The sequence below is a fragment of the Agelaius tricolor genome, unplaced genomic scaffold, assembly GCF_023055355.1.
Source record: "Agelaius tricolor isolate 1412-34295 unplaced genomic scaffold, bAgeTri1.0.p SCAF_48, whole genome shotgun sequence".
NCBI classification, from domain to species: domain Eukaryota; kingdom Metazoa; phylum Chordata; class Aves; order Passeriformes; family Icteridae; genus Agelaius; species Agelaius tricolor.
The window spans coordinates 3,000,290-3,072,069 of record NW_027269308.1 but is presented as its reverse complement, the minus strand read 5'-3'; the positions used below and the strand labels follow the sequence as shown (position 1 = coordinate 3,072,069).

Here is a 71,780-nt window from a genome sequence, read left to right as displayed (position 1 = left end):
TGCAGTTTCAGCAACCCAAAGTAAACAATGGTTATCTGCTGCTGTGGAATGCAACAGGCAGTCCTGTGATTGGTCTCCTGTGGATCTTTGGATTTCCTGACCACTCATTGCAGAGCTGGCTCTTGCTGTGTCTGAGACACAGATCTTTGTTATTCATTCTTTTCTATTCTTAGCTTAGCTAGCTTCTGAAGAAACCTTTTCCTTTGTATTGTTTTTTAGTATAGTCTTGATGTAACATATATCATAAAATAATAAATCAAGCCTTCTGATCATGGAGTCAACATTCTCGTCTCTTCTTCATCCTGAAAACCCTTGTGACCACGGTCACAGTCTATGTCCACGGAATCTTCTTTCCAAATTGTGCATTCCAAGTTAAGCCAGATCCTTTAGGCAAATGAATCCTCTCACATGCAGTGACATGCAGTGACATGTCACATGCACATAAACTCCATGCAGTTCATGTGCTTATGCACATGGCTAAATACCCCAATAAATCAGATATCAGGATCTGTCAATGCCTTTTTTTAATCTCTCCCTCAAAGTTTCCATATACTGTCTGTAAAAAGCTACTTCATTTCAGCCAGATCTAGAAACCACTGGATAGAGCTAATCAAAGATTCTGACTAAAGGGCAGAATGCAGTTTCACCAACTTCTTGTATCAGATGATTGTTATTTACCTCTGAATCTTAAAAAAATCTTGTCAGAAAAATATTCAAATTTTTTTTCTTAATTTGACTCATTGCTTTATGTCATCCACCAATGACATTTTAATAGGAAAACAATAAACCAGGATTTAGCGCTACATGATATATAAAAATAATAAACAGATTTCATTATTTAATAAATAAATAAATATGATCTATCACATTACGTGATTTAACCATAGGTTATTTTTTCTCTATACTGCATAGGAATAATCAGTATTCATCTTTTTCTTATCTACATAGGCCTGTGTAGGTTTGCACCAAACCAGTTTAATTATGTTTAGGCAAATTGCTGTATTTGGACTGGCAGAGAAATTCTGCCATTTGAACATTGGTTTCCATCTAGATTGCAATGAGAGTTTAAAAGAGAGAAAGAAAATCCAGAGAAATATTTTATAGAGATGTCAATGCAATTTTTTAATGCTGAGAAGTTCCAGTATGGAACAGCCATTTGCTAGAGGATTTTAGAAAAAATGGCTTTCCTACTTTGGGAAGGAAGAAAGGAACTGACACCAGTTCCCATATACTTGATCGTGTGTTTGTCACAGATTAGATTTTGCAGCATCTACAAAATGGATTAACTGCCTGAATCCAAGTATCTTTCTCAGCAGAAGGAATTGGGGCAATAACATTACAGAAGGGCCCTCCAGCCCAACAGTCCTCACACAATGCATTTTACATAGGAAAAGGTCCACACTGGCTGTCCTTGCGCAGCTGGAAGGAGCAGTCAGCACAACTGCAAATGTGTGAAATCCACAAATGCTGAATGAAAATAATCAACGGGGGCAATCAGCTGGTCAAACCCTGAGTTGGAAAACACAGCTCTCAGAACAAAACCAAATTGGTGTTTGGAACAGGCAGGGACTGTGCAGCACATCCTGGGGAGCAGAATGTGTGCCTGAGAGTTGCCTGTTCCTGGGTGTTTCCAGGACCAACACACCAATGTGCACTAACAGCAACACAGTGGAGAGCGCCAGCCCCAGGGCAGCAGAATGGAGCTGGCCCTGAATGCACGGGTGTGCAGTCACCTGTGTGTCTGGGGAGAGGCTGCCCGGCTGCCGCAGCAGGAGCTGCTCCCGCTGCCCGGGGCTGCTCCGGCCCCGCAGGAGCTCTCGGAGCCCCGAGCGGAGCACACGGCATCGAGCCCGAGCTGCTGAGCTCCCATCCCTGCTCCTGACGCTCCGGGACGGGCTCGGATCCGCGGGCCGGAAAGAGCTGAGCAGGTGAGACACCGCTTGGATCCGCGCTTGGGGCACTCGGGACCGCAGGAAAAGTGTCACCGGCAGCTGTCATTTGTTTGGCCATTTGTGTGGTGAGGAACGCATTTGTGTCTGAGCTCAGCCTTATTTGGCTGTGCCATGTCTGGGAGCACAAAAACTATTTTTCATGAAGGTAAGAACCTGGTTTGATCGTTATCTTATGTGCACATGATGCTAAATGTAAACACTCCCTATTTTACATACCAGAGGCCTGCCTTAAAGAACCTATGGCTTTGCAGATATTATTTCCATAATTTTATATCTTTCAGAGGAAGCAGCACAGTTCATCTGAACTAAGTCCTTCCTTACACTTCAGAGAAAAAACAGGTCGTGTGAGAGCTCTGCTAGCTGGGAATGAATGAATGGAAGAATTTTAGGACACTGCTATGGAAAGTGCAGACGTTCAACCATGAATTAATTTAGGGAAAAGAGCTAGTAGGTATGCTCATTTATGAAGGTAAGTACCAAAATCTGAATTTTTCCTGTATTATATTGAGCCCCCAATATGTTTTGTAATTGCACTTTTCTCTGTATTTTTTCATGCAGATGTCACTGGCAGTGACATGCTCTGTGCTAAGTGCTGGATTGGATGGTTGGCTGGGGAGATGCCTTTAGTTTTATGGCATACAGGGGTCTAGGGAGGGTGTGTGGGTGTCCCTGTGCCCTGGCACCAGCTGAAGTGCAGGAGCACTTCCAGGGCTGCCTCCAGGCACGATGAGCTGGAGTTAAAGCTGTGCCTTCTGCTGAGCAGCTGATACCACCTCTGACCATGAACAGCTGGGCCTGATATCATAAATAGAGTTTTCTTCCTTTCTTACTAAGAGCCAGAGTCTGATAAAATGGGTTCTTCATCCTGCTGTCATCAGTGAAGACAGGGTTCATTTCCAGAAATTTCCCGCTTTCTCTGCTTTGTACCTGCCAGCTACATCAGCCATAATGTCCTGCTGCTCAGCTTCCTTGAGAGAAGCTGGCATTTCTTTGGAAAAGGGCTCTTCACTAACAGCTGGACTCACAAGTGGCTCATTGATGTCCCTCTAATTCCCAAGTTGTTTCCCATTTACAGTTGCCTTTTAGGGATAGACCCTGATGCTCCTCTGATTTCTGTGGGATCCTCTTTGCCTACCACTTTCAGGAATGAGCTAGAAGAGGCAAATCAAGGTTCAAGGGAAGGACTTGTGTTTCCTACTTCATCCTGGGTCATTTAATTTGAAAAGTTTTAGACTTGGATTTTCCACAGTGAATTGTCATTGGCCCAGACTTCAAATTCTCTCAGCACATTCATGTTTTCAACATGAAAGTTTTTACACTCCAAAATAGTCTCTTTCACAGAATTTTAGTAAAAAAAGAAATGGGTGAAGAGCCCTCCACTTAATGCTTTTGCTTCATGAAAATTCCATATTGGTCCAGAATAAAGTGGATTTATCTGGATACTCCTGGAAACTCCATGCCTTCTTTCTCCCCTTCTGCAGGAGCACTGGCGGGTGGGACGGTCGGGACGGACGGAGACGAGAGATCTCTGCAGCCAGGCCGTGGAACCTGCGGCTCATTGCAAAGGGCCTGGGTGCAGGGCCCTGCTTGGAGCTGCCAGGCACAGCTCGGAGCAGGCCCGAGAGAAGAGAGGGGCAGAGAGGATGAGAGGGGGAGAGAGTAAGAGGGGAAGAGTGTAAGAGAGCGAGGTTCCCGCTACAATACAATAAATCTTCTTCTCTGTTGAATATTCTAATTCTCACTAACCAATCTAGTCCAAGATACAAATCCTATAGCATTTACATCCAGCCTGTAAGAATCATTACATTACCATACTGTGTTACATTTTAAACCCTAAAAACTCCTCTTTGGACCCCTCTGCTGAGCTAGTAGGGTCTGCTCTGAACCTTGGACCTGCCTGCAAGCAGAGGGAATTGTTTCCTCAAAAGGGGATTACCTTCAGTTGGGCCACACCATTGTTTTCCAGTTGTTCACTAACTAAGGTATCTCAAAGCTTGCTTTCATTTCAATCTTGCTTATAGTTTCTATAGTCTCAAAATCTTTTGCCAGACAATCATATTTATAAGGCTTTCCTGTTTCATCTTCCCCAATACCCTTCCTTTCCTCAAGACAAGGAATACCAACGTGTTTGTTTGAAGATCATGCATTTAGTAATGCAAGTTATTAAAATCATCTGATCTGGAATCCCTTCCCCACTTCAAAACCCACACACTTCATTTTTGACTCCAGCTGCAGCAGACCTAGACATCTCTTTCACCTGCTTTCTCTCTTGTAATTGACCAGTCCTTTCTCTCTTTGACTACTGATTTGGTCAAATAAAACTAAAATGCAATGATCCCTTGAAACATGGTGCTCTAGTCAGCATAGTTCCTATTTTCCCATTTATTAGGCAACAAGACTTCATTCTGACAGGTAATAAATACAGACCTTCAGCTTTAAGAGGCAGAGGACATGAATTCCATTCAAATGGGCTCCTTCATATTTAGTTTCTCTTCAGAATGACTCATGAACCGTTTCAAGTTTGGATAAGCAATTAATGCATCAGTGACTAACACACAAGGAAGAGATGATTGTGAGCAAGCAAATAATGGCTTGCTTAGCCACACAGCAGGCTCTGCACTTTTGAAAGAGAATTTCATTACATTTTGTGAGTTTTAAAGAAGCAAACGGAGAACAAAAGTCTCTAGATGTTTGGAAGTATCATATATAATTCTGCAAGTGTTCATGTGAGAATCTACAGAGTATCCTGCTTAATGATACATGTAGTTGTGCAGTTTTTTTATTTGTTCATGGGTATGTTTGTGTAAATAACCACATGGAAAGGAATTTTTCTTACATCTTGCAGGAATATTTAAATGGGATGAATATTCATGCTCTAAGCTCTGTGGGCTGTGGCAAGAACACTAATGCCTATATAGCAAGGTTTCCTTTTACAAAACTCTTTTTTCCTACTCCTTTCCAACTTGTTCCCTGCTCTCCTTGGGTCGGCAGAGCAGAGCCACTCTGCCTCCACCTGGAATTTGTCTGTCCCTTTCTTCTTCCTGTTCCAAAATCACCCTTAATCCCTGCCTCCCACAGCTCTGCTCACTGACAAATAAGTGCAGCACCAACCAGTTCATGGTCTCCACACCTGTGCATTATTTGCTGCCATTCTGCAGAACCCAGTGGAGATGTGTGGGCTTTGCTACCACTGGTGGATTTCTGTATTTTCACATCTCCACAATTGTCGTGGATTTAATGCTGCTTCTGCTCCTGAAGTCTCTCTATGTCCATTTATCTGCTGCTATTGCTCAGGGAGATGTGTGGGCTTTGCTACCATTGGTGGATTCCTGTATTTTCACATCTCCACAATTGTCATGGATTTAATGCTGCTTCTGCTCCTGAAGTCTCTCTATGTCCATTTATCTGCTGCTATTGCTCAGGGTCCCCAGTGCTTTTCAGCTGGAGCAGAATTGTTTTAGCAAACACCTGTGGGAATGCTCGTGCAGATACAGTGTAATAGGGGCTTAGGAGAGCTGCATCATACAAAACAACATCAGTGGGCATTTTTAGGAGAATCTGAAGAAGAGGGGATGTAGCTCTTACACACTGGACAACAGCTCCAAGTGCCTGCTGTCACAGAGCACCCTGCAGATCATCCTGTGCTCCTTTGTGCTCGGCCTGAGGTGCCCGTGCTGCTCTCTGGGCTTGTGCAGAGCCAAGGAGATCCCCGTGGAGGCCACTCTACAGCCTCATGCATGCACAAGAACTTCAGGACACATTTAAGCCTCACACACATGCAAAAAACCCAAACCAAACTGAAACACCACAACAAACTCTGAAAAATGCCAATCACTTCTTTTTAAAATTTTAAAAGTTTAATAGTAATAAAATGGTTATAAAAATAGTAATACAATTAGAGTACTAATAATTTGGACAATTTGAATTAGGACAATATGAGACAACAAATACAAAGAGTTATGGACATCTGGGTACCTTTTTCTGGGCAGCAAAAGCCCGAAAAAGGACACCCGTTAACACAGGATTAACCCTTAAAAGCAACAGCTTGTTGCATATTCATACACTTCATACATGATGCATAAATTCCATTCAAACACAGGATTCTGTCTGGTCATCGTCAACTTCTTCCTCCGAATCCTAACAGCGCCTTGGAGGCGGGAAGAAGTTCGTTTCTTCTGATAAGAGGGCCATAAATTCTTTTTCTCTGGAAGATTCAGGTGTCCTGTGGCTGCTATCTCGCTGCGAGCCCTTCCTTTAAAAAAAGTATCCTACATAGCATCGTTTCTATTTTAACAATTTTTATAACCTAAAACTATATTTAACACAGTACTTAAGAGAATTAATACAGCATTACTTTCTAACACAAGACATATAAAAATCATTTTAATATTTGCGAAAAGCCAATCATAAAATACATGCATTTTTCACAAAACCAAAAAACCCATGGAAATTTGTTTCCAAGTTATAATCGATTGTCTCGTGTCACCTCCATTCTGTTTTCCAAAGCAGTGTCAGTGTTCAGACAGAAGGACAAAGAGAGGTTTTAGCAGGACTGACCAAGTTTTGGAGGGATGGAGCTGCTCTCCCCCATCAGAGCCTGCTGGCTCTGCCTTTCTGTCTGGATGGGCGGCACAGCCGCGGCCATGGCAGAGCAGCCTCCTGTGCCCCCGCAGTGGGGCTCAGCAGCACTTTAAGCCACTCTCACCCTGCACTGCCCAAGGGCTGCTCTGGCAGCGTCCTCAGCTCTCTCTTGCCCCTTTCCCTCCGTGCTGCCCTGGCAGCTGAAAGCCCGGCTGGCCCAGGGGGGTCTGGGCTCTCAGCCACAGTTGGGTTCTGCTGCTCCAAGCCTGGAGCTGCCACGCTGGGGAAGCCACAGCTGAGAGCTTCCCTGGAGTGCAGCAAACAGAGGGCCTGACACGAGGGGAAAGGGCCCTGAGGTCAGGCCAGAGATGAAGGAAAAGGGAAATGGCAAAGGAGAGAAGAGAAAATTCACAGGGCTTGAGAGCTGAATCTTCCCTGCAAACTTTGCATACAAGTCTGGATTCCCAAAAGATCACTGGTGTCTGAGTTTATTATGAAATAAAAGAGATTAAAAAGAATATTGATTAGTTGCTTATCGGCTATTCTGAGCACTGATGATTTTGGGATCGGAAGGAAAATGGAGTATGTGACCATGCTATCAAAAAAAGATACATATGCATATAAAAATGTAGCAATCAGAAACACAACATAAAAAACCAAAGATCTAACTAATTCTGGCATTTCCTCATTTTGAAAGTAAGGAATCTGAGCTACAGGTTTCTAAAATCCTTGCAGGTCCTTTTATATGTAATACAAGCATACAAGACTTCAGAATGGCATTTTCAAAAGCACTGTGTCTTCACCATGTTCTAGCAGTTTTCCAAACAGTTGGAGACAAGAAAATATCAAAGTTCTGGAACCTCTCAAGTCCTTTCATCTCAGTCTAATCCTAAAAGAAAAATCTAAGTTATTGTCTTCTGAATAATAGGTATATTATATTCTATTAAGGAGACATTTGCCTTGTTGGTTATTTTTTTTAATCAGCTGTCCAGTACTGGAAAGAAAACAAGATCTTTCTGGAGGTCTAGAATGGTAGCAGAAGAATTTAAGAGACTCCATTTAGAGCTTCATTTTTCTTACTGGTTATTTTTTCTGGAATTGCCTAGCTAAAACCAGCCAGAATTGCTCTAATAGACTGGTTTCTTCCAAGAGAGTAAGAAGGAGAGGAAAATACAGGTCAGTCAGCCTTGCCTCCATCCCCTGACAGGTGATGGAGTAACTAATCCTGGAAACCGATCCAAACAAACGGAGAAGAAGTTGGTTGGGAGTGATGGTTAAGCTACCTGATGCCCGTGATAGGACAGCCAAACGGATGGATATGGGTGGAGCAATGGATGATGTCTACCCCAGCTTTCCCCAAGCCTTTGAGACAGTCTCCTACAGCATCCTTAAACACAAACTGCCAGAATGCCCAGCGAGGAAGGCTGAAAATGGATGAGGACTGTCATCAGTGGCACAAAGTAGAGCTGGAGGCAAGTCACGGGTGCTCTGAGCCCCAGGGGCTGATGCTGGGGCAGATGCTCTTTAATGTCTTCATTCATGGCCGGGCTGGAGGAGCAGCTCACCCTCAGCAAGTCTGCAGACAAAACAAAGCTGGCAGGAGCAGCTGAGAGCCCAAATGATTGCGCCATTCAGAGGGACCTCGGCAGGCTAAAGAACTGGCCTGAGGGGAATCTGATGGAGTTCAAGGATGGGAAATGAGAAGTCTGGGACCTGGGCAGGAATAAGCGCAGGCATCAAGAGCTGCAGGAGGCTGACTGCGAGAGAAGCGGCTGTTTTCTCTTCCTTGTCTTGCTGGTTGGGGGTTGTAGCGCAGGGCCAAGGCAGAAGGATGCCTGCAGGCAGAGAAAGAGGGGGTTCGCAGCTGGCCCTGCCGAGCCGAGCGCGGCCAGCCCCGGAGCCGCCCCGCCCGCGCTGTGCCCGCAGCCCCGGCTCTGCCGCGCTCGTCCCCGCCAAGTCCGGCCCGCGCTGGGGCCGCGCTGGGCGCGCGCGGGCCCGAGCGCAGCGCCCCCCTCAGGCCGCGCGCCGCCGGCGCAGCCGCGGCCGTTGCGCTGCGGGCGTTGTGGCCACAGTCGGCGATGGACGCCATGGCGGAGCTGCCGCTGCCCGCCGGGCTCAGCGCCGGCACCTTCCCCGCCAAGCTCTGGCGCCTGGTGAACAGCCCCCGCGTCCGCTCCGTGCGCTGGGACAGCCGCGCCCAGGAGCTGCTCATCGACCGCTGCCTCTTGGAGCGAGAGCTGCTCAGCTCGGGCCACGCCCACAGGGGCCGTGGCCATGGGCCGGCCCCGGTGCCGCACACCTTCAGGGCCACGCAGTTCCGCAGCTTCGTGCGGCAGCTCTACCGCTACGGCTTCCGCAAGGTGCCGGGCTGGGTGGGCTCGGCTGCGCCGGGCGATGCCGGGGCCTGGCTCCATTACTGCAACCCCTGCTTTCGCCGCGACAGCCCCGACCTCCTGCTCCGCATCAAGCGCCGCAGCGCGGCCAACAGGCAGCGGCCGGCGGCGGGCCGGGAGGGCCGCAGGCGCCCGCCCTGCGGCTCCCGGCAGCTGCCCGGGCCGCGGCCGCTGCCGGCTGGGCGGCGCGGGCGCGGTCGCTTCCAGCCGCTGCCCAGAGAGCGGCCGCCGCTGCTGGCCGGGCGCCCGCCCAGCGGCTTCCTCCTGCTGCACAGGGAGCGGACGCTGCCGGACGGGCGGGAGCTGCGCAGCCCCCGGCCCGGCCGCCTCCAGCAGCCCCCCGGCGAGCGGCCGCTGCTCGCCCGGCGCCCGCCCTGCGGCTTCCACCTGCTGCACAGGGAGCGGCCGCTGCCGGCCCGGCGGGAGGGGCCGAGCCGCTTCCAGGAGCTCTACGGGGAGCGGCCGCCGCCCGCCGAGCGGGAGGTGCTCGGCATCCCGCCCTGCCACTTCCTCGGGCTCCACGGGGAGCGGCCGCTGCCGCTCGGGCGGGAGGGGCCCCGCAGCCGCTCGCAGGAGCTCTACGGGGAGCAGCTGCCTCCGGCCGAGCGGGAGGTGCTCGGGCTCCAGCCCTGCAGCTTCCAGCAGCTCCACAGGGAGCAGCAGCCCCCAGCCTACGACGCCCGAGGTAGGAAAAGAGCTGTAGCCTTGTTTTTCCGAAAGGTCGTGAAAAGTGACCGTTTCAAGTCTTTTTCCACAAGGCTCTGTCATTCTCGGCCTGAGGCTGTCAAGCCTACTTGCAAGGGGCACCTAGGAGGCCGAAAGATTCTCTGCCTGCTTTGCCTGTGTGCTTCCCGTGATGTTTGATCCACAGCAGCACCAGAGCTCTGTGTCCCACAGCCACGTTGTGGAGCCTGACCAATGTGTTTGGATTCTTGCAGCCAGCCCGGGCACTTCAGGGCCCAGCGCTCCCGCTGGCAGTGCAGCTTGTGCAGCATGGACGGCCTCCAGCTCAGCACAGAACGCGCCTGGGGAGGAGGAATGGCCACCAGCAGATCTAGGCCTTGCTGTAGAGAAAATGATTCGGGAGATCAGGAGGTCCCTGTCTGAAAGATCTCCCTCTGCTCGGGTAATTCCATTGGATGGGGATCAAAGGGGCTGGACTGAGAGCTTTTGAACCTTGTGACACGGTTGAGAAGCAAAGGCTTCTTTAATTGAACTTACTTCATTATTATTTACTTATTGAATTATTTTTGGTTAAGAAAGATTTTTAAAAGAGGGGATGAAGAAGAAACGAAGAGGTTTTACTTGCTGGGAAAGAGGAGAAGAGTGTTTGGGGAATTGGCACTGAAGGCCAAGTGTCCCGTGCAGGGAGGGGCATGCCAGAGGTGCCTCTGTCCCAGCTGCAGCAGATGTGGGCTGTGCCTCTTTTGGGTGGGAAGGCCAAGGCAAAGCAAGGGCTGGGCTGCAGCTGCTGCTGCTGTTGTTAGCGTTCAAAAACACACAATCACATAAGCGATTATATGCGGTGCTTTTTATTTAAGAGCTCTGGGAATCGGGGTAGTTTCCACCCAAATCTGATTCTGACCATACATTCGAGGCGAACGTGTTTTATACTCTATCGTTATATAACTTTCATGTTAATTATTAAACTTATATTGTTCTACTGTATGCACAGATTTCAGCTAAACTTAGCTTCTCATGGTTCCCCCTTAAATTTCTAACATAGTTTCTCATGATTCTTCTTATGATTATACAATAATTATATTTACTTCCTAAACAATCATCACATCTAACAATTATATCATTTATCCTACTGCTTACGCAGGTGCAGTGATCTGAGAAAACACAGAGCCCAACATTTTCAAAGTCTATCTTTAACATTTTCCAGGGCTCCACTATCACTGTGTGAGCCCTGCCGTGCGTGTAGGCGCTCCCAGAGCCGTGGCTGGGGCTGGGCTGCAGCTGCAGCTCTCTGTCCTTTTGCAGATTATGACACGTGTTGGCCAAAGAATGTCTCTCTTTCTGTTGATGTGCTGACCCATTGCCTGCAGTACATTTGTGATTATGACTCAAGGGGGAGAGTGGGATTTTTTGGATTTACCAGTACCTTATTCTCAAGTGGCATGACTTTTGTCTTCTGTAAAGTCACACATAGCAGTTTAGAGAAGCATTTTATTCCATAAGAAAAGGAAACATTGCAGGCTCTGAACCATTTTTAGAATCTTTAGGGTTCTGATGGATGAGCTATGGCAGAAGAGATGAATATTCTGGAACTGGTCATAGTGAGAATATCTTTGTGTCCAAAGGTAATTTGCTTCATTGTGGACATTTACTTCCTCAGTGGAATAGAAACACTACTTGGTTGTCTGGCTTTTCCTGTCTTTTGGGTTGTTTTTTTTCCCTACCCTAACGATGTACAGATTTTTGCCACTGATCCCAAATGTGATCCTGGCAATACCCAGGGTGCATAAATGTTTGCCTGGATGACACCCGTGGGGCAGCAGCAGAGGGCTCCGAGAAGCAGCACCTTGTGATGGGTTGTGTGAGCGGTTGGCTGCGGGGGCTGAGACTCCCAGGCAGAAATGTGTGCTTTGCCTGTGGGTTTGCAGCACACAGCCCTGGGCAGGGCTGGGAGCGAGCTCTGCCCTTGCTGGCAGCCGTGCTGGCAGCAAGGAGAGCCCCTGGCTTTGTGCTGGCTGATTTCTCACAGCTCTGGGATAAGGCAGGCTCAGAGCGTGGGGGCACGTCCCCTCACTTGGTGTCTTCTGGTTTGCTGTGTTCGTGTTTTGTCTCAAAGGTCATTTTGGAAGAGCTTCAGTTTCACCTTGGCTCCCTGAATCCTGAGTTGAAAAGGCTTGTCATGTGAACCGTGGGGGCAGTGTTCCCTCCTCTGTGCTCCATGTCCTTTGGGAGTGGAGAAGGAGAGTTATTGTATCCCTGATATGATTCCAGCAAAATAGCGAGTGATCTTTGGGTTCCTTTCTTTCTGTTTTTCTGCTCAGGACAATGTTGGTGCTGCCCCTGATTCTTCAGGAGGGGAGCCTGTGAACAGAGCTGCAGCAGAGGAAGCTTCATCTGGCACCGAGAGCTGCAGGAACAGTTCCCAGGAGCCCCAGGAGCCTGGTAAGGACAGAGCCCACACTGATTTAGAGAGCTGTGAGATGGCTGCTCTGAGCAGGGTTGGTGCTTCCTGGTGCCTTGAGTTCAAATCCTGCACTGGCACAACCTCCCTGAGCCCTGCCCTCCACGCTTCTCCAGAGGCTCTGACACTGAGTCCTCTGCTGTGGCAAGAGAGCAGGGAATAAACCTGACCTTGTGGGAGTTGTGTCACCAAGCCGGGTGTCCCAGTTTTGTGCTGAAGTGGGTGGATAAATTTGCTGCAGGGTGCCAGGGGAGGCCAGGCTGAGCGACTCTTGAAGGAACAGGGGGAAAAAAGAGCAAAAAGTCAGGGTAGAAGTCCAAATCACTGACTAAATGTAATACCAGTCTGCTGGTATTGGGCCTGACCCACAAGAAAACAAGGAGCACAACATCAGAGGCCAACCAATAGAAAAATCACAGTAACTCCAGTATCAGAAGGAAAAGCTTGAATGCCCCCTGATTAGGGAGGCCTAAGAGGGGAGAGGGAGCACTGTGGATCCATTCCTTAGCCAAGCTGGTGCAGCCTGCAGGCCTCGTAGGGAGCTCTGTCCCTCCCAGCCCTTCCTGCCAGAGCTGATGGTCGAGTTGGAGCAGCTGCTGCTCACTGCAGAGGGCAGTTTGTAGATGCCAGGTAATGGAGCTGGTTCATGACTCAGCTCCCAGCACCTTCAGCTTCAGCCATTTCAGTGAGGGCTGAGGTGTCTCTGTCAGCACAGAGAAAGAACAAGGCTGGGCTTCCTTGTGGCAGCTGGGACTGTCTGTGTTTCAAGCTCTCCTGGGTGCCCTTTGCACTGCGGGGGCTGAGACTTTATCAAGATACTTCAGTGTTTTGAAACACACTTTTGAACACTTGGAATGGTCCCTGTTCTTTTAAGGGCAGATTGCTTCAAATTGCCAAGTGAGAGTCTGCCTTTCAGGCCATCTTGGACAGCCCCTGGTCGAAGGACAATTGCTGCCCAAGGGAAAGGGGCAGAAGGGCCAATATTGACTGAGCGTTGCCTTTGCTTCCCAGATGCCATCTGACCAACATCTCCAGGAGGGCTGCCCTGCATGGCAGGAAGAGACAGGGGAGAGCCTATGACCATCGGGCAGGTAGAACTCCTCTGTTTGTAGATATGTTTATAGATTTCTATGGTTCTATTTATTAGTGAGTATAGCTCCATTTATAGATGATAGTGTTCTTTTTATATGGACATATATTGATAGATCTGTATAGTTAAATGTGGATATGTATATAGTTATAGATGTGATATAATTATATTTTATTATATATTTACATGTATAGATTTTCAGAGTTAGATTTTTATATGTGTAAAATATTTATATATATATATATATGCATATGTATTCAGTTACATTTATGAATGTGTATAGTTCTCTAGTAAGAGGAATAGGAATGTTTAGATGGAGAGATGGATGGATAGATTGCTGTTTGTGTAGGCCTAGGCTGCATTTTTAGCTCTTTCCCCCCTCGGCTGCCTTTTTCACCTCTTGCTTTTGCCCCGGTGCCCCCTGTGTCCCCTGTCCCTGTGCTGGGTCCGAGCTGGCGGCCGGGCCGGGCGGAGCAGCACTTCCAGCCCCGGCTGTCCCTGGAGCGGTGGGAGCTGCTGCTGGCCCCAGGCACTGTCCCCTGAGGAGCTGCTGAAGGACGGTGAGACAGAGGGGGCTCAGGGGGCGCTGAAGGGACGGTGACCCTGAGCTGCTGCTGGGGCTGAGGGCTGTGGGGCAGCCGAGGGCCATGGTGGCACTGAGGTGACAGGCAAGTGGCACAGGCTGGCAGGGTGGTGGGTCTCAGGGGACGGGATGGGTCAGAAGGGACTGAGGGGGGTGAGAGGACTGTGAGGGGCTGAAGAAACTGAAGGGGGCTGGGGCTTCACCGAGAGCATGGCGGGGCTGAGGGGATGGAGGGGGCCAGCAGGGAGCACAGAGGGCTCTGGGACTGCAGCTCTGCCAGGCCTTGGAAGCAATTCCAGAGCCTCCACTTTTGCCACAGCTGCCATGAAGACCTTGAGGACAGCCGGAGACTGACGGGAGCCAGCAGGGAGGAGCTGAAGGCCAGCAGCAAGAGCAGTGAACGGGGACCTGCTGCTGCCAGCCTGGAGAGAGCCCGGGTGAGGCTACAGGCCCGGGGAGGCAGGTGGGGCTGAGGGTGCCGTGGGCTGTGGCCGTGGGCACTGCCCGGCGGGGCAGGAGCGGGCCCTGCCCGTGCTGGGGCTGCTCAGCGCAGCTGCCCCGGCCGGCACAGGGGCTGTCCTTGGGCAAGGCAGCTGTGCCGGCAGGGCCGGGAGCTGTGCCGGCTCTGCCGGGCTGCCGGGGCTGCGGGACAGTCCCGCCGCGGCTGCGCTCACCACAGCCTGGCCCGCTCGGCTGCTTTCTCTTTCTGACCCCCCTGGGAGGCTCTGACATTTCCTCTTCCCTGATGGAAGTGCAGCTGCTGCCAAGGGAAACGTCCCCATACTCACTCCGTGTTCCCTTTGCTTGCCAGGTGTTCCATCTGCTGTCGCTGTCCAGGAGAGCTGCTCTGCACGGGAGGAGGAGACTGAGCGAGAGGCTTTGAAGATGGGGCAGCTGGGGTCCCTCTGCTTCGAGTGCTCTTTAAAGATACACAGACTCGAACGTAGCCATGGTTTATTATATGTGTATTTCCATATGTGGGTTGCTAATTGTATGTGTTTATTTCCATGTGTATATTCTTATATTTATGTATATTTATTTTGTTATGAATGTATGCTATGTGTATATATATATATATATTTTTGAAATTACATATCTGTGTATAAATTTATCTATGTAGACATGGATATTGTTATATCTGTGTTAATTTCTATTTCCTGTGGGTAAAGTTGTGTAGGTATCTCTTTTGATACAATTTTTGTTATATTGCTTTTAAAATAGAAATATTGGTAATTGTATAGGTATATAAGTCTATTTTTAAATGCATACTTATCTGTTACTGGATGTAATTCTATTTACATATCAATGGAGATACTTTTGTATTCCTGGATGGGCTTAATCCTTGTAGTAATATGTAATAAATTAAGTTGTTAAACACCTAATTGATCTTTGTGTATAGTGCGTTGTTGTGGAGGTTGGCAATAAAGTAACTGAAGTTGGTATTTGTATATTATTACATAGAAAGGTTGTAATAATAGAATAAATTCCTGGTTTTAACCTAAATTGAGATTTGTATAGTTCTGTATTGTCGGCGTGGGTGTAGCACTTTGTAATAAATGACATTTTTCAGCTGAAATTGATTCTCGTGTATTTGTGGATCAGCAGTGTGGCTGTAGCAATCTGCAAGAAATGCCATTTGTAAGCTGCCATGGGTGTTGTGTGATTTGTGCTACCCAAAGCCATGAGCAGATGGAAATGCTGGAGGATTTTGGCCATGCAAGTCTCCGGCCATGCCCAGCACATGCCCCACCTGCACTCAGGCTGGGCAGGGGAAGCGCAGATTTGGGCTGGCAGCAGAGCCCCACCTTGGCTCAGAACTCGCTGCAGAGGCCTGCTGAGAAAATTCCGGGGCTCCACTGAGAGCAGAACTCCAAGCAGGAGCAACCCTGGCAGGAGAAATCATTCACAATGAAAAAAAGAGAGAAAATGTGGCCAAGCAGATGTGGGGATACTCTGTGAGGCTGATAAAATGCTCTGAATCACCCCTGCCTGGGCACGTCTTCTGCAAAAATGTTTTGTTAAAAACTGAACACCTGCCATGAAATACAGATTGCACTTTCCCCTTCACTTACCTTGCTGAGTGAGTGGAGACACTCTCTCCTTAGCACTGAGAATTTTTGCCCTTCAGCACCTCACATTTAATCAAAGATGGTGTACTACCACTTGGCACCATCAATGAAAACAGCCCTGCCCTCGTGGCAGCGTTTGCAAAGTCTTCCCTCCTCCTGTCCCCACATCTGACAGACGGAACCATCCCCTCCTGTCCCAACTGTGCCTGAGCTGAGTGAGGGCTCCAGGAGCTCAGGAGGCTGCAAGAGCACCGCACAGGGGAAGGTTTTGCAAAGCTTCCTAAGCACCAGTAACCTCTGGGTTTGCCAGTCTTCCCCTGCAATATTGTCCTACTCAAGAATGATCTTGGAGGACACTGTGCCTGCAGCTTACTCAAGTGAAGTTTGTTTTCTTCAAGGCTTGAATAGAGGAAAATGAAAATTGTGGTTTTTAGAGTGAAATTTGGGGGTTGGTGCGGCTGGGTTTGCTCCACTATTTGCTGAGGAAAGTAGGGTAAAAGCTTTAAATTGCCAGCAGAAGCTGACTACCAGCCCACACAGAGCTGAATGAGGCCCAGGTGGGCTTGCTGCATGCTGGGCCAAGGGAAAAGCTGGAACAAAGTCCCCTTTTATTGCAGATGGAGTCTGTACTGGTGTCTCCAGGGCTGTCTGTGGTAAGACACGGCAATCCAGCCAGAAACTGTGGATAGGAGAGTTCCAACAGCAACCTGCTTCTCCAGGGTGAGGGACGAGGCCAGCCCAAAAGCCTGGAAGGTGCTCTGGGCACTGGAGAAGGCCAGGCTGTCCTTGTGCAGGGATGGCCTTCCAAGGGCACCTCACACCTTGTGCTGCTGACCAAGGGCAGCTGGTGGCCTTCCACAAAATGCTTCTTTTGTCCAGCTCTTGGAAAAGTTCCAGCCAGCAACAATTCCTGCTGCTCACACCAGCCCTTTCCAAGCAGGAGGAATTTCAGCAGCAGCCTGACAGCTTAGTGGCAGGAGAATAAAATCCTCAGCTGAGCGTTATCAACTCTCTGTCAGAAGCCACATCCTCAGCCCCTCATCTCCTCCAGTTGTCTCAGACATGGAGGAAGCAGCAGGAAATCTCTGATCCTGGAAGGGAAAGCAGAAGGAGGAGAGGCAGTGGCTGGTCCCTGGGGCCTTGGGAGCAGTGAGAGCCATCCAAAACAGGATCTCTGCCGGGCTGTGGAGATAAGAGTGACCAACCAGCAATGCTCTGTGCGAGACTGGAGCCAGATTACCAGAAGCAGTTACACTGATTATTGACCTCCACAATTAGAAATGCACAACAACCACTTAGGTGACTTCATCTGGCCATGATCTTTAGCTGCAATGCCAAAATCTCATCAAATATGTTGCTATCCTTTAAACAAGGAAGGAGAGCACAAATACCAACAGTTCTCATCAGCCTTCTGGCTTGGAAAGACCATTTAATTTATGCTCCCTTAGCTGTCAGCCTAAACTCTGCTGTGCAAACCTTTGGTCTATGTTGGACCTCATAAACTTCTTGAGCATCAACTTAGGTGCAAACCTGCTACAAAACCCTTCAGGCACCACACTGATTTAGAGTGGCAGGACTTCACTGTTCCAGCAGAGAATTTTATTCACTTGCTTCTGCAAGTCATTTCCAGAGTGGAAGTGAAAACAGTGCCTTGCTATCTGGATGTGATAGGATTTTCCTCCTGTCCCAACAGACAACGGGAAAAGATTGGTTTCTATTATACCATTACATCGAAATCTTTGGTTTGAGAGCAAAAGGAAAATGTTCCTTTAAGAAGTAAGTTCTGCCTGGGCTTTTTGGCATGAGGACAAACTGGGGTGTGCTGGCAGGAGCAGCACTGTCCCTGTGGGTGCAAACCCCCTGAAGGATGAACAGGCTGCTGTCACAGGGGCCACACCTGCAGCATGAAAAGCCACCGTGCCATTAACTCGATGCAAACTAAACACAAGTGACACAGCTCTGCATCCTCAGCAAGGACTTGCCTCTGCAGAGATGTTGCTGACAGACTCAGCTCTTGTTTGCAAGTGCTGTTAAATTGTCACACAAATCAACCACCCCTCCCTCTCTTGTCCTTCTTGGCGTCCGGCTGCTGAGCTGCTGCTGAGAAAGAAGAGGCAGAGTCCTTCAGGGCAAACGGGGACTTTGCAATGGGCAGAAACTTCCTCCTTCCTTTTGTTTTCAGTGACAACAGAGGGGTTTGTCTTCAGTCCCTGTGTCAGCAGGGAAATTTTGCCTGCCCGTCACACCTAGGATCTGAACAACCTGGATTTTTATTGGTGGAAAACCCACAGTGACCTGACCTTCTGCAGGAATATGGAGAGAAGAGTCAAAAGGGATTCCTGGAATGTTGCAATAAGCAGATAGTGGTCTTGAACATATATAGATAAAAAGGCATAAAAGCTCATAAAAGCGTATGGAACTGATGTAAACCTTATAAAAAGAAGCATTTTATTGTAATAAAGAGTGAGGGTTGCAGACCACAGTGTGAGAAATAGCTACTCACTTTTCATAGTTTAGGAAGGTTTATTAAACCTTATCAAAAATACAACAGAAGACTGAATAAAGAAAAAAGGTTACAGCACCAGAAGCAAAAGATTTTCCTCGCCATGTGCTCAGCCCCCTCACGCTGGAGGCTTTCCCTTTTGAACCCTTTAAGCCCTCCCAAAGTTCTGTCCATCAACCCCTTCTTCGCTGTCCAGTGGTGGAGATCTCTTCCTCAAATTCTGATTGGGGCTCAGGTGTCACCATAGTGACAAGCCAGCCCTCCCAGATGTCCCAACCCCAGTTTTCCCTTGATAACCAGGGCATGGGGTGCAGCATAACTATAAATCTATAAAACTTTCCTTAACTTATATACATGATATTTGTCTATTAATTGTGAGAGTCAATCATCACATTACTCATCTGTCACAACAGGAAAGGAAGTTTCTGGTGGGAGGAACACTGGTTTTCAAGGTAGGACCAGCTGTTGAGGTTTGATTTGTTCCCTCTTTAGATTACAAGGAAGTCATGGTGTTCCAGAGTAGAAGCTGGTGCCAAAAGTTTGAGAACAGGGTGTGATAAGATCACCAGAGTATTTTATCTGTATCTAGGAAGAAGCCCTGCAGAGCTTCTCTTTGGCTTGGACTGAAAGTAGAAGTCCTGTTTTTACCAAGAATTTTGATCTCTTGGTGTTTTGGAGAAAGAAAAGGAAAACCCCAAACCACCTGAAGTCTGCATTGAGGTGAGGTGCATCACAGAGGGCTGAGGGCTCAGCAAGGCAAGAGACCCTCCTGTAATTTAAACTGTTCGTTCAATAATAACAAGAATTTCTCAGGACATGTTGATTTCAGCAGGCACCAGATTCCCTCTTCTTGTTCTGGCCATTCACATATCACTAAGGAAAGGTGAGGCTGTGTCATTCCCATTTGGAGTTTTAATTCTTCAGAAGTCAAAACTGAATTCAAATCAGGTTCATTAACACTGCAATTTACATAGTTCTAAAATCTTGTAGCCTTTTATATTTGCCTGGAGATTTCAGCTTGTTCCTTGACAAGAAGAAAAGACTACATATGGTACTAATCCTTCTTTGATAGGAAACAGTTTTCAACAGAAAACAGGGAAAAATGGCATTGAACACATCTTGACTTGGAAGAAAGGTGGCTGCTGCAGCAAATACTTACCAGGACAAAAAGGCTGAGCTGTCATTCTTTATGTTATTGTGTGTGCATGAAATACTGTTACTAAGCCTCTGTTTTCAAGAGTATAAAACACACAGTGCAATGAGAATCTCTATTTAATCTCCTCACCAGTACAACTTGTGCTGGATACTGAGAGCCCTGTTTAATTACTTTAATGCTTTGATCATTCCTGTCAATGTTCAAAAGCCATTTACCATAGCATTCAGTCTCTGGCAGATATTTGGTCTTGAAGGAAAACTTTTTACTAATTCTTTTCCTCTCTCTTTTAAAACTCACTGGGCTCAGTTAATATCAAGAGCTAGAAAGCCAAAGCCTGTGGGAAAGCACTATTTATTGTAGCAAACATCTATGTTGTCAGAAAATGTCCTTTAGATCAAATCAGAATTTCAAGGCCTCTATCATCTCCCTCTCTCCCTTTCTCTTTCCTTTTCCTCTTTTTTGACCTTTCCCTTCCCCTTTCTCATTCCCTCCTCACTCCTATTGTCTCTTCTTTTCACAGAGAGAGGTTTTTATGACCCATCCCCTTCAGAGGGATTTACCAGCCCTTCATTAACTCTGCCAGATGCTGTTTGAAGGTGTTCTCTTCGTTCTCTGAGAGGCATCTCTGCACCATCCTGCCCCTGCAGATGCTCTTGCTTGGTGGCAGAGGCTGCCACAGCAGTGCCAACAGCAACTGTGCAGCCAGAGCTGCAGAATTTGTCACTGCTGGCCTGAAAGTGCCAGCCCTGGATGGAAATATCAGTAGGAGCTCACGCTCTGCCTCCCCGTGCTGACAAATCCCTGGGATCCCTCCTGCTGGGCTCTGTGGCAGCACTGCCAGGGGAGGCAGAGGATGTGACAAATCCTCAGGGACCCCTCGGGCTGGCTCTGGGCAGCAGCACCTTCCCTTGGCCCATGGTCAGTTCTGCAGGCAGGTGCGGCCCCGCTCCTCAAAACACTCCTTGCTTTTTGGGGGAAATCCCTTCAGCTTTAGTCATTCAAGGCTCTGAAAGGGCCCAAAGACTCAACCCTCTTTTTCTGAAAAAGCAGATGATGGGCAGCTCTTCTGCCCATGGAATTAAAAAGAAATTCTTTTGACCCAAGTAGCCTCCAAGCACATATTTTGTGAGGGAATTACTTTGCCACACATGGTGCACTTTCCCTCTTTCACTGCTAACAAGATCCCAGTGTTTGATGCAAACAGCCCCAGAATATTTTCATGAATAGCTCACAAAATTGCTCACAATCAACCTCTGGAGAAAAGCAAAGTGTGTTTTCTAATGTAACCAATTAGTTTGAGTTTTGAATGTTTTGCATTTGCAACTGAGGCCCTGTAAGCAATTCTAATTGTTGTCAGTAGGTGAGGTACTTCTCAACAAAGAAATAAGGTTTACATGGCATTTCCTAATGGATAATGGTCATAAAAAAGAATGGATGTTTGGAGAGTCTGTTAGTATAATGTGGTATGTTCAAGGTGTCACACACACACACACACTACAACATCTCTTCTTTATACTTCTGTTTTATAAATACATAGGCCTAAGAATTTATAACTTTTATTTGGCTTAAAAGGTCAAAGACTCAGTAGTAAACACCTGTCTCGCCTCCTGGACCTCCGTTCTGGCCATCCAGGGCCATAGGGTGCCACTTCAAAAGGTATTTTCCAGTCAACAGTAGCAGACATAGGCCCCAAGGCACCAACCTGCCCTCTTTGTGTGTCATCAGCAATAGAAATTAGTGCCTTCCAGTTCCCAAATGTCAAAATGTATGTATTTTTGCATGGAAACTATGATGACTTTTGCTGATGTTTGTAACATTTCACAGGGCCAAAGATGATTAAGATTTCTGAAGTTTTACAAAAGAGAGATGCAAATGTCACAGCAAGCACAGCAAGGATGAAGGTTTAATCAGCCTGAAAAAACCCTCTCTTGCTGAAGTCTCCATAGAATCACAGCTTGATGCAGAGTGCAGGGGTACCACCTCACCCTGTCCATGGGCCATCCTGGAAATGCAGAGATGCCAGCCCCAAGTCTGGTCCTGTGCCCGTTCTTATGCACAATTGTCTCCAAAATCTGCAGCAGCATGTTAGGAAAATTAATCCACAAACACCAGAGGTTTATGTCCAAAAAGGAGACAGAGGAGTCCTTTTACTTTATTTGAATAAAGGGAGAGGCCATGGGGCATTCCCCTGGGATCTCTCGAATTTTTGGAGGACACAGCCTCCTTTTTATCCCAATTTCCTGGCCCCATTTCCCTTCTCTCTCTCCCCATTGGCTGAGGTACTTGAGAGGGACAGACTCCCCAATATGCCTGATACTGAAGATCTCCCTCTGATGTATAACCCACCCTTTTAATTTTTAATTCCTATGGAATGGAGGGGTTTTTCTTCCCCATTGTTTCTTTCATCTTTCAATGTCCAGTTTCATTTATCAGCAAACCTAAAGTTTATTTGTAAAAGCAAATCTCTTTTTCCATTCACCAATCAGTGGAACCCTTCCCATTGTTAGTTTTATCTCCCAGCAGACCCACAGCTTGTCTGTAAAGACAAATGCACTATTCCTCTCACTAGCTATCCCATAACTTGCCTTTCTGTGCAAACACAGAGGTTTCAGTTGCCCACCTTTCAGAGACTGGAGCCTGCCAGACCAGGATGAGCATTCAGCAATGTCTACTTGAAGTATCTGAAGTTTTCAATCCAGAAGCCCAAGCTTATGAAGTGTGATTCCTCATTTAATTTCCTATATTCAAAACTGATTTTCCAGATCTACTCATGAGATTGTTCTCAAGGTCTGCTGAGGAAATGGAATGGTTTGGAAAGCAAACTAAGGAACAAGGCACCAAAAAAATGTTACAGAGCCAGGAAGAAAATGCTAAGGGGGGAAAAGGGCAATTGTGTTTTTATTGCACTGTTATTGGCTTGCAATTATATATATATATATGAATATATAACTTGCAATTGCTGTGGGGTACTCAACAGTTTATTCAGGTTGAGAACCTGAGTCAAAAGTTTATTACTTCATTCCTGAAGCTGCACACTTGAAATTCTTCAAGTTTGTACATCCCCGGTGAATCCTGTATGCAAAATACTTGAAAACACATTCTTTATCTGAAAGGAAAAATAGATTTAGGCATCATTGCAAGCATTTTGAAAATTCATAGATTCTCAAAGTACTAGGTTAATTCCTGAGACTATTTTTATCTTTTGTTCTTGTGCTTTTTGTTGTCTTATTTCATATTCTGTTACTACCTGTAACCTACATTAATCCTATCTCACTTCAGTGCAATAATAAAGCAAATAATTACCCAAGGGATGAAAAGAGTCTATTCCTCACTTTCTTGAATAAGGATGAAAATGGAACATTTCAGGGACATCAACAACTCATTTCTCTTAATAGTACCCAAAAAATCCCGCCCCCCCAAAAAAAGCAGCAAGCTTTAAACACTCCACAAATTCTGGCTGAAGTAAGAAGCTCACAAAGGACACTAAGCCAGGGAGACGTGCACACCATCACCTCATCTGACAAAAATGAACCTGTTTCTCACCACCAGCCAGTTCATAGACCCAAACTCCATCCCCAGCCCCATGTGGAAGCAGTGCCAAGGCACAGGAACCGGGAAGTGTCCCAGGATGCAGAGATAATGCTGCCAGCAGCACTGGCTCAAGCACATTGAAGTTAAGCTGTTGCTGTACAGCAGTTTCTTCAGACTGCTCGGTTCCATGGTCCTGGCTGCATTGTTCACAACAGCCACTTCAGTACAGGACCTGGTGTAGTGAAAAGTTCTGGAGTTCTGTTTCCTGTCTCGTAAATTCCTATTTCTCTTCTTCTTAAAGACACCCACAACTTGAGACACCTCAGGAGGCAACACTTAATTGCAACCAGTTCCCAAAGTGAGCTTGTAAATTATGCTCTATGTTTACATTATCTACTATGGGGATTTCAAAACTCGAAGCTGTTATTTTTTTCAGTTAAAAATGCCTGCCAATAAAAAGCTGAAACTTGGCCAGCTTTAACTCCAGAGGAGAATACTCTCTGTCCCAGACCACCATCCAAACACACCCTTGCTTGGGTACATACAGCTCTGGTACCTTTTGGGTATCCTGAGTGCAGAATTAAAAGATCCAAGAACAGGGGTACAAATACAAGCACTTGTGAAAACTACTAGAAGCAACTAGGAAATTGTTGGGTTGTTTAAATTTTATAGGAAGAATTAACACAGCAGTAGTAGAAATCACCTTTCTACAGAAGCAGCTCTCACAACTAGCACGCTTAAGACTGCACCACAAGTAGTTACTAGGGGTGAAATCCAGTTGTTACATGCCACCAATAGCATGTGGAACTGCTGTAGGAAAATACCACAGACACATTTTCTTCTCTTTTTCTTTCAGTTCCAAAGAGAGTCCTAAAACCTGTCTGGCTCCCTGGGTAGCTGTGTTAACTAAAAATACTGACCAGCAGAAATGATTGCAATCACACTCTATTAAATGATCAATCAAAATCCAAATTATCAAAAATGAGAAAAGATTTATTTATCTTTTTCTGTGACCAAAATACGATCCTCAAAACCACCACAGCCAAAGAGACAGCGTCGAGCCCGGGGTGGGCGCTGGGTGAACCTGGATCCCACCTCTATCGCATCGGACCCTGCCCCGTTCATTGCTCATGAGAGCCACTTCTTGCAGGGATGCTTTGTACAGTTTATTATGCCCGAGGCGAAGGAGTCCCAGTTTCTTTTGTAACTCTGCATATTCATAGTTGGTTCTTTCCCTGTGCAGAGCTGGACCATCGCCATTTCCTTGTTGATAGCCAGCGCTGATGGATCGGGGAAGTCGGGTATTCACATGGACCTTTCTGGCGACTTTGGCCATCTTGATCGATGTTATCAACAGGGCAATGATCGCTCTGAGGTGTCTTCCCATGACTGGGATAATGGTGATCATTGTGCTGGGTGCTCTATTCATAAGCTAAGTGCTGATTGTTCTCCTGCTGCCTTCAGGAATTTCGGAATCAGAATAGACGTCTGCCTCTCGGGCTGCTTGTGGTAAGAGACTTGTTTGGATTTCACAATCTTGATGAAATACATGCTTTTAGAGCATGAATTATTTCCCAACATATATTACAACACCACTACAATCTTTCACAGAAGAAGGCAATCATACAGATCAGTGTATGGTCAAATTGCCCCCTAATTCTCATAAAGTCCATCTACTCTGGATACCCTTACTTTGTATTTTTGTTTCTCGGTCATCACAGAACTGAGAGCTGCAAGAAAAAGAGAAAGAAATATGAACAGTCCTTGGGTAAGGGAAATACTGGACTGTCAAGAAACTAAAAATAGTTGATAGCATCTGTACCAGGCAATTTCTTTTACTCTCTACCAGTGTCCATTTCAGGCATCCTGTTAGCTAAATGCAATGGGCTGCAATTTGAGAGGCCTACAAGAAAAAAACCTTATCAGACTTTTCTTCCCCTCAAGTGACAGGTGCCAATGACAAAATGAAAGGGCCTACAGAAATTTCAAATTTTCTAATTTTAGAAAAATATAGTATTAGCATCAGATTCCAAGGGGATAGAGATAGAGGAGCAGCAAGGAAATGCTCCCAGAAATGTTTCCTAGCCTGAAGAGACAAGCTAGCCACGGGAACAGGAGAGAGCCACTTCTTTTAAAATGTGTGAATTAATGAATGCAAGAGCCATTGGCCCTTTCAGCTTCTGTTTTTAACAAAAAGTAAGCTATTAACTTGTGTTTATGAAGACTTTATTTGGACTTTAATGTTTTTGAGACAGCTTCTGAGCAAAATACAAAGAAATTACATTACATATTAGTAAATGCAGCATTTAGAATAGCAACTAAATAGTCCTATCTCATAGTTCAATGTTCAGTTCTTCATAAATTGTGATCAAGTCCATGAAATGCAGTACCTAATCCAGTTAAATGCCACCTACACCTCAGATTTGCTTGTGTAACTAATATTTTCCACTCCACTCCCTATCCCTTCTCTCACCACAGTCCTCAAGCCCTCAGCCAGGCACAAGCCAACTTCTCACCTCAACTGCTGTTAGCAATTACCAAGCACCTGTTGGTAATTACCTGAGCACCTGCCCCACCCACAGCAGCTGTAGGTCCCTGGCTGCTGGGAGAACAGGTCTGAAATGCAGACCCAAACACCACCAACCCCCCACCACAAAAAAAAAATTTACATCTTTTCTAAATAAGTTGAGACTAGTAAAAGATCAGGACATGGAGGGACTTGTTTATCCCCTTTAGGCCAATCAAGAAAAAGTTTATATCCTTGTCTGGAAAGGGAAGACAGGGGTTTTTCTTGAAGCAGAAGCATGTTTTATCAGCCCCGTTCCTCATTTGTCCCTGCTCCCCAGGAGGCCATTCACTAGGCATATATATAAATATCTATGTCTGAAAACACATCTACATGAGTGCATGACTTGCACTGGTGCAATTTAAAGCATAGATTTTATTGCACCAAGATGCAGAAATCTGTTCCAGAAGAGGCACATCTTGTGGAGCTGTAAGGACCCTGCCAGCACACCTGCTACCAAAGCAACAATTCCTGCTCTGCAGTGGCTTAAGCAGGCTGAGATGGAAGTGTTTCTTCATCAATGCACAAACCACAACAAAGTGGTGGTGACAAGCCTTTTTTCCAAGTCTGACTGAAGGTTTGGGAAGCAGGTTTGCCTGCAGAGGGCAAACAGAAGCATGACACGTTTGCCTACTGTGCACCTCCAATTTCCACACCATCATATCACTCACTGCTCGGTCACTGAGCAAGCTGACAGTGTATGACAGGTTATCCATCCTGCACAGAAAGTCACAGAAAGAAGAAGAGAGGAAGAAAACACGGAAGATGACAATGCAAAAGAAGTTGAAGAAGTGTGGCAAGGATTGAGCATTAAGGGACAGAAATAAGAAGAGACCATACCCTTGAACTGTAAAATCCTGACAGGAAACTGCAAGTGCTTGCATCTATGAGTTCACCACCCGGACTTGCATGCTTCTCCACATTACCATTCTTTCAAAAATTTTGCTTCCTGGACAAGCTGCCAGGTCTCCAGTACCAGTCCTACCTCCCTTCCAGCAGTCTGCATCTGAGCAGAGAGTTGAAAATAGATCAGGGATTACCTGTTATGCTGTAAGCATTCAAGACAGCCAAAGAACTTTGAGGAAAAAGGCCATACTGAGTGCCCAGGACAAAGAGATCTTAAGAAATTGGAAGAAGGAAGTATTGATTGAGGGTCACAGTTATGTTGAGGTTTAGCCTTTCAAAGGTTTGTTGCTTTTCTACTGAAAACTGCAGGTGAGAAAGCCTAGGCAGAGAAGGGAAGGAGAAGCTGTGTAAACAAACCCATAGCTGTATACAAGGACAGAAGAAGATTTCTTCTTCACCAGGCTGAAGAGAGTGGTTTTATTATTCGAAAAACAAAAGCCAAACTACCCCAAGTCAAATATATATTCTCCCACTACATTTAGACATTATAACAATAAAAATGCACTATAAAACTACTGCAGTAAATTAGTCAGTTAGGAACAATAAACAAGGCACAGTTTAATAGTATCCATATCTATCTTTGGAAAGATGAGCAATTACAATCTGCATCCCAGCTCGTGCTTAGTATTTACTACAATCTCAAATAACAATAAAGTCAAACACAACAGATGACTGCTGTTCCTACCTTCTGCTTTCCAAACAGAGTTTTAAAAGATAGTTTATTGCAAAATCAGTCTCAAGTATGTTCAAGGCCTTGGGAGCTCTCTAAGCTTATTTAACAACAGAAATAAAAACTATATCTTTATAACAAAGTTATAAAGATCACAACTTTAATATCACACATATAGAATCCATTTTAATATTTGTGTAAAGCCAATATTATAATATTATAATTTGTATATAACAATCCATTTGTAATATTGCTGAAAGAAAGCACACTTTTCTAAATACCTACTGGCTTTGGTAACTGCTAAAGGTAATGTAGATTGGGCTGTACTACTGTTTACTCATCTTTCTGTTGCACAGAAATCTTGGATACTTTAGTGTGTACATCTGTAATTCTGACATTTTCTGAAATGAAAGCGAGAGGAGAAATGGGCTAAATTCAGATACCTGAAGTTACGTATCAACATTTGCAGACGTAAATCAAATACCCAAGGAAAGCTTTTCTATGGGAAGAATGCCAGAGCAAGTTAAAATATGTATTGATAAGAATAATCAACACAGTAGAAATGAAGAGCATCTGCACCATAGGAGAGAGGGTATAAAATCACACTCTGCATCAAGAGAACATCATTCGTATTTCTTCACAGCCTTCTCCCTTTGCATGCCCCTCTGCAAAGTGCAAGGGGCCCCAAGGACTGAAGGAGACACAGGGAGTCAAATGGAGACACTTGCACCGATCTCACTGGGGGCTCCTGGGGAAGCACTTTCCTTGGGAATCAAGCCCCTCTCTTCCAAGGGCACCTCCCCAAATGTGTACATTTCCTGGGGAACACCATCACACCCTTAAGTGCGTGGTGCAGAGGTTCATGGACATCACAACATAACCAATATGATCCAGTGAAGCTAAAGTTATTATTCCTAAAAAGACTTTTTATAATAAATCTCTACTGTCCATGTGTCTCTAGCTAATACATGATTGGTTTATCCTAGCTGTTCACACGTCTAAAACAGAATGCTGATTGGATCATCTAATTTTTCACGCGTCTTGATTTGGTTGTCTGGCCCACCCATGGCTCACTTTCCCAAGCTTGCTGACAAACTTGCTGAGTCCTGATGACTCTTCTTCTTGTATCTTTTTCAAGGATATACCAACCCCATTTCTGAGTATGTCCATAATTCATTCTTTGTGAACGTGTCCATTGTCCATTATTACAAGCAGGCTGGATTGTGCATCGGCTGAATATGGCCCTTGTCTTGCAAAAACTCCTCCATTCTGTCTCTGAGCCAGCATTCGAGCTGGTTAAACAAAATCCTCCATCTCACGCTGTAAAGAATGTGGAATTAGAGTTGGAATGTGACCCTGAAATAGAAGCAGCTCAGAAACTAAGGTAGAAAAAAGTTATTCCAGAAGCTATTGTAGAAGGGACTTTTCTCTCAAATGATGGAGAGGCTTTTCCTGTAGTAACTAATGCTGCAAATAGAGTTTGAGAACCTTTCACTTGGAAGATTTTAGAAAAGTTGAGAGTTGCAATTTCACAATTTGGTTGAAAATCCCAACTTGCACAGTCACTTCTGCAGTATATTTTTACATCTAACACATTAATTCCAGCTGATGTGCATACCCTAATAAGACTTATAATGCCACCCCATCAGCAGGTGATGTGTCATAAAAGCTGTGAGGAAAAGTGTGCTCAGGAAGCACCTAGAGTGCAGGGTGATCCTCTGTATGGTTTAACAGCACAGCAGTTACTTGGCAAGGGGCCCTGGGCTACTGGACTGCCCAGGCTAGGAGCATTGATCAAGTCTTGCAGATGAGCCAACAACTAACATATAATGCTATCCTTGCACTTCCAGATGGGTTACACACCATGTCTTTTACACAAATTCACCAAAGAAGAATGAACACTTTGATAAATTTTTAGACAAACTGCATGAAGCTATCTCTAACAATTCTGATTTAAATTCAGACACAAAGATACAATTGTATGGACTTTGGGTTTATTACTCCATTCCAAATAGCTTTCCCTTCAGTCACAAGAGCCTTCCATCTCTTCCAAAAATTGCCTGCTGAAACTCTTCTGCTCCCTTCCAAATCAGTTCACTACTCCAGCATAACCCTTGAAGCACGGACAGATGATTCTTCAACTAATTATAGTAGAAAAGAAGGGTATTTATTGCAGTGCTGGATACATGTGAACATGTTTCCAAAGACACGTGCAAGGAGTTGCAGACTCCTGCTCGCTATTTCTACAGAAAAGGTTTTACATTAGGTTTCTAAGGACCCATAATACATAATTATTACCTGCCTGCTTCGTATTTTTATCAGCTGAATATCTATTACAGCTGTGCAATTGTACTCCCTTAACTGGGTTGGTGGGATTTTGAAATGAGGGAGTGGTTGTATGGGAGGAAGAAAGCTGTCTTCCTCATGGTGAACTCTTCTCCCATGGCCAGTTGGCAAGACCTTTTGACCTGCTGGTCATGGTCCAAGCCTCTCCTAACTGTTCAATTATTCTCAAGGCAAGGTATTTCTATGGTCTCTGCTCCTTCACAATTGCTTCCTCTATCCCTGTCACTCCTAGCTTTATGTTCCTAATATATTTGGTACTCTTTAACTAAGGGGCGTGATTTCTGCTAGCTGTATTACTAACTTAGCTTCTTACCTCATTTTAAAATCTTAACTAAAATATGCAATTTTCTACTATCCCAATTCTATTTCCAGCTGGCCCCTTGACTCATCTGCACTTTCTTTTCAATTACCCTAATTACATTTTCAGCTAAGCCCTTGACTCACCTCAGGCACATCCCTGACTGCCTCTCTCCCAGCAGCTCAGAGCTGCATTGCACAGCGCTTGCTGTGCACCAGAGAGCACAAAGCAGGCTGGCCTGGGGGGCCTGAATATTTCTGCCAAACACTGTGCATCTCAGCCCTTTGCTCTGGCTCAGTGCAGAACTGCAGGATTGCAGGCGCTTCCTGCCAGAGCTGCGTGAGGCGCTGGCTCCTGCAGATGTGCCCTGCCAAGCTGTCCCTGCCTCACGCTGGCCTCGCTTCCCCTGGCACAAGTGCCGGGCCTGAAGGAGGCTGCCCTGTGCTCCAGCCTGCCGAGCAGCCCGGCTCCCTGCCCCGGTGCCCAGAGTGCTGCACACACTGCTGACCTTTGCCAGGAGTTGCAGGGCAGCCGGCAGAAGAGGAGGAATCCTCAGCCAGCCCAGCGGCCCTCGGCTGCCCTTGGCCTTTCCCTGCTCCTGGGCACACTCCGGACGGCCAATGCCTCCAGGCTGGGCTGTGCCCAGCACGGCTGCGCTTCCCCTCGGGAGCAGCCAGCTGCCACCTGGGCTCTGAGAGCGGAGGATTCGCCCGCTCCCAGGAACAGGCACCCAGGGCCCGGCTCTGCCTCTTGCAGCTCCAAGGGCCTCCTTCCAGCCGGCCTCTGCCGGGGCTCAGGCTGCTCCGGCCTCTGCCGGGGCTCTGCTGGGGCTCCACCCCGGGCAAGGCCGGGCCCGCTCTCACCTCACAGGCGCTGACAGCTCCGCACCACAGGAGACCTTCCCGAGCACCCTCTCTGATCTTTCTGCTTTCTCACTTGAGCAAGGCTCTCCTCCCGCCAAAGACATTGCACCTAGGGATACAAATCCAAGTGGCAGGAACCCCAATGCTCTCCAGTCACAGCTGAAGGCCTGCATCTGCACAAGATGTTTGGGCTGCCTCATTCTTCCTTTGGTTTTGTCTTCAAATGCCATTGTCCTTTCTGCCTCAACTAGAAGGGTCACACATGAACCAAAACGGGCCAGTGTGCTGGCCAAGGGCAGTGTGCTCTGGAGATGATGAATGAAGAGTCTTCCCAACTTTCAAAGCACACTGCAAAAAACACCAATCACTTGTTTTAAAATTTTAAAAGTTTAATAGCAATAAAATGGTTATTAAGATAGTAATAAAAGTTAGAGTAATAAGAATTCAGACAATCAGAGTTAGAACAGTAAAGGACAATAAAAACAAAGACATACAGACAGTCCTGGTGCCTCCTGGGCAATTATGCCCCGAAAGCACGCAGGCTAACAAAGGATTAGCTCTTAAAAGCAATAGCCTGTTGCATATTCATATATCTCATACATGATGCATAAATTCTTTTCAAACAAAGGGTGTTCTCTGGTTATTGTCAAGTTCTCTCCCTTAATCCAGTTGGCTCCTCAAAGTCGCGAAGGAGGTGGAAGAAAGTTGGTCTTTTCCAATAAGGACGCAAGAATTCTTCTCTTGGGGCTTTAGGTCTCCTGTTGCTGTTATCTCTGGGCAAAGAATTTCTTGATTATCCCATCCCTTTCTTGAGCTAGTTAAAAAAGTATCTTACATTGCATAGCTTCTATTTTACATAATGTTATAACCTAAAACTATATTTACCACTGAAATAATTACCAATATTTTTTTATTTGGAGGTACTTAGGAATAAAAAGAGGATGTATCAGCATTGGAAGGAGGATCAGGTCTCTAAGGAAGTATTCAAGAAGGCTGCTGGAGCATGCAAAAAAAAAAATAGGGAGGCCAAAGCTCATTTTGAACTTAGAATGGCAACTTCTGTAAAGGATAATAAAAACTGTTTTTACAAATACCTTAATGCTAGAAGGAAGGGTAAGACCAGCCTTTGTTCTTTATTGGACAAGGGAGGGAACTTAGCATCTGCAGATGAGGAGAAGGCAGAAGTGCTTAATGCCTACTTTGCCTCAGTTTTTAGTGGGAAGATGACTTGCCCTCAAGACACCGGCCCGCCTGGAATGGTTGATGGTGTCAGGGAGCAGAATGGTCCCCCCATTATCCAAGAAGAGGCAGTCAAAGAACCACTGAAATGCTTGGATGTTCATAAATCTATGGGACCAGACGGGATCCAGCCCAGGGTAATGAGAGAGCTGGCAAATGAGCTTGCCAAGCCAGTCTCCATCATTTACCAGCAGTCCTGGCTCACTGGTGAGGTTCCGGATGACTGGAAGCTGCCCAATGTGACACCCATTCACAACAAGGGTGCAAAGGAGGATCCTGGTAATTATAGACCAGTCAGCCTGACCTCAGTACCTGGCAAGATAATGGAACAGTTTCTATTAAGTGCCATCACACAGAATTTACAGCATGGCCAGGGTATCAGAGCCAGTCAGCATGGCTTTAGGAGGGGTAGGTCATGTTTGACCACCCTGGTCATCTTTTATGACCAGGTAACCCACCTAGTGAATGCAGGGAAGGCAGTAGATGTTGTTTGTTTGGATTTCAGCAAGGCCTTTGGCACTGTCTCCCACAGCATACTCCTAGACAAGCTGGCAGCCCGTGGCTTGGACAGGAGCACTCTTTGCTGGGTTAGGAACTGGCTGGATGGCTGGGCCCAGAGAGTGGTGGTGAATGGTGCTGCATCCAGCTGGCGGCCAGTCACCAGTGGTGTCCCTCAGGGCTCTGTGCTGGGGCCAGTTCTGTTTAATATTTTTATTGATGACATGGATGAGGGCTTAGAGTCTTTCATTAGCAAATTTGCAGATGACACTAAGCTGGGAGCGTGTGTCGATCTGTCAGAGGGACGGAGGGCTTTGCAGAGGGACTTGGAATGGTTGGATGGATGGACAGAATCCAATGGGATGAAGTTCAAAAAGTCCGAGTCCTGCACTTTGGCCACAATAACCCCCTGCAACGTTATAGGCTGGGGATGGTGTGGCTGGACAGTGCTCAGGAGGAAAGGGACCTGGGCGTGCTGGTTGACAGTCGGCTGAACATGAGCCAGCAGTGTGCCCAGGTGGCCAAGAAGGCCAATGGCATCCTGGCTAGTATCAGGAATAGTGTGGCCAGCAGGAGCAGGGAGGTCATTCTTCCCCTGTACTCAGCACTGGTGAGGCCACACCTTGAGTATTGCGTCCAGTTCTGGGCCCCTCAGTTTAGGAGGGACGTTGAGATGCTTGAGCGTGTCCAAAGAAGAGCAACGAGGCTGCTGAGGGGCTTGGAACACAAGCCGTGTGAAGAACGACTGAGGGAGCTGGGGTTGTTCAGCCTGGAGAAAAGGAGACTCAGAGGTGACCTCATCACTCTCTTCAGCGTCCTGAAGGGTGACTGTGGTGAGCTGGGGGTCGGTCTCTTTCTCCGGGCAGCAACAGACAGAACAAGAGGACACAGTCTCAAGCTGCGCCAAGGGAGATGCAGGCTAGAATTAAGGAGGAAGTTTTTCACAGAAAGAGTGATCAAATACTGGAATCATCCACCGAGGGAGGTGGTGGAGTCACCATCCCTCGATGTGTTTAAAAAAAGACTGGATGTGGACTTGGTGCCATGATCTAGTTGAGGTGTTAGAACATGGGTTGGACTCGATGATCTTGAAGGTCTCTTCCAACCTAGAAATTCTGTGATTCTGTGAATATAGCCGGACGGGACGTACATGAGCTTGTCTGGCCTTTGCTGCTTGACCAAATAGCAGCAACTGTGGAATTTTACCCCAGAGACACTTTTGGCTGGCTGGATGCTGCAGCTGGGCGCTTGGAGGCAAGTCCAGGCATGCAGGAGTTCAGGTTTACCTTTGGTGGAGAAGCTTTAAGGCGAGGTGAAGGAAAGGAGTTGGTTCTGATGGAGGGTTTCGATCCAGAGCTTTATTCCTGGCCCACAGGCCTCTGAATCCATCAACGGCTCCAGGAGAACTCCCAACCGCATGGTTTGCTCGCCCTTTTAGCCGGGGGAGAGGGCGAGGGAAGGAACACGGGGGACCACCAGCCAGGTACGGGGCGGGGAAGTCTCAAGGGACTGAGGACACCTGGATGGCCCAATGTCCTTCCAGGAGGGGAGGGCATCTTTTGAATTCTGCCAATCACTCGCCGCCCTTCTGGAATGCCAGGATTGACAGACAGCGCTCAGCAGGGGTCAGGGTGTGGAAAGGAGGGATGATTGACACACCTGGCAGGGAATTATCAGGGAGGAACCTGGGGTATCGGAGGCAAACCATGACATCACACCGCAACATACCACACTACTGAAAAAAATACAGTACTACTGACTAAGATAACATAACACATATAGTATATTAATTTATATATATATATATATGTTCATTTTAATATCTGTGAAGAGCCTATCCTGTAATATGTACTTTTCATAACACCAAAGAAGCCATTTGCACCTTTAATAGACAGCTGAACACTCAGAAGGAAAGGCTCAGCTTGTTCACAGGGTGAGAAAGAAAGGATTCTTCCAGATGAGTTAAAGTTTCAGAAACTTTATTTCTTTACAATCCTACCCTATAATCCTGTGGGGTGGTATTTGCAAAAAAATGGACAGGCACTAAATGAACCAGCCTAACCTCTGGAGCTAACTAAACTAACTAACCTTCTAGAACTAGGTCAGGTTTTTAATAAAGCTGCATTCAACTTTGTGGATAAAAAGGTGAAGCAGAAGAGTTGCTGACAGACAAAGGGGTAGCAACCCAAATAAAATGACCCTTACAGCATCTACCAATTAGATTAAGGAAAAGATGCGTGCTTGCCTCAGGACAAAATAGAGCTACCAGTCAAGAGATGCTGGACAAAGTGCAGCAACCAACCAAACAATGCATGTCTATAGAAACCTTTAGGATAGGAACTAATTATAAACTATGTTTAGAAGCACAATAAACGGCTTGTCCTTGATTCACATTGAATTGTGCAGTCTTTTGTCTTTTCTCCACATACTCCTACTCTAAATCCTACTCTACAGTCCTACTCTAAATCCTACTCTAAGATGGCTATGGAGAACATGGTCCTGATATGATTATAGCACTGTTTGCTTCTCCATCCTCCTCTTCATTGAGATGATGAGTGGTCTCAGGGTGGATGCAGCCTCGGCTGATGTTACAAATGGATGCTGTTCACAAAAAAACCCCAAAAACCAAAAACAAATACAAAAAAAAAAAAAAAAAAAAAAAAGAAAAAAGAAAACAAACAACCCCCCCCCCAAAAAACCCAAAAGAAAACAAAACAAACAAACAAACAAACAAACAACAAAAAGACAAAGAACAGTGAAGAGTGAACCATTACTTTCCAAGCTCAGGGCTTCACAGGCTCAATCGGGATTGCTCTGGGTCCTAAAAAGACCCAGAAAGAGGAGCAATGGCACCATCTGCTACCCAGCAGTCACGTGCAGGACCCTGCCATCACAGGCAAACCTGGCCCAGAATCCCACTCATCCATTTATTCAGGTTTCTTTATCTTGTTGGGATCTTTGCCCTGCCAGTGCTCTAGAAATGGTGCTTTCTGTCCCTGGGTTATCTTCCTTTCAGGAAACTCCAATGACTCACATAGGTCCCTGTCTTTGAAAGACAGGCACTGTGCTAATTCCCACAGGGACAGAAAGCAATGTCTGTCTTTCCATGCCCTGCCCCTCGTGTGCTGGATGGCACCTTCCTTCCCAGCAGGGCCAGCCCAGTGGCACTGGGTCCTGCAGTTCCCTCTCTGCCACACAACCTGGCAGTAACCCTGGCGCAGTTCCCGTCTGCTTGAGCGTGCCAGGCAGCAGATGGGGCTGGGACAAGTCCCTCCCAGCTGTCCCTGTTTGCGTGCCAGAAACCTCCAAGGGTGGGCTGGGGGGCACAAACCAGGGCCCCTCAGAGGCTCACAGTGAGCCCCCACAGCCCCTCCTGCCACAGCCAAATCTCTGACTGCTCAGCTGGGACTGGCTTCCTTGGGTTCCTCCACCACCATTTCATGTCTCTGTACCCTGCATTGCTCTGCTTCAATTCTTTTGCCATTAGATAAAACTGAACACTCCACCAAATTAGAAAAGATGGCAACAGAAACAGACAGAGGACAGAGCACCTCTCTGCTCAGGAAATGCGGAGAAGAGGTGGAGTTATTCAGTTTTGTGAAGAATAGGCCCCAGGGAGACTTTATTGCCACTTTCCAAGACTTCAGAGTAGCTTTGAAGAAAGTGGGGGACATCTTTAACAGGGTCGGTTACAATAGGATATGGACAAATATTTTTAAACACAAAGGGCATCTAATCAGAGTAGGTCTAAGGAAGAACTTGTTTACTCGGAGCATGGTGCCACCCTGGCACAGCTTGCCCCAAGAGCTTGTAGGTGCCCCATCCCTGCAACCATTCCAGCTCCGGTGGCAAAGGGCTCTGAGCAACCTGATCTCTTTAAAGATGTCCCTGCTCATTGCAGGACACTTGCACCACAGGACCTTTACAGGGCCCTGCCAGCCCAGCCCAGTCTAGGATTCCTCACTGTTTTCATTTGAAGAGCACCAAGAGTGGAGGTGAGGAGGAAGGGGGCTCATCTGATGCCTTGGACTTGAGTGGAGGAGGAGCCCGGCCCTCAGACCCTGTTTCACCTGCAGCCCCTTCACATTTTACCTGCAGGAGCTCCTTGGCAGACCAGCGCCGCGCCTCGTCTCTCTGCAGGCAGCAGCTCAGGAAGTCACGCAGGCAAGATGAGAATAGGTTGGGCTGCTGCAGCTTTTGTCTTCCTCCTGTGGCTATCAGGAGTTGAGGCTGGGGAAAAAGGAGACACCAGGCTACACCTGCTTCTTTCCTATCTGTAACTGCTCTCCTGGGTCCCATTGATTAAGCTCCACTCTGCAGTGGCAGTTTCTGCCCTGGCAGAGACCCAGAGATGACTTTCCTTTACCAACCAAAAACCCAAACTCCGATGCAGCCACAGCTTTTCCAACATCCCACAGATCTTGCCTTGGCAGCTGATTTCATTGACTGACCTAGTTAGTGGGAACTACATCACCACAAGCACATTTCCTTCCCTGAAGATTCATACCAGCTTGAGAGGCTTTTTGGAAGAAGGACTTTGCTATACTAACTCTACTATATCCAAGGGTTAGTACATGGAAAAGTATCTCTGCAGTGCTTCTTGGTCCCTTAAGAGCAGCTGCCATAAAACAAAACTAATCAAGCTTTTTGCTTTGTTCTTGAAAACAATGGGAATTGGAAGGAAAGAAAGGAAATCCACCAGGTGTTCCTCAGGTAAGGAAACAAACATTTGGAATCTCATCTTCAACACAGACACATTAAGATGCATGCACAAATGTACTGGGATGAAGACGCCTCCTTGGACACACAGGAGCCACCTGCAGCTCTGTCTCTCAGCAGCCTGAAAATTTCTGCTTTCCTTACATGGAAAAGAAAAACTTTTCATGGTCAAATCAGAAGGAGAGGTTCCATCCCTACAGTCACCCTCTACTCATTTGGCTACTCAAGTCAATGCATTAATGGTAGGCCCATCCCAGAAAGTGCCAGGAAACAAATGGGAGGTTTTGGCAGGCTCTCCACATCACCAGGCTCTGGCTTGGTGACGTGCAGAATGTGGCTTGGGCTAGGAGAGAAACACGATCACTGAGTGTTTCAGCAGCACTGCACAAGAAGCAGAAGAGACTCTGTGGCCTTTACACCCTCATGAGCCAGTTTGAAGCATGTTTCCCAGTGAGAAGAAACTGCACAGTGGGGTAAGTTCCTCTCTAAAAACCGGTGCCTTAGCAACTTTCTTGTGTTTGGGCTTCTTTTCTTCATTTCTGGAAATGTAACACCAGTTCTGAGAGGCTTGCCTTGTGGTTTTAGGGGCATCTTCACAGACAGACAAGTGGGAACAACTTGAAACCCAAAGCAAATGTTGCCTGAGAAGAGCTGGGGAGTGTTTGCCTGTGGTGAGGCTTGAGCTGTTCTGGCAATCCCTTTCCATGATGTGCAGAAACATCCAGCTGCTCCCCAGAGCTCAGTCCCTCTGGGCACGCCGGCCTCTGGAAACACCTGACGATCCCAGCCTTTCTCCTGCTCAAGAGCATCTAACCTAAGCTGAGCTCCAGTTTCTTCAGCAAGGCCAAGGATGCTCACTTCCATGCAGCTGACAGTGTCCATGGAGCTCAGCAGGTCTTTCTGATACTCCTCAGGCCAAGGAATTACAGTGTAGATTGGCAAGACATTGGCTGATCGTTATCCAGTGTGGTTCGTGTGGAACCAAGCTCTAACATGCTGACAAGTCAGAGGGACAGAGCTCATTCTGCTTTTGCAAGATGGTATTTAGAAACATAGGACACCAACTTGGAACTATTCAAACCTCAACTTGCAGAATCCATCTCAAATAGACAAAAATATGAATGGCAAGAGGCCTTGGAGTCTCCATAAAAATGCCCACCACTGTAACGATAACTCTGTGCTTGTGGCACTGAAATAGATGGTGACCAAAGAGACTTTGCTATTATCCTCTTCAACCCAAAGGAGAATTTCAAATCCAGAAATGGCAATGCACTCCCCTTGTGTACAAATAATTTTTGCGGCTTTCTTTCCTTTTCCCACATCACCAGAGGTGACAAAGAGGGTTTTATCCTGACTCTCAGCTGAGCTCAGCCACTGGCCATGGTGGGGAGCTGGAGTCCTCCCTGTCATTAGAACTGTGCAGGCCAGGGATGGCCCTGCTCCTGTGGTAAAGAAACACAGCACCGGTGTCAACTGCCCACGTTGGATCCCAGCCCAGGCACCTGCCTGCAAGCTCATCAACTTGTTAAAGTACCAAGAAACAGCCAAGGGTTTGGCAAACAATTCTAACTGCAGTCGGAGAAAAACACATCCTAAACTTATCCAGGCCACCCACACACATGACTGAACCATGTACAGATGACTTGAAAGCCTGAAAGTTTCGAAGACCCACAGCATTTGGAAAAGATGCTACAGAATGGAAGAGAAGAGCTGTGTTTCAAAAATGAGAAAGCAAGCAGAACTGCTTGGGCATTGCTTTGGTAGTAGGTTTTTTCTCTTTTTCTTTTTTGTTTACTTTTCTTTTTCCTTTTTTTCTTATGTTTTCTATAAAATTGAAACTGGGAAGGTCTAACCTCCATTTCTCAGGATATTTATCACATGTCTACCCTCTCCACTGAAAAATTCTTGTCCTTCAGAAACAGAGTTCCAACATTGTTCAAAAAACAAGTGAGAAATGTCAGGCATGGCTGGAGGCCAAAATGGCAGGTTTCTGAACTGGTTAGGTTTCTGAACTGCCACTTCCCTTTCTGATACAACCAAAGCTACAGCAGATGCTGATGTGTTGCAGGGGCATTTTTAGAAGGAGACCTTGGTGGAAGTGGTTCCAGCAGATGGCAATGGGATTTTGTCCAATGGCACACAGAACATGGGACAGGTGAGAAAGACAGTGGGATCAGTGAGTATTTGCACCTTACCAAGACAGGAGTTGCATTCCAGTAAGGAACTTCTCGTTCCACCATTTCGATGCCCACGATTCCCAAAGACCATATGTCCACTTTGGGGCCATATGGTTGACCTGTCACCACTTCAGGCGCCAGCCACCCAGGAGTGCCGGCCACGCAGCTCCGTCTGCCCTGCTCAGGGGTGAGCTGAGCAAAGAGGCCAAAGTCAGCTGTGGAGAAAACAACAAACCATGAAAGCCAGCTCCAATTAGGAAACCAAGCAAAAGAATTCCCCACTCTCAGGCTAAGAATGTGCTGTTGAATCTCCTGGAGAACTGTGCACGCTCGATTTCCTTGGGGCTTTAGCCAAGGGAGTATGGAATTGGCCGCTTCCAAAAAAACCCAGGTTTCTTAATGCTGCTCACAGCAGTGGACTTTATGCCCCTGAAGCTTTAGATTGTAGCTCCCTCTGTCTGGAAGGGACACACACAGAGCAACGCCACTCTTGACTGCTTGTGGTTCCTTATACCTCTGTGCACGTTGCAACTGTGCCTTCAGCTCGCAGCAGGGGTCCCTGCACTGCCACCAGCACCATTTCTGGGGAGCTGGCAGTCACTCCAAGCAGCCCCACACCCACATCCCTGGAACGCTGCACCTGACCAAGAATATACTGACCCAGCTTGACAGAGCCGTCAGTTTTGAGAAAGATGTTGCAGCTCTTCACATCTTGGTGGATGACGCGGTTTGAGTGCAGAAAATGCAGTCCTTGCAGGCACTGAGCGAGAAAACAGAAACAGGAGGGCAAAAATGAGTGATGTGATTTCATCACACAAGAAAGGAAACAAAGAATCTAAAAGATTCCCTCTCCAGGGGAATGGGGAGTAATAGCAGAACAGTAATGGCCACTGAGAGGAAGAGCTTGCTGCTCCAACACTTGCAGAGCAGGACCTTTCTAAGGAAAGGCACGTCAGCTTTTGAAAGAGCAACAGCACCTGCTGTTGTAGGCTGTGCCCTGCAAACCAGCCAGGATGACTCCTGCTGCAGTGGACGTGCTTTTTCCATGCAGAGGACAAAGGAGGGGTTTTGAAAGGAAAAGTCCCTCCCTTTGGTGTGAAGCGGATCACTTTTGGGTGGGAGGCTGCATGACAAAGATTTTCTTGCTGGCCTCAGCACAGGCTTGGAAGTATCCCACCAGTCACTTTCTGGGAGCAAAGAGCATTTTGGCTGCACTACTATCCTTTTCAGCTGAGGACTGTGAGACATGAGTCTTTTTTCTTTGCTGATCATTTCAAATCCTGCCACCAGCACCTTTGCTTTTACAGGCAAGGAATGCAGTGAAGACAGACTCCAGGCAAACATTTAGAGAGGCAAGGTGGAGAACAGCAAATACAAATACAAGAGACAGAGCGAGAATACAACAGCAGGAGATAAGAGTACTGGCACTGAGTACAGGGAGTGCAGGGGCACTGGCAGGCCTTTCACTTGAGATGCTTTTACTTGCCCATAGAATAGCAGCAACACAGAAACAAAGCTTGGCACAGGAAATCACTCCAGCTCTGAGCCCCTGTTTCCCAGACAATCCTGCCCAAGCCCTTGGAAACACGGATGGGATTGCTGACCTCCCGACTGATGGCTGCCATCTCATCTTCAGACAGGTAGGTCTTGCTGATGACATTGCTCAGAGTGCCTCCATCCATGTACTCCATAACCAGCCAGAGTTCCTCACCCACAAGGTAGCTGAAAGAAGGAAACAAGGGCGTGGAGATGAATGTACATGGCTAGGTTGCTGTGTGGAAAAGACGGGTTGATTCTTCTTTTCAGGTCCCTTTGAGACAAAGACAAAATAAAGGAATAGACATTCCCTCTTGGCTGTGCATTGTTTGCCATCTGTGCAGTCTCAAGGAGAAAGGCACAGCTGTGAAAAAGGAGATGTCTTAGATGGGCAGCAAGCAAAATGTGCAGTTTAGTAACAGCCCAGATAAAAAACCTGTCACGCATGGTGTTTCTGGAAAAAAGCACCTAGTCTCCCTGGCATGCATAGCAATGGAAAACAGTGGCAACAATCCAAGGGAAATCCTTGTTAGTTTACCTGGACCTAAGAAGACACTTGAAAAAAATCAAGCTCCAAAACAAAGTGGTGGCTGTGAATATAGAGATCATTGATTTAGTAAGACACGACTCATCCGGGTTTTTGAACAATTTTCAAATACCATGTGCCAGCGAAGAGTCATGCAGACAAAATGCAATCTCTTCCCATCCACTGGAGATGAAAAGAGCAGTTATAATTAGCCAATAATTACAGCTCTATTTTCTGCCAGTGACCAAAGTGGGATTTTACCTTGCATGTTTGCAATATGTGAACAAACATTCATGGGACAAAAGCACAACTCACCTGTCTAAACAATTGACCAGGTTGGGATTCCTATTCACCTTCATGACCATGAGTTCATTGACTTTTAGTTCCTTCTTCCTCAGTCCTTGAAGATGTATTTTCTTTATGGCCACCTAAAATGACATTGAAAATCAGTAACTTGAGTGGTTGGTGGCACAAGACCACAAGGCACATGGAGCGAGTGATTTTGCAATGACACAGCTGAGCTGTGCCAAACTGCCTTGTGATTAGGCACTGCAGTAATTAGGAACTGACGTTCCAACAGCCCATTTCTCTGCTCCCTTGGGAGCCAGTTACAGGACATGTGGGGCCACTGACATTTTGCCTTGACCACTTGGTAACAGCCGTGTCTCAGTTATCACCCACAAAGCTCTGACCACACTCTCTGCTGCTTTCTTTGTGACTCAGAAGAAGCAATCCATGCCTTAAAACTCTGTGGATACATCTTGGGCTATGGGCAGGGCTTAGGGCTTTCAGGGACGCCTTGCAGATCTCTCCCTGTGTGCAGTTCCCAAGTGCAGCAGGTGGCTAAGGAACCACCAGTAACTTTCAGATGTATTTGCTGGCAGCCAGAAATGAGACTTCAGGACTCTGAAGCTGTAGCCCCAAAGAGCAGTGAGGTGCTCGAAGGCACCACCTTTGTTTCAGCAATGGAGAGCGAGTGAGCGCGTCCTTCTCTGAAAGGAACCGCTGCCCTCCGTGCCTTCCTTCCGGCAGCTGAGGAGGACAAAGTCCCAAATGCATTTTGCGGGCTGGCACCAGTCTGTGCTTCTTGTGCCTTTTCAGCACAGCTCTGCCCAAAGCTCCAGCCACAGCTCACACCAGAAGGGAAAGCCCTCGAGTGCAGCAGAGTCTGCAGGTGCTGTTGACATTTACCTCTCCTCCTGTGGCAGTGTCGAGTGCTTTACAAACATCTCCAAAAGTCCTAGAAACAAAACAGAAGCAGAGAAAGGAGAAGCCATTTAGATCTTGCAGTGAAAGCCAGCCCACGCAGGAGATCTGTGCTGTAAATGCCTAAGACCTGCAGGACACTGGAAGCATGGAGATGTCTTTGACAATGCCTTCTGAGCACACTTAGAAATTCTGATCAGCACTGACAATCTAAGCCCAGTGCCTGAACACATTTGCAGCTTGTCTGACTTCACACTTGATACCTATTCCACCAGCAAAACACCTGATGCATAGTTTGGTAAAATTAACATTGCTTGGACTCACCCACTGCCAATATTTTCCAGTTCAATGTATTTTATAATAGGATTTTCCATCTTCGCCATTCTCCCTGAGGGAAACAAAATGCAAGATGTTCACTTTAAAGCAGAGATCCCAGCTTCTAGGAGATACAAAAGGCAGCCCCAGTGTCTGGGGCTCTGAGCCCTCCCTTTGTGGACAGCTGGCTAACAACAACAGGAACAGGAACTGGAACAACAAGAAAAGAACAGCAGGTCCACAGCACAAGTGGCTGGCACAGAGACTGATTTCTAGCATCCTTTGAAGTGAGAGACCTCTTGACAGCAGACACACAGGGAAGCACAGGGAGATACATTCAGAGACTGAGACCAGAAGAGAACACCTACCAAGGCAAGTAAGTTTGTCATCTAGAAACATTAAGGAGAGCTGGAACTAACAGTGCCTTTGTTTTCTTGGGAATAAACACTGTGAGATTTAGAAAAGGTTTCCTACTTGCTAAGATTAAATGCACCTGGACATCTAGAATCAATTCCTCTGAACAGATGTCAAGTTCAGAACAGGAGGAATTATTGCCAAGTGTTCCCATCTTTTCCAGCTTGCAGCAGTTTGCCAGAAGAATGCCTCTGCGTTTGTAAACCAGAGCAGCTCATGCTAGAAGCAATCCTGACGGGGCTTTCAGCATCAGGGCCCTCACCCTTTATGAGCAGGCTGAGCTCAAAGACGCCCTTGCCCGTGCCCCGCGTGAAGAACCACGCCGCTTCTCTCCACCCCGACAGCGCGGATCAGTCGCTCCCATTGCACTCGCCCTCTCGGCACCGCACACGTCCCCATCCTCCCAACTCGGCACGGCGGGCATGGGCACAGAGGACAGCAGTGCTCCTCAGGCACCCTGTGACACAGAGAGCTGCCCAGAGGAGATGCTGACCCTCTTGTGAGTCCGGGCCGTGCGACGCAGCAGCCGGCCCAGAGAAGGGGCTGCTGCCTCAGGCAGCTCCGCGCTGCAGCAGCCGGGCAGCAGCGGGACCCTCCCAGCTAAGGAAGGCTCCAGCCTCTGCACTCCCACCAGCCCTCAGGGGCAGGGCAGCGACCACAACAAGGCTGGCAAAGCCCAAGCATGAGCACTGACAGGCACTGACTGGAAGAAGCCAGAGTGAGCCTGAGCCCTGTACAAGCTGTTGCCCCCATTCAGGACACAGCAGAATGGGCTTTGAGATCAGCCACACCGAGGCGCAGATCAGTGCCCTTTTTGTCCCAACAGGTGATGGTAGACACAGAATCCACTGGGCTCTCTTCTCAACCCTACCAGATCTTCTCTGAGAGAACAGCACTGGCAGCTGTTAAGGGCAAGAAGCAGATTCATTGGGTTGTGCTGCAGAATCACAAAGGGCTTGATGTGTTCTCCTAGAGACTGATCTCAGCAGAGCTTCTGCCAGTGGCTAGGACTCAAGCAGTCACAGCCTTCTGCTGATCCAGGAACAATCCCTGCTTCTGCCTTCGGCAGAGAGGGAAGCCCAGGCAAACTCCAGCCAGTCTAAGCTGCCCTCAGAGGCAGCAGGAACACCCAGAGCTTTCTCTTGCTGCCTCGGAGCAACGCCAGCACTTCTGTGACACTAAACCGAGGAGAACCCTTTGGTACAGCTATGCTGACACGTGCACACAATACACTGTCCCTCAGATAACAAAGATACCAGACGCACTCAGTTGCTCCAGGGAGTCACCTGTCATCTCCTGTTGCTGAGCAGCAGCTGGGTCAGCACGGGAGGTGAACCAAGTGCTCAGGCCCCACTTCTTCAGCTGGAGAGCAAAGGCTCCTTGGGACGGCACTGCTGCTTCTGCAGCAGCTTCAGTGTCAGAGTTGGTGTAGATCTGAGACAAGAAATGAGTTTATGTCAGGAAGGTGTGGCAGAGATTGCCCTGAAATGCAAGAGAGATTGCCATTTGAAATGCAAGCCCTTAGGAAGCTGCTGTCAGCCACATGCAGAGCTCTTCAACTGGATTGCTTTGGATGTCCACTTGTGAAACCAAATGGTCAAAACCAAAGGCTGGTTTTACTCGAGGTCATAGCCAGTTTCTTGTTCTAAAGGATGACTGCAGCAACGACCCCTCCACTTCCTCCCAAAGACTCCTTTCCCCCTCCTAGGTCTGCAGATACATTTGCAGCTCCTCATTCTAATGTTCTACCTCCTGCCATGAAATTCTCTTTTTCTGCACCTTCCACGGGATGTGCTCATCCTGCAGCATCTCTGGATGGTTCAGTTCCTGGGCCTCATGCCAGCCTCGGGGCTCTTGGTTGCCCATCATTTGCTGGAACTCTCTGCAGGCTGCCAGGTAGGATGGCAACACTTCCACCTCAAGTCAAACAGAACAAAGCAGTCAGAGACTACAGCTTGTCCCCGTCAGCCAGGAGTCATCGACTGGGAAGAAAGTAAAGAAAAGGACAGGAGCAGATTCACAAGGGATACAGACAGCTTGTAGCTCGTATTCCAGATCTACGTGAGTGACCATGTTCACCTGCAAAAACACCTCAAGAAACAAGGTCACCTGGAAGAAGCCAGCAGGAGTTCATTCGGATGAGTGTTGGCTAAATGGCCAAGGGAGTAATGCCACTGTCTAGAGCATCAGCTGAGATTCAGCAGACCAGGAAGTGCCCTTCAGAGCAGCTCTGACAGAGGCCTCATCAGGATGGCCTCAGAGGCATCACCCACCCCCTGCTGCTCTGCACTGGAAAGGCAAGGAGGGCAGAAACCACCCCTTGGGTGACTGCAGTGGCTATTGCTGTTTCACTCACTTGCTTTTCTAGAGCCTTTTGTTCCTGAAGGAGGTGATTAATTTTCTCTTTGATGATTTTAATTTTTTCGTCTAGCCTCTTCTTCCTTGCCTTGATCCTAGCCTCAGTTTCCTGCAGCTGTGCCTGCACCTGTTCATCAATTTTCTGTAAACAACAACGGAAAGGACTCTCTTTCATGAGTGGAGTGGCTGCCATTCCTTCATTCACCTGTTTTTGTTGATTGCCCCTCTGCATAGGGAGATTCTTCTCCTCCTGGATGTCTTCATTCCTCCTCTTTGCTGCCATGATGTCACTCTGAGCTTCAGGCAGCTCTGCTTGTGGCTGTGCCTTGATGTTCTGTACACACAAAAGCAGAGCAAGTGACTGAGAGCTGCCATCAAGATCAGCTTTTCCCTCTTTTAGCCTCAAAATCACATTTATTCAGCCCCTTCTTTCTGCTTCCCTCCCCAGCTCTGCTTCCACTGTAACCATCCTGTCCCGGTGCTGGTCTCTGCAGATTCCAAGGCTCTGTCCTTTCAGTGCCTGTGAGACTTCCTGGCCTCCTCAGTCCCAGGAGCTCTGGTTTATGCCCCTCTTCCTGCCCTTCCCTCTGTCCCCTGGCCCGTCAGGCTTACCTGGCCATTCTCCTGTGGCTCTTCCACCTGCTGCCTGAGCTGCTCTTCCTGCTCTCGGGCAGGGAACAGCTCTCCCTGAATCTGGCATGGCATCTCAGATAAGGCAGTCTGCTCCTGCTCTTTCTCTAGAAGCACCTGCACAGAAAGCAAGAGAAGATGGGTTTCACCTTCCCGTACGACCTTTGTGGGCCAAGACTCAAAGACTGCTGGGCTCACACGCTCCCAAAGCACTGTGCTGCTGCTCTGCTGGGTCCTTCTCTGCCCGTGGGGAGGCACAGATTCCAAAGTGACCCTGGCCCTACAATCAGGGGCCATCTGGGGCTGAAGCTCCAACAGCCTCTCAGGCAGCTGACAGGGAAGGTGTGGCATTTCTCAAGGGTCTGGTGAGGGCCTCCCTCTGCTTCTGCCATGTCCTCTTTGTCTTTCAGTGGTGACTGACACCCCGCCCTGTCCCACAGCTCCATCCTGGCCCTGCAGGTGGCTTCCTGGGTGAGCTCACTCCTTGTGAGAGACACTTCTGGAGTTCACATTCCCTTCAGGCCTGCACCAGCATTCCTCCTTCCTGACATCTACACTCTTGTTAGAAAATGGGGTCATTCAGGAGATAAGGATGCATGCAAAGATCTCTGATGGAAGTCAGAGAACCTCTATGGCCATCTCAGTATATGGAGGAGGACCAAGGTGTTTCTTCTCCCTCTTTTGTCAACTGAGAATTCTGACCAGCAGTAACAGAGTTTCTCATAAGGCCTCATTAACAAATGCACTTACACAGTCCTGGGGATGCCAGCAAAGGAAACCATGTGTCATGTAATGCATGTATGGGCAAAGTCACCAGACCCCAACTACAGCATGGGATAGTTCCACTCCCTTAGGACATGCAAAAATTTAAAGGATAAAAAGAAGGCTTCAGGTCAGAAAAGGCTGGAGTAGGGAAACATGAGGGGAAAAAACAACCATCTCTGGAGGGGGAAACATCTCTGCCTGCTCAGGATCAGTCAATGGAACTTGTCTCTACTCCTCTCCTGAAGGGATGCCTTTAGGTGAGCTTTGCATCTTCCACTGCTTTGGAGCAGAGCCAGGAAGATTCAAATAGATAGACAGACAGATCTCACTTTTATAATCTCTCTTTACTGTACTGTGGTATTTACATTCTTTGAACACAGAGAGATATAATTCTCTCTCCTAGGTTTTTTTTAAGGGGAGGTAGTGAGAAACTTAAGAAGAGAAAACAATTATTATCTCTACTTGCTGTTCTTGTTGTTTAGTACATGTAGAATGTGTTCTAGTGATTGTTTACTGAAAGTGATTTGTTAATTGGATTTTAGTGATAGTTGTTTAGCTTGATTAGCCAATTAGATAAAAGCTGTGTCGTGACTGTCTGGAGACAGTCACAAGTTTTTCTTTAGTAGCTTTTTAGTATAGTATCTCTTTAGTATAGTTTTAATATAGTACTAGTGTGATATAACATAGCTTAAGAAAGCATTTGTTTAACCTTCTAAATCATAGAGTCAAAGCACATTATTCACCACGTGGGGGTCACCCTGAATCAATACTGTCCTTTCTGTCGCTACACACATCAACACTCGGTAGCAGTGCCCCGATCTGCAGCCATCCTGAACTTGCTCTCCTGTTGCTTCAGTAACCCACACTCTTGGGGAATCTGGAGCGTGTGGGTCCTTATGGAATGCAATCAGACCCAGAGCGTTGCACTGGGAACTGCACTCTTTGTGCATCTGTGCTCGGGCAAGTTCTTCTCTTGGACTCGAGCACACTGATGGTGCTAAAGTGGCTGGAATCAGAAATGCAGCCCAGCCCCTCCCAGCTCCTCTAATCTCTGAGCACCAGCTGGAATGCAAGGGCATTGATTTCCTGCTCAATTCCCAAATACAACACACACTGATTCCCTGGGCTGCCAAAAGACACGGGAGCCGTTAACCTGAAAGTGATGTGTTTCCACCAGTGCTGGAAAAGGGCAGGAAAGATTGAGAAAAAGCTCCTTTGCTCCCTGGAGAAGGAGAAATTACACAAGGCTTCTCCTTCTAGCAAACAAACAAACAAATAAACAAACAAAATATGAAAGTGTTACCTACTCCAGTGTCTAAAGCACTTGGATGCAGTGAAGGGATGTTTGGCAGGGAAACAGCCCTTGTGCTGAGCATTGGATCTATGGATCTAAGGCAGGGATCTATGGAAGTCTGCCTGAAGGTCCCTCATGAGCCCCCATTGTCCAGGCTAAAGCTCCCTCAGCACCTCCTCGCTGGCCTTGTGCTGCACCCCCTTGCCCAGCTCCCCTGTCCTTCTGTGCACGCGCTGCAGCCCCTCAAGGACTTTCTGCTTCCCAGGGCCCACAGCTGCACCCAGCACTGCAGCGGTGGCCGCAGCGCTGCCCAGCACAGGCCACGCTCGCTGCCCTGCTCCTGCTGCCCCCCTGCTGCTGACACGGCCACCGTGCCCTGGCCCTTCTTGGCCCCCTGGCCACACGCTGCCTCATCTTCAGCGGCTCAAGGCCGCCAGCCCTGCGTCCTTTTGGCCCACGCAGCTTCCCAGCCACAAAGGTGCCCATTTCACTTCAGATACAGCAGGCATCATTGCAAGGTGTACATCCTGGTTTTAGCATTACAAGACAGCAGTCAAGGACTTGCAGCTTTGCTCCCACTCCAGGCTCCAATGCAGTTTTCAAAGCAAACTACACAATAGAAGGTATCAACAGACACATGCAGCGTCTGGGTTTTGCCTCAGAAGAAGGGTTCAGAACTACTCACTTTGTTTCTTTTGCCACACTAGACAAGAATGCCCCCCCCAGCTTCATGGACAACACAGTCATCTCCTTGCAGCTTATCAAAGACCAAGAAACAGGCAGACTCAGAGCACCTATCTGCTCTGCTACTGGCTGCTCTGCCTGAAGAGGCAGAAGAGCAACCTGACAACAAAGGCACCAAAATCCCTGACTTCAAGCAGCAGCTCTACATCCCCAGCGTGTCTCTGAAATAGTCCCAAGTAAGCACACCCAAGAAGTTTGTGGGGACAAAGCACCACAAAGAGCTTGTGTGGTCAGATCAGCATTTTTTTGTGCCTGCAGCTACTTGGCCAGTCCGTGCAGGGGGACAGGTCCCTCCATGCCACAGTGTCCCCTGTGTATCTGACAAGGCTGAGCACAGTGTCTTTGACATGCTCCCTGCTCTGGGATCAGGCAGCATTCATGCTCCAGGCTGGCCCCTGTCCAAATGCCAGGAAGCTGCTGCCTAAGCATGACAGATCAAAGCCCATTGTCCAGCTGTAACAGGCTGGGGGCAATCACCAGGTCCTGGCAGGACTCCAGCACTCAGCATCCTCAGCCAGCCACAGCAAGTGCCGGCTGGTCAGAAACTTGCAGCTCTGCCTTGCACCAAAGACAGTAGCACACACAACTGGCACTTACTGGCTCAGAATGGTCAGGCTGTGGTGTGACCACAGCTGGAGGCTGGCGCTCATCCACCTCATTTGCCTCCTCTTTGGCCTCCTCTCCATGAGCAGAGGGAGCCAGAGGAGAGACTGCTGTTGGTTCTGTGATCTGTGGACAAACAGCAGTGTGAAGGACAGAAAGTTACCTATAATTTATAACCTTATTTCTATTCAGCACTTTATTCTATTCAGCTCTATTTCTACAACCAGCTGTACTAAGGACAAATCAGAAACTTTGAGAACAATGGGATTCTAAGTCACTGTGACTGAATTTAAATGGGCTAATTCAACAGAATTGCTAATAGTTCTGAATTAGACATTATGCCCTGGCTACTATCAAGAAGCAACATTCTCTCTGCAAAATGAGCTTTTCATTCCTTGAAAGTTCTGAAATGGAAAATCAGGAAAAAGCCAGCGATGCCTTTGTTATTGCTGCTGCAGACATGGAAATGGATTTTCTTTCAGCCTACCCAGCTGGCCCTCTACACTCTGCGGCCACAGGCCAAGCTCACAGCTTGCTCTACAATTCTTAAGCACCAGGAACATGAAATGTTCCTTTCTCACTCACCTCAGGATCAGCACCTCTGAATACACGGATCATGTGATCTGGAGTGGGCAAGGGAAAATGAACAAGGGCTGTGAGAAAACTGCCTGGGCTGCTGAATCCCACAGAAGAGAAGAAGTCAACCCAAACAGAGAGTATTTTTCTTTATCAACATCCCTCCACGTGACATACTTCTTTCACACAGCCAGCAAGAGATCAGGACAATAATCTTGGTTGTGCCTACACTTCGGCCTGTTTAGCCAGTAAATGAATACAAACGTGATCAAGGAAATGCAAATTGTTCTTCAACACTCCATGCTTCTGTTCTGTTCAACAGATAAAGCAGCTCTTGTTCTCTTGTCTTTCAGGTACTTTTTTAAAAAACAGAAGTTGCATGCACTAATTCCCATTAAGTTGCTGAAAACAGTCACCCAGAAAAGCTTCCCCAAAATCCCCGAGCTGTGGCAGTTCTACTGTGAAACAGCACAGCAGCAGCTCCAGGGCTCAGGAGCAGACACTCATGGCTTTAGAGTTTGCACTTCACTGCAAAGGGAATCACTATTTTAGCACTCAGTCAAGGGTCAAAATAGACAGTCAAATCCTTTCATTACAAAATTTAGAATAAAAGAAGCTGTCCCTCAGTTCTGGGGAGAACTACAAAGTCTTTAGAAGGCCTTCTGAGAAGGCCTCCCAGTCTGCATTTTGGAAGTTGTCCTGCTTGATCCAGCAAACTGAGGAAATGACAGACTCTGCTGCCACAGACTCTCCCTGGAGGGAACGGAAGCCCTGCAGGTTCCCTTGCAAATGCTGCCCCTGTGGCTACAGGCACCCCCTTTTTAGCTGAACGCCCTGACAGGAGCTTTACCAAACCACTGGCATCCTAATGCTCTTTCTCTTTCAAAATCAACCCAGTCACTAAGAAAGAGCAGGAAGACATGCAAAAGCCAGGTTAGCTTACACCCTAACCTAAATAGAGTTGAAACCTCTACTTACTTGCCAGGCTAGTCATGAAATAGGCAGAATAAACAGTGCCATACATGGTGCAAACTGCAGCAGCGAGTTGCTCAATCATTGTAGCACTGTTGTTCAAGTTTACCCCAGCACTACAAAAGCCAAGACTCCTGTCAGTGTGCAGCTACACACTGACAAAGGCCACAATCAGGAGGATGCTCCTGATCTCAGCAATCCCTAGGGCTGCTCTGGCACTGAGGCCTTCCGTGCAACAAGGCAACCTTCTGATGTCACCACGATGATGTGGCAACCATGCCCTGATATCACAAAGCAAAGTATGACAAAGCAAAGCATCACAAAGCATGTTAGTCTGTGAATTTATGCAAAGCAGTAACCAACCTCCCCTACAGCAAACACAAAATGGCCTCGAAGTTCTCCTCTGACACAAAGCAGCACAAACTCCCCCCGTGGGCCAAACCCTGTTGTTCAAGGGATCCAAGAGGAACTCCAAGAGTGCCCCAAGCACCTACAGCCTGTACCCCAAGTGAGCATTCAGATGGGACCCAAGCAAAGGAAACCAGACCAAGAAAATGGCCCAAAGCATTGTACAGAACCAGGAGAGAAAGCACTATTGGCATAGCAGCTGAAGTAATTCCTAACAAATCACCCCATATATCTGCATGTTTATTGGATGTTCCCAGGGCTGCTGTGTATGTACATCTCTTCCCCTGCTCTGCCTTTCTTCCCCTTTGGCAGCAGTGGAACTGGCAGCATCTGCCCGCCAGCAGCAGCTGCTCCAAGCTGGGAACGCGGCTGGCGGTGCTGATTTCCAGAGGCTCCTGTGTCCCAGGGAAGCCAAGGCAGGAGCAGCTGAACGGCGCTGGCGCTGCTGCTGCTCTGTGCCAGAGAGCCCCGGCTGGGCAGGGCACGGTGCCCACTGCGCTGCGGGCTCCTTCTCCTGCCAGAGCTGGGCACACCTGGGAGCAAGGCATGGCAACCTTTGGGCAAACCAAGGGGTTTCTGGGGCTGCACTGCTCTGCACACACCCAGCTCACCTGCAGCACAGAACCTTGGTCCCCCAAAAGGTAAACAAGATGGAAACAGCTGGAAAAGATCACATTTCAACCATTCTTTATGCTTCAATAGAAATGACCAAAATGAAAGTTACCGAGCAGGGCCCGATCCACACTGCCAGCTCAGTGTGAGAAAAGAGGCATTACTTTATTTCAGTGCTGGGTGCGTGGGGAATCACTTCCCTGAAACATGCACACCCACGTGTGTGTATCCATGGAACTAAGACATTCCTTTCATTACTTTTATTCATTACTTTGCTCAAACTCACAGGCTAAACATTCTCACAAAGTATTTGACATGTTTAAATCACTTCCCCAAAATTACTGACATTTAGAGTAGGGGTCTCTTGAAGGTCTCTGCTGGTCATGTGGTGAACATCCCAATCCTCAAATTCTCCTTCCATGGTTAAGAGCCTTCTTCTCCTTGAATGCATTGCAGCTACCTCCTCAGTAGGCCCACTGTCTTTATTCTCAAGGCTAAGATATCCACTTGCACACATTAACCACTGGTGTGAGGGAAGGTATGACTCAGCACCGCCTGTTAAAGCTTAACAAATTCACAATTTGTTGCAGGTAAACACTTCCCCAACGTCTCTCCTTCCTTCTCTGGGAATCAAACACAAGCATTTTGTGAGCACTGAGCCCAAGGCCGCCTCCAACCCTCCTGTCACCCACCAGCCCTTCTCTCTTCACAAACAGCAGGTCCAGCAGTGCCTTCCCTCACTGGCTCAGTCACCAGCTGTGTCACAAGTTCTCTGTCACACACTCCAGGAACATCCTGGGCTGTTTGCTCTCCGCTGCACTCTGTTGCCAGCAGACATCCCCACCCTGTTCCATAGCCCTTGCAGAACCCTGCACCTGCTATCCCCGGGCACCTGGGAAGGGGAGGCAGTCACGGAAGAGATGCACCAGCTGCACCGGGCAGGAACCAAAACCCTCTCGCGGCACAGCTGCTGGCCTGTGTCTGGCACAGCTCCGGCTGCCCCACTCCTCATGGGCTTTTGGCTGGAAATGCAATTGCACTTTCTGCCTCATGTAGAAATACCAGGGCTGCACAAACAACGGCCAGCAGGCCACATCCCAAAGGCACTGCAGCATGGAGTTGAGAAGGAAGAAGACCCTTCCCCAATTCCTAACCATACCAAAAAATACCACCATAATTGGGACTTTTAATCTTCTGAATGCAGAGTTGATTCACAGGGTGACAAGGGAATCTTCCAATGGAGTTGAAGTTTGGTAGAGTTTTTATTCTGAGTCCTACTCAGACTGTTGATTTGAAAATTTATTTTAAAATATTTTTTAAAAGGCTGTGCAGTCATATGGTTTTGTTCTAATACCAAAATGGCTAGATTTAATTACATCCAAACTGATTAGTCTGTAAAAGCTTTCCTGCAGAATAGCCATTAAACAAGAAATGAAAATCTGTGGACTGTTGACTTTGCCAAATTCTACTAAATTTATCAGACAATGAGGCATTTTTAGTTAGATCATAGAGCAAATTAATTCCTATGGATAACTTGATTTGGATAAACCTGTTGATTTCAAATTAAAATTGCCAGCATGTACTAAGTGGAAATCTGAATACTCACTTCTATGAGGTCTGAATTATTAGATAGTCATTGTTCACCATAATAACAAAAATTAAGATTCTGGCTACTTTTTTTACTTACAGTCAGTTCTGCAACACTCTTTGTAACATCAGAAAGAGAGTTTGTAGCAAGGTGAACCATGGGTTGGTGGAGCATTGCAGAAGGCTCCTGTGTCAGCACTAAATGTTCACATTTACCATGGCATCACTTCTTGCCTTTAATTCCAAGCTACAGCTCAGTTCCTGCAGTATAGATTCACACTTGTAGTCTGTATTTGCAGCTGGTTCTTACTTCCCCATCCAGAAAAAAATCATGCTTGGATCTCAAATCAAAATGAAACAAGGAGAGAGTCAGGTTCTGGATAGGTATAGCAAGAACTAAGAGATTTTTTTTGCAAATATGTTGAAAAGTTGTTTGTAGATACTGCAAAAATGGCAGATTAAAGACTTGCACTCTAACTTGCAAGCTGAGGTTTGCCTGTTATTTCTGGACTGATTTCTTGAGGCCAGACACTGAACCTAATCAGTAAGAAAATCAAAACCACAGGAGTAGTTTGGAGAATATTGTAAATTATTCTGTCATGATGCTTTTTGCCTAAAAGTTCTGGCCATCATCCGATTGGAGTAATTAGAGGAGATCGAAGCCATCATTCTGTGCCTGTGCACACAGTTCCTTCCCAGGAGCAATCCATGAAGCAACGCTGACGAATCCACACCAGCAGCTGTTGCCACACAGTCATGAAGCAGAGAATATGTATTTCTGCTACACTTGGACAGCTGAAGATGCCTCTGCTGAGCTAATTTTAGTGACTGCTCACCACAGATGAGACCTTGTGGTCAGTCTCCAACAAGTCAGGGCAGTTAATATTCTGCCTAAATGAAGTAAGTCTAGCAATACATAGGCCATGGAGCCTGAGGAAAGCCAGCAGCTGTGGGAGATTTAATTTGTTTTATCTTTCTTTTTACTAATTTATTGCAGTCAATTATTTAAAGAATGGAAACTTTTGGCAAACCATTGGAAGGTTGGTCAATCTTCCATTCATGACTCCTCTGAAAGCATCACCCCAGTATTTTTATCAGTAACTCTTCCATTATTATGGCTCACACAGCATTTCCTGCAGCTCTTCCTGGAGTCAGGGAAAGGCACCAGGAGAAGAGGGAGAAAGCTGTGTGCAGAGACTGTGTCAGATAAAGAGACATTTGTTTCCTCTTATTGGACTGAATGGCTGCAGGAACCTCGCTAGCACTGCTAGCACTGCTGGCAAGGTGGCCTTTTGCAGGGCTGGGCAGAGTTTGGGGCCCGGGGTCCCTCCTCTCCGTGGGACACCAGGGTAAGCAGCCCCTGTGCCAGCCAGGAGCAGAGGTTCTGTGACTCTGCCCTGGGCACAGGGACCTGCCACTGTCCTGAGCTCCTGCCGCGGGTCCTCTGGGGCAGGTCCTGCTCTGCAGGGATGATGGGCGCAGCTGGGGGGTGGCTGCAATGGGGGGTGGCTTCCAGTGTGCTCTGTTGGTCTGCCACACTGCAGCCAACAGAGCTTCTGGAAGGAGCCTCCTCTTGTGAGCTGCTGGAGCTGGAGCTGGCGCTGGCCACAGAGCCGCTGCTCTCATCCCTGACAGGACCAGAGCACAGCAGCCTCTGGGCCTCCTTGCTGCACAATGACAGTGAGGAGGCCATGGACCAGAGGGTCAGTATGAATGACTCAGTTTCCTGATAAACTGTGCTAAGAAAACCCTGCATCCGTCCTGCCAGATCTAAGACACTCCAAGAAATCTGTTGGCACATTGGGAACTCAGAATTGTTTGCATTTTGAACAATTGTCTTATGAGTGCTTTTGATTGTTTTTGTCATTTTGTGTTGATTCAGTTGATCCTTCAGAGAAGCTTTCCTAATAATATAAAACACAGGGAATTGTGGAGACCCTGGGGGGCATTCCCTGGTCTAGGGAGACACGAGAAGCTTCCCTCAAAAAGCTGTTAGAGCCCATTGGCTCCTTCCCCTGTTCCTGTGTCTGCTCCTGTGTTCCTGAGCCACACCTTCCCTATTCCCTGAGTGCTCCCCTTATCTTTGTACTGCCCTGAGATCAGGGTCAGCCCCAGGCCCCTGTGGAGACAAAGTGAGACCCTCTGTGCGTGGGTGCTGGGACCTGAACATCTCCCTGCACAGCTGAATAAAACATCTGTGGAGATGATGCAAAGGTCCTTTTTGCTTCTTTACCCTGGACTATGCTAGCAGCAATTCAGATTGCTCCAGAGGACAAGCTGCAGTACTGGCACCAAGATTTTGGCAACTTGACCATAGGCACAGAGGGCGTGCAGGATGCTGCTCTATGAATTCTTTAACCAGCCATCTCTGGTGCTGGCATATTCCCTCCAGCTTCTGGTGCAGCCAGGGCCACCTTTGGTCCAGTAGATGACATTGTTATTTGAAAAATTCGGCCCACACCTTGGGCAGGAGGCCATCCACAGGCTCTGGTCCTGCAGCCCCTGCTCAGCTGGGGACAGTGTTCCCCGTGGGGAAGATGGAGCAGCCATCTCAGGGTCTTGGGGGCTGTTTTCAGCAAGGTGGCCAGGCTCTCTCCCTGCTGGACTCTAGCAATTGTTTGGGGGAGCTGATGGCAAATTGTATGTAGTCCTGTTCATCCTACTCAGAAAACCTGACAGCTTCTATCATTCTTCTGCAGAGTGGGCATGCTGGATTTCTCTTTGCCCACTGCAGGATGCAGCCCAGGCAGAACTGGTGGTGACAGGGCAGAGAAAAATTCACATCCTTCTTAGTGACCTGGCAGATGGGGCAGCTCCATTCTGTCCCCATGGCCATGTCTGTCTGTCACAGCAGGAGGGAGGAGCTGAGGACCATGAGCTGCTCTCATTTGCAATCTTGCTTGGCGAGAGCCCAAGCTCAGCCAGAGGGCTCCAGGCTCTGTCAGTGCCCAAACATAAGCAGAAAGGGATGTTGTATCACAATCCATTCCTTGGTGAAGGAGGTCCATAGCAGCCTCAAGAGGCACCTCAGACACTCAACAGTCAAGGCAGTGACATATGGACAGGACACAGATGGCAGTTCATGGCTGGGAGAGCATTCGTAGACATATCCAAGGACAAATTTCCCAGGAACGCTCCACAGCTCTGGGATCTGCCCATCAGCTCTGTCAGAGGCTTCAGCAGAACAACCAAAGTCCTAAAAAGCAGCTTCCAGACACTTTTCCTACCATCCTGCCTGAGTAGCCGGGTTGCTTGCTGCAAAACACTCTTTTTCTCCTCTTCCCCAATGCCTGTGGACACTTGCAGCCAAAATAAAAAGCTCCTGGCCCTCTGTGTGATGTGATAATACAGTTTCTATATTTCCATGCTGGGATGAAAGAAAGCTGTGCTGTGGGTCAGGAGAGGCCAGGACCCACTTGGCCTTCCTGCAGGCTGAGGCGGTCCCAGCAGACATCCTGCTGCTTTTTTGGGGAATGTGTGAGGTGGAGTGGAGGGGGTGACAGAGAGGCTGAGATTGTAGAGTGGAAACTCAGCTCCAGAGTGGCAGTGCAGACTCTCCCTGCTGAATGCCTGCTGGGGCTGACAAAGAAGGAAAATGCCCCAATAACAGCCCGGTGGCACTGTGTCTCAGGGACAGGTACAGGGAGGGGACAAGAAACAGCAGCATGGCCCGGTCTCACAGCTTCTAGGAAGCAGAGACAGAGGGGCCTCATGGGCCAGAGATTTCAGAAAGGCTGTCTTCTTAAATGGCCACTCTGAAACCCCTCTCTTTGCCTCTTGGGTTTGTGAATGCTTTTGACAGCCACAGCATCCTGGGGCAACGCATTCCACGATTTCATTAAATACTCCTTGAAAAGCTCCTCCCATTGTTCAACTGAGCTGCCAGCCTGGTCATTTCAGAGGCTGCTGCCTTGGTGGAGAGAAAAATCAATCTTCTGCCTTTCAGGGAGCTGAAGGAGAAGGGACTCTTCAGCATCCAACACCTGGCTGGGTCCCATTCAGAGGTCCTGCTTTGTAGACTTCGTGAGGTTTGCTTGGCACTTACCAGCGAGGTGAGAACATTGCTCTGAATTGTCCCCCCTACTTCATACACAGTGAGTAGAGTAGGGATGAGCTTGTTCATCTCCATGTGTGCTCAGGGTCTGCCTTCATTTCTGGTTTTAGACCTGAGATTTCCAATGTCTCTCAGCTATCTGCAGGATCTGTGGGCACATGCAGCTGTATTTACTGGCAGGTCGGGTATCTGACACTCATCTTTGAGTGTGGTGCCTTTATAATGCAATGTGCAAATGCAGAAACTGAGACACTAATGCTGTTATTTGCCAGAGTCCCAATCTCTGCCCAAGTTGTAATTCAACACTGCGAATGAGTCTGTAGAGCTGAGCCTGTGTTTTCTGTTTCCTGGCTGAGTGCTTCAACTGCTGGTGTTGCTTTTTTGAACAGGAGCACCTGACTCTTTTATCTTTATCACTTGTGCCTTTATGATTTGAAAGCAGCTCTTGCTTTAATTTTCCAGTAAAAGGGCCTAAAATCAAAGCTGTGGACATTTTAGAAGAGTCAAGTAGAACACTTAATGAAATTTTTATTTTAGGCCTGCAGTGAGCAGGTCTGAGGCCAGAAATTGGTGCCAGAGTAAGTGCCTTTCTGTGCTTGTGCTCTCCTGCTCTCCCTGTACTTGTATGTTCCTCTGGACACAGTGGGATGTGTTGTCATTTCCTGGGACTTCTGTTGAAGGCAACTGGTTTTCTTTCCAAGGTGATTCTTCTGTTTCCCCTCATGATTTCCCCAGGTGACCAACCTCCGTTCCAAGGTGTCCTACTCTGCCATTGTCACTCTGGGAGAGCTCTTTGTGACCTTGAAGAAGGACATGGACTCTGAGGTGGATGAGGTTGCTCGGGTCCTTCTCCAGATGGTGTCCAACTCCCCAGAATTTGTTCGGAAAGCAGCCAGTCAGACCCTGGGGATCATGGTGGAGAATGTGACTCCTGCACGAGCAATGACTGCTCTCATGGACATGGGAGTCAAGTAGGTTCTTCTTCTTTTAGTGATGTTCTTCACCTTCGTGTGCGTGGGAGGGAGAAGGGATGAGACAGAGAATGGGAATGGTGGGAGGGAAGGGTCCTGTATCCTGCATCTTCTGTGAACTCAGTGACTTGATTCTCTGACCAACCTCACTTCTTTCCTCTTGTCACCTATTTCTGCCCTCCTCCAGCCTATCAGTTCTCAGAATCACAGAACTGTAGAATATGGGGAGTTGGAAGGGGCCCATCAGGACCATCGAGTCCAGCTCCTGGCCTCGCCCAGAACAGCCCAAGGGTCACACCAAGTGCCTGGGATTGTTGTCCAAATGCTTCTTCAACCCTGCCAGGCTTGGTGCTGTGACCACTGCCCTGGGGAGCCTGTTCCAGTGCCCAGCCACCCTCTGGGTGAAAAACCCTTTTTCCTGATACCCAAAGTAAAGCTCCTCTGACTCAGCTTCCTGCTGCTTCCTGGAGTTCTCCCAGCCTGTCAGATTTTCCTAGATGTGGTGATCAGTGGGGCAGTGAAAGTGCCTGCAAAGGCCAAGGATAGAGCCTTGTGCTTTTGTGGGAAGAGGGACAATTGCAATTGCAGCTGTGAGCAGTGTTTGGTATTTCACAGCACTAACCACAGAGGCCCTGGGAAAACCATGGCTCCTCATGATGCCATTAACTTGAGAAATGAGGAGGGTCCTTGCTGGGGCGTGGAGCACATGGGGGACAATCTGCTGGGTGTGGCCCAGCCTGCACAGCAGGTGCAGCTCCTGCCAAAGGAGCCTTGTATGACTGTCCTGGCCTTAGAGCTCTACTTTCTATTCAAACTGATGTTTCATGTTAGCCTTGAGATGATGAATCACTTTACAGGCACCTTCACAGGCTGACTGCCATGGGACAGTTGAAGCAAATGCTGCCTTAAATGTTGGTGCTGGGCCTGATAGTTCCCAAGAGACACTCTCTAGAACAGGACAACCTGGCTAAACTGCCTGCCACCCTTTCCTCAGCTTTGGAATAGGGTAAAACATTCAGATGGATCCATTGCCAAGCCCCACAGAAGAAACAGGCTGCATTGCTGGATATTCTGCAACTTCATGGCCCACAATGTGTTTTCCCTGCATTTGTTGTTTTCCAAAGTTCTGCAGATTTGGGGATAAATGGGTGGAAAGAGCCTCAATCCTGCTGCAGCTCTGTGTACTGGGTGCCCTCTGATGGTCAGCATCAATTGTCCTTAATCTCTAAATTATTCACATGTCATCTATTTCTTGAATCTTTCTCCAAGTAAATACTGTGAAAGAAATTGAGTATCAGACAGTGCAGGGAGACTGAATTCCTCCCTCTTCCGTGCAGGCAGGCCTTGTGTACAATGCTAACTTTGTGTTTACCTGAGGACAGAACCTTCTGCAGGTGTCTGAAGGTGCAGGGAGAGCCCAGGCTCCTTCCCCCAGCACGGGCAGGGAGCAGGCTCTGGCCAAGGCCTGTGCTGCTGCTGCTCCTGGTCCCTGTGGCCCAGGGTTTGCTCTCTCCTCCCCAGCAGCCGCCCCGCCCCGGTGCGGCAGTGTGCGGCCCAACTCCTCCTGTCCCTGATGCAGACAATTGGAGTCACCAAGCTCGCAGGCACAGCCTGGGCTGAGAGGCTGGCACACGTGGCAGGGAAGCTTGCTCAGGACTGTCACAAGGACACAAGGTAATGATCTTCATTTCACCTCCTAAAACAGGAAAACCCTTTTGTGTCTGGCTATAAAGGTGAAACCACACAAGAGTGGAAACTAAAGGGAATATGAAGTTACCTCATGGTGTGAATAAGGGTCACAGAATCATGGAATATGCTGAGTTGGAAGGGACCCATCAGGGTCATGGAGTCCATCCCCTGGCCATGTGCAGTGACCCCAAGAGTCACTCCATGTGCTTGAGAGCATTGTCCAAACACTTCCTGAGCTCTGTCAGCCTTGGTGCTGTGACCACTGCTCTGGGCTGCCTGGGCAAATGGCTGTACTGGGAAACCTGAGGCTGGCCAGCAAAAAGGAGCATTGCCAACTTTTTCCTGTGGCTTGAAGGATTCTTTACTGAGATCAAAAGAGCTCAGATCAGCCAGTCCAACAGTCTTGTTTGGCCTTAGGTGCACAACACAAAGCCAAAGTGTTGGCTAATGTTCATCACTGAAGGATCCCAAACATCCATTTCTCATTAACTTCAGACTTTCCTAGAAATATTTCAGGGGTCTTTAGCCAACATATTCAGTCTTTCTAAACTTGTTCTGCAGGTTTCTAGAATGCTGTTATCTGTGGCTCAGTGAGCTCCACATTTCTTCTTGAAGAAAACTGTGGTTTCCTAGTGGCAAAATCAACCCAAACCACAAAATCCCCTTCCTTTGGTGATGAAATTCCCATGAATAGCTGCCAAGAACACCAGAGCAACTAGCTGCCCCTGTGCATACACATAGTATAGAATAATCAAGAGGATGCATGAGGTGTTTTGTCCTGGCTTCCCTGCCAGTTAAAGAAAGGCAAATTATTGTGCAATGGCAGCAAGACACTGCTAATAGGCTCTGACAACAAAGCAGATGTGTTTTGCTTGTTCCTTGGGATCCTTTGATGCACAGAAGCACACCCCTAGTTTCAGAGTGAAATGGTATTTTTCTCTTGCCCCACATTCTCCTCCTGCCTCTTGTGTTCAGCTGACAGCACTGTGCAGTGTCAAGTGAGGTAAATCTCCCTCTTTGCTGAGTAGGTAATGCCTTCTCATGCAGGGATTACACCTGATGAGTTTAAGGTATCAGCCTCTTCCGTTAACACTCTTCCTGTGTTTGTTCACTTTTTTTTTCATTTCCTTCCTGCCTTCCTTCCTTAGGCATTATGGACAGGAGATGGTGAAGATGTTGCTCACTCATCAACAATTTAAAATGCTTCTGGAACAATCTCTTTCCCTCCGTGACCTGGAAGATATTCTGACAAGAATTAAGAAGGAAGTAAGTGCTTGGCAGGAGAAATGTCTCCTTTGTGCAAGTATTGCCACTGCTAATATGAGATCAAACATACCCAATCTGTCTTGAGCTCATTCCTCTTCTGCTGAATCATTTTGCTCCTGGGAATGAGTTGTTGATCCTCAGCCTGTTCATCAGCAGGCCACAAAGGAACTGATATTATTAGGGAAAAAGTGGGGTTTTGAATATTTTCAATATCAGTCACAAAGAGGGAAGGGAAAGAGGAGAAAATGGGTTTACATTTAAGAGTAACCCCCACCATGCTTTCCCTACTCTGCCCCCTGTAAAGCAATTAAGTGAGAATTGTGCTTCTGAACATAACAGAGTCTTTGCAAAGGACACTGGAAGTAGTAGCACCAAGAAAATTTCCAAATTTACAAAAGATGTCCAAGTCAATCCTAGTGACTACAATGACTGTCTGTCTTTTGGGAATGCTGCCCTGCTGTCAAGCCCTGTGGAGCTGGAAGGAGCTTGGTGAATTCAGCAGCATCCAGTGGAAAATCCTTTGTTTGTTTGATGGGGGGGATTTTATTTTTTTTTATCAACATTTCAGAAGGGAGCCTGCCTTTGTGCAGGCACAGGGAGAGTGAGTGTTGAACCAAATCAACTTCCAACACAATGGGCCAACCCCCAAAGAGTCCAGTTTGTTCTGCTGCTTCCTTCACAAACACTCCTTGCCTGCCCGTTTGCATTATTCCCATTTATGCTCAAGACTAAGGAATTTGGGATTTTAGACTGCTGCTCAGTCTGGTAGCACCCATAACCTGCCTTGGGCTGTTGAAAACAAAGAGTTGGCATCACTCAATCTCTGCTCTGTTTCCATCTGTAAGTTAGGAAATGTTTCCCTAAGCCTTGGTAGCAGTGATCCTGGTTCTAACTTGTGTTTTCAACAGGGAATTTCCTGTTTTATATTCTAAAGATGGATGGGGTTTCTCTATGTCTTTGTAGGGCATGGCAAACCAGAAGGCTGAAGGCCCATCTGTCAAGGAGCCGGTGAAGGAGAGGAACGATGGCTCAAAGAAGCCCCAGGCCACATTGTCTTCTAGCAAAAGGTACTGAGCACTTTTGTCAGATGAGACAAAGCACATGACAAGCTTTACATGTCTCTTCCTCAGGAAAATCTTCCTGGAAGACATGACCAGTGCCACAGATTGTTTCCTTTCCCTACAAATGCTCTAGGATAAAAAATGTCGACTTCTGCATTGGACTGAACACAACTTCTCTGGAGGGGTTTCCACAAAAATGGAGAGACAAAAAGACACCCATTGGTTGCAGCTCAGACGATGCAGTGCAGTGGCAAGGGCAGTGTTGTGGAGGCTGGGAGAGGGCCAAGTTTCTGCTGCCTGACTTGGGACAAGTAAATTCAACCAGGGCTTTTTTTCCATCTGAGTGGAGTCTTTTTCAGATGGGTGTTTTGATGAGAAATCTCAGTCTGGATGCAAGATGCCATTCCACAAAGATGCAGTTCTCATCCATGTGGTTTGGCCTGGCTGAATCATGGTTTTCTTACCCTCAAACAGTACCAAGTTTGAGTAGTAAGGAGCAAGGCAATTTCTGAACAACTTCAGTCAACAGGTGTCTGAATGTGGACTTTTTGTCTTGATATTCCTGTCCTTCATGTAACGTGCTTGATGGACAGCATGTTTGGTTTATTTCCCCCTGTGCTGCAATCAGCATTTAAGACAGGAATTTTCTCCTTGCTGTCTCTTCATGCCACTGGCAGAGCTACTTGTACCTGTTCTCCTCTGATAACAGAGGGGATTTCTTTAGCTCTGTCCTGCTCAGCAGTGGCAGGAAAGTGACCACATGCCTCAGTAGCACAGCTAGCATCTTCCTGTGCTCATGGAAGAGACAGGTTGATCAGGAGAATTGTTCCCAGTGGGAACAAGTTAAGCTGTGCATCTAGTCTCTAGGGAAGCAAATGAAATGTGAGTGTAGTTCTGGCATGTCAGGCTTCTGTTTTTATCTCTGTTACTGATTTTCTGAATCCTTCAAATATGGCCCTGTTTATCTGTTCAGATGCATCTGAGCTGCTTTTCCAGATTGTCATGCCTGGTTGTAGAGACACTTCTCCAGAGTGATGAGTTTCCTTATTGTAAGACACACACGTCCCAGATGAGGAGGCATTTAAACTTGGAAGTAGTGTCTCTCTTTCTCCACAAAGCAATGTGACCTGTGTGCCCTGGCAGCCATCTGAAGATAGATCAGATGCATCTCATCCTTGGTTTTCCTGAATGAGCAGTGCTGAGAATGTCACTTGCAGATTGTCTGCCATAATGATTGTCATGAGGTCCACGTTGTTCTTCAGAGCCTGATGATTTTCCAGCTTGAAATCACATAATTGGGAAAGCTGCTCAAGATGTTTTGCTCACAATTAACTGAAGGTATTGTCTGTGGCTGCACCTCTCTCCACAGAGAGCAGCAGGCACAACTTTCCCAGGCATTGTCCTGGGGAAGGCTGTGAGAAGATCAGAGAAAAGAATGAGAAACAATTCTTATCTGCACTTGCTGCACCTCTTGTTCTGAACATGTGGAATGTGTTATGGAGATTTGTTTACCAAAGGGTAGTTTCTTAATTGGCCACTTAATTAGTCAATTGGATTCAATTGACTAATCTGGTCTGTCTGTATCTGACTGTCTGTAAGGGTGATGAGTTTCAGTACAGTATAGTATAGTATAGTATAGTATAGTATAGTATAGTATAGTATAGTATAGTATAGTATAGTATAGTATAGTATAGTATAGTATAGTATAGTACAGTATAATAAAGTGATTGATCAGCCTCAGCCTTCTGGAATCATGGAGGCAATGCTAATTATTTCCTTGATGGGGATGCCCTGCTATGATAATTATCACCACCAGGTCCTCATTTGGTTTTATTTTCCAGGGTGAAATCTCCCTCTGATGGGCACCTCCTACACCGTGCAAAAGCCCAGGTCACGTCACCTCCAGCTGTGGAAGAAACGGAGCTGCTCCAGAAGCTTTACCATCTCCTGGAAGCCAAGGGGTTTCAGACAAGGATGGAAGGAGTGGAACTCCTCCAAGACCTGTGCAGAACAAACCCCCAGCTCATCTCCACTAACATTGTCCAAGTATGTAGGGTATCTTCACTGCTCCTTTCCTTTAGCTCCTTTCCTAAGCCTGTAGCAGCAAAGTTAATTCAGTGTGTCTTGGCACTCTGTCCTGGCTGTTTGGGACATGCTGGTCCCTCTTACCCAGACAAATGTAATTCAGGTCCAGGCTCCAGGACAAGTTATTTCAGTCCAGCTGTATTTGTCTGGCAGGTGCCTATTGATGCTGTTCATCAGATGATGGCAGAATTTTCTGCTGGTGTAACTGCTGCTCTCTCCTACTCTCAGTTGGGTGAAGTGAAGGGAATCCAGCCCCTGAAAGCAAGGCAATTGTTCTCTAGACCAAAAATGGGTTTGCATAGGGAAGAGAGGTATCAGGCTTGGTTGATTTAAACCCAGTTGTTTTTTTTTAAAGAATACTTCTGTAAACTCCATCTTGTCTTACACAGGCACAGCTCTGGCTACTCATTTCCACCCTTGTTCCTATTCCTCTTGGTAAAGACAGTGCTCACCCTTCTTGGGGGTCTTTTTTACTCTTTGGAAAAGGAGGAAAACAGCGAAGGACTCATCTCTGCCTTCTCCTCCCAGTAGCTGCTTTTTCCCTTTTTCCAGGAAAAGCTGCCTGACAATGAGGCTGTCAAGGGACTGAGCCTGCTCTAATGAGAGCTGTACAGCACATGACATTTCAGAAGTCCACCTGTTACTTAGAGAAATGGTCTGGATGCTGGAAGAGTTGATCAGAGCCCTGCTCTTCTCCAGACACAGGCTCTGAGACAAACAAAAGAAAACTTCTATCTCCTCCAGCCATAGTTTTGGCAAAATCATAACTGCCCTCAGTACTTGAGGCAACTGCATAGAAAGCCGGGCATTGTAAACATCTGCTTCCATTCAAAGCAAAGGTACTCTTTAGCATTAATCAATGGAATTGATTTAATGACTTAGAGATGGAGAGAAATGCCATAGGAACTATTGTGTCCCCAGCCAAACCTCCTAAAAACAGAAGAAAATCTTTCAACCAGCATGAGGTTGTGCCACCATTCCAGTGAGTGGCCCACAGGAAAACAGTGCAATTGTGCAAGGGAGTGCTGACCTGAGAGAAAGGATCACTTTCATCTTTGACATTGCTGACTGCTACAGCCACTCTTCAAACAAGGACATGTGGATCCAGCTTTCACGTTGCTTGTTCTCTTCACAGATTTTTGATTATTTTGTCCTGAGAATATCTGACAGCCACAAGAAAGTGAAGCAGAGGGCGCTGGACGTGCTGGCTGAAATCACAGGAGCCCTGAAAGATGCCCTGAACCCGGTGATCATTGGTTTGGTGGAAGGAATAACAAAGAACCTGAATTCAAAGGATGCCAGGGTTCGTGGGGCAGCTGTGAAAGCACTGGAAGAATCCATTGCTCATTTGGGTAAGGCTGAGCCCTGGCAGGGACTCTCCTCAACTTCGTCTCTGTCTCTCCTGCACAAGAGAGCGCTGAGTGCCTTGACAGCTGCTCTTGTCTGTGGAACACTGCAGCTGACACCCACCAGAAGCTGTGCAGCTGCAGTCCTTATGCACCATCCCCAACAGGCTGGAATGTGATCAGCATTTCCCAACAGTCCCAGGAGCCCTTGGCTCTGTGCTGCTTGTCTGAAGAGCAAGTCCTGGGCTACAGCTTTGCTGCAGTTCAGAGGCAAAGGGGGTTTGGAGTTTGCTTAGGCCCTGTCTGATTTCCCAAATGAACAGCTTTGCTGTTGGCATGAAGGGACACTGACCCATCAGAGCTTCTGCAGAGCAGCCACCTGCAAGGCTCTACATTAGAGGCATCAGCTGCCTATTTTCCACTTTTCTTCTTTGTCTTCTATTTTCAAAGGGGAACTTATGATTTTCCAAGTTCATTTCTTTAGAACAAACAGGTATAAACCCCGCTGTCAATGATGCCTTGCTCCACATGTTGTTTTGCATGGAGCAAGATGGCCACAGCAATTAACTACATAGGCAAGGGCTGCTCTAAATTCCTCTGCCACACAGATTTATGTCAGCTCTGAGAATGCTGCACTGGGAAATATGCCTGGAAAAAGGACTGTTGAAGAGGCAGGTCTTCAAGGGGAGTTTCCACTTTCTCCTCCCCAGTTGCTCTGTGAACTCAGGAACTGCCTGACTCAGTGCCTTTCTGTGACCCAAGTATGGGCTTCTTCCTTTTTGCTCTGGGATGCAAAACCTTTTCACTGCTTCCATGTGACTGAACTCTTGAGGTCCCTGATGTGAAATGTTTTAACACAGCTCCTGCTACAGCAGACAAGTTTGCATTAACAAATGTGAAAGGAGAGCTTTTCTTTTGGAATTTAAAACCCTGCCAAGGAGGCTGGAAGGAATGAAGAAAAGGATTCAAAAATCCACAGAAATGTACTTGATTTTATAAAATGGGGTTGGCCCTGCCCTTTGCCTCCCCACTGTCCTTTCTCCTATGACCTGAGAAAAGTGAGCAGAACCATGTGTTTCCCTTGTAGATCAAGTGTCACTGCTGAAAGAGTTCAGCTACCAATGGAATCACCTGAGTGGCCAAGCTCTGCTGGATGTCACCGAGCGTATCACAGGTATGGCCTCCCCTTCTAAGGCAAGAGCTCTGCCCAGGGAGTATTGACAGGGAATGCCTGTGAACAGACAGCAGAGCAGCTCCTCCACATCAGGAGGTGCTGAGCTTGTCCCTGCTGCCCAATAGCCCAGGCAGGTGGATTTGGCAGGTTTGCCCTGGCTGCTGCAGAGCTGGGCAGCATCTGAGATGGGGGCAGCGCTCGGCCTCGGGGCTGAGCTCTCACTGGGGCATCTCAGAACCACCTCCAGCAAAGGGAGGGGCTACAAATACCCCAGCTGGCTCCTCTCTGGGAAGCTCAGGGACATCTGTGATCTTTGAGGGGAAATGGTGGCAAATGCTCTTACAGGGCATCAGTTTGTTTTGTCCTCACGGAATTCTTGTTTTTCTCTTGGAAAGTTTTGAGACTGAACCGTGCAGAGCCTGGGGGTCACAGCTTAGGTCAAAACTCAACAGAGGCATCAGAGGCACGGGTTTAGTGCAAGGCAGCCTCTGGGGCACAGGGACAGAAGCAGAGGGCTGAGGCTCCCTGCCTGTGCTGTCCAAGTGGCCTTGGACTGAGCCTTTCAGGGTGTGCAAACAGTGTCTGCCTGTGCCAGCACTGTCCAAAATGCTACAAATGCAGCTGATAATTGATTCCTCAGAGGAGCTTGCTATGTCAGCAATAGCCAAGGAATGGAAAAAGGATAATCTCAATATATAGAAGAGAAGATGATTGATAGCCTTGTTTTACCTGGGGCTAAATCCACTGCTAATGATGCCAGCATCTTTGAATGCAAGGTTTAATACACTTTGTGTCTTCATTAGGAATCTCAAAAGGGCATGTTCAGCAATTGGGAAGGAATGTCAAAGGTCCTTTAAAGAGCATTTGAATAAAGTAGATCTCCAGCAATAGGGAATTTAGTTTAGCAGTTCTTTTGATCTCTTTTTCAAATAAAGGAATCAACCATAAATTAGGACTACTTTAGAAAGAGCAGATGTTCTCTCTGAGATTTAGTAGGAACAGACAGCTGTTCCTCACGTTCAGTAGTCACCAATGTCTTTAATTGCATTTAAACTCAAATGAATTCCCATTTTAAAATGGGTACCATAACCCTTTCCTGCTTAGCAGAATTGGTTTTGGGTACTTGCAGGAGCTCTATCAATGTTGATGACTGCTGGTGGATTAACAGCATCGAGAAAATGAAGTCTCTTCCACCACAGAATATTAAATGGCTGCCAGATAACATTTTGTCTGATCAGAAAATAAGAATGGTCTCCAGAGCATTTCAGGTTTTGATCTCTCAGCCAAATCTGCCATGCAAGAAGCCTGTTGGTGGTAACTTTTTGTCTGTGTTTGATACAGTTCAGTTCAGAAAATGGGCAGAGAGATTTCAGAGACAATATGAGAAAACACTCGTGTTTTGGCTACATTTCAGTCCCCTGTGTAGCATTTTTCTTTCTCTATGCCCCTATTCCAGTGGACAGTATAAGAAAAAATGCCATTAACATTGGGAGGGGAAGTGGCATTAAAATGTGGAGATGCCCAAATGCCACAGCAATGGGGTCTGGGTAATTCTCTAAGACACCCTGAGGTTTGAAACAGCTCTTTGTAGGAAGCCCCAAAAGCATTCAGCCAAAGACACCAGCTGGTCCCTGATGTTTCTCATCCAGCTGTCAGGCAGCAGCCATCTCTGGTGGGCTGGAGTTTTGAGGTGTGTTCTAATCCTGCCCTTTGCTGTGTGCCACTGAGCCAAGGGAAGAGCCAGATTAGACATTTGGCACTTGACATCAAAGGTACAAAAATGGAATCATCCCTTTTATTAGAAATCTCTCAATTTCCTCTGTGTGGTGCAGTTCCAAATCTTCAGGGTGGGGTTAGACAACTTCTTAATGGAAATAGATGGCAGTTGGACATTTCATTCATTGTTCCTGCAGAAAGAGATTGTGAAATAATTTAGTAAAGGTGCAAAGTCTGCCACAGGGACAAGGCTCTGGTTGGAGCAATTAGTCCTGAAGGGTTGGTGGTTCTGTTTCCAGGATGATCAGCTGCTTTGCCCGTTTCTGGATCAAGGGGCTCTGTGTGCCGTTTTGCTGACCTTGGCCAGAGAGGCTTGCCAGAAGCAAAAGCAGAGGTAGATGCTTGTTTGCATTGAGGTTGTGGCTAAGGAGCTGTGTCTCTGTCCCGGCAGTGCTTGTGCAGTGGGTCCATGCCAGGAGCCCTGCAGTCGTCCAGCGCGACGCCCTGCCCGTGCTCTGGTCCTTCCTGGAGAACAAGGCGCTGCCCGTGCGGAGCGCCAATGTCCGCACCGTGGCCACCAAGCTCGCCTCTGCCCTCTACAAGGTGATGGGCACCCAGCTGAAGAAATGTGCTGCCAGCAAGCCTGCACACGTGCGGGAAAACCTCTCCAAAATGCTGGGCTGGTGAGGGCGAGATGTTCTCCAGAAAGCTGAGGAAGCGCTGAGTTGGACACCTCTGGATTTGCCTTTTTAGCTGTGCCAAAAATGACAAATTCCAAAGGAAGGGTTTGCATCTGCCCCTGCTCTCTCCATTGCCCTTCCTGGTCATGGCATGGGGGGCCTGGAGCAGCTCCAGATGGAGGACAAGGTGAAGGGAACCATGGCTCAGCCTCACACAGAGGTGAGGGGGGAGCTGGGCCAGTCTCTGTTGGGAGGAAGGGTCTTGTGGCAGTGCAGAGAGGCTGTGCACATTGCCAGGGAACAGCTGTGCCCTGCATGTGCCCCTGCAAGGAGCTGTGCTGCTGCCAGTGCCCCTGGAGCTGCAGGGCTGCTGAGCTGTGGGGCAGGCAGAGGAGCAGGAGGGTGCATGTGCAGCTGAGCCATTCCTGGAGAGCACAGGGCTCTGGGCTCCCTGCTGTCCCAGGGCAGCCCAGAGGCCAGGCTGTGCCTGTGCTAGCTCTGGGCAAGTGGCTCAGGGTTTTGCCCTGGCCTGCCTCAAGTGTCTGCCAGCAGGAGCATGTTTCCCTGTGCAGCTGTTTAGAAGTTTCCAGGAAATGTGTCCCATGAAATATGGAGCTTCAGCTGCTTTAGGTTTGCATGGTGGCCTCTGTTAAACTTTGTGTCTCCATTTTGCAGATCTGGCTGGTTACAGTCTTACCGAGAAGTTTTCTCGGGACACTTCCGATGTTCCCTCACCCACAAAGTCCTCGCCTCCCGTCCAGAAGAGCTCTCTTTCCTCCAAGCTCAGGAAGAAGCTGCCACCTGTATGAAGAGTGTTTGAAGAACAGGATGGATGCCTTAGGCTTCGTAGTTAAAGCTGTACATATGTTCTGATCTTTAGATGTAGTTTTGAATTAATGTGTTTTGATTCTGTCTTTAAAATTTGATGACATATTTTTAATTGTATATATTTTATTTTGATGATAAAAAAAGTAAATAAATAAATAAATTACATTTAAATAAATTAAAAGGAGTATGTGAGACCAGGACCTGCTAGCCTAGAGATTATGGGAGTGCAGCTCACTCAATGTGCCAGTGTCTCACCACATCCTTTCCTCTTTGGGCCTCTCCTCTTCCTCTTTGGCCATGTTTTCTTTGTGTCATTTGTGCTGCTCTTTGTTACTTGGCATTACAACAGGGTCACCTGTTGACCTGTTTGGGGGACAATGGATCCAAAAGATCCTGTCTAGTCAAAGGTTTTCTACCTAGGTGTGTTCTGGGCTCACCAAAGGCCTGAGCAAAGAAACCAAGAGAAGTGTGCCCAAATGCCAAAGCTTTGCTCCTTTGCAATCTCCCACAGATCTGGCTCACAGGTGTCTTCAATCACAATTCCATAGGTAAGAAGAGGTCATGTCTTTCCCTGGGAAATGATGCATGGCTTTGGCAGAGTCACCTGTATGTATATTTACCCAGGACAGCAGTCCAGCTGTGTTGTTTGCACCTTGTTTGCAGAAGGATGAGTGCCCTGGGAGGCCAATAACAAGTGACAAGGGCTCCTCCAATCTGTACTGCAGCCTGGGTGCCATTCAGCCCAGAGCCTGGGGATCATTTGTTCCCATGGACCAGTGCTTGCCAGTGTAATGAATTCCTGCACAGCTGGAAGAAGCAATTCTGGATTCAGCTCCAGCTCTTGGTGGGCTGCATGGTCATTGACAATGCTGCCCTCCCAGAAATTATTCTGCAGTTTCCTTTCATAATCATTTGAAGCTTTTAAACTTCACATTTCAATGTGCTTTGCCTTAGGGAAAAACACTTCTGGGCCCAGTGCAAACTGTAACCTTTTGACAGCAAAGTCCTCATGGTTGCCAGCTTCTGATGTCACACAATGTCCCCTGGCTGCAGGTGTTTGCTTTGCTCTGGGTCTAGTCCTG

General features: G+C 47.5%; 1 pseudogene; it reads right to left on the bottom strand.

Moving 5' to 3' along the window:
• Window positions 1–34,486: 34,486 nt before the first annotated feature.
• Window positions 34,487–51,549, bottom strand: LOC139604257 (serine/threonine-protein kinase PAK 3-like; annotated as a pseudogene).
• Between the last annotated feature and the right edge of the window lie 20,231 nt (window positions 51,550–71,780).